Source organism: Myxine glutinosa, chromosome 2 (assembly GCF_964187855.1).
Source record: "Myxine glutinosa chromosome 2, kmMyxGlut1.1, whole genome shotgun sequence".
NCBI lineage: Eukaryota > Metazoa > Chordata > Myxini > Myxiniformes > Myxinidae > Myxine > Myxine glutinosa.
In genome coordinates this window covers 85,717,323-85,789,411 of record NC_136262.1, presented here as the reverse complement: position 1 = coordinate 85,789,411, position 72,089 = coordinate 85,717,323, and the positions used below count along the sequence as shown (strand labels likewise).

At 44.4% G+C, this 72,089-nt stretch overlaps 1 protein-coding gene across 1 annotated transcript; it reads left to right on the top strand.

Annotated features, from left to right (window-relative positions):
• The first annotated feature begins 38,470 nt into the window (after positions 1-38,470).
• On the top strand, positions 38,471-66,649 carry LOC144890784 (general transcription factor II-I repeat domain-containing protein 2-like). Its single transcript, XM_078772610.1, has 2 exons — positions 38,471-39,861; positions 66,601-66,649. The coding sequence occupies exons 1-2, from the start codon at positions 38,471-38,473 to the stop codon at positions 66,647-66,649; spliced, it is 1,440 nt and encodes a 479-aa protein (XP_078628736.1).
• Positions 66,650-72,089: the final 5,440 nt, after the last annotated feature.

Below are 72,089 nucleotides of genomic sequence, written 5' to 3'. Positions count from 1 at the left end.
ATAACCTGTATGAAACATCCCAATCCGGATTCTGCTCCAGCCACAGTACTGAAACTGCTCTCCTCAAAGTCACCAGCGACCTTCTCTCTCCTCTGACGCCGGCAACCTCAACATTTTCATCCTCCTCACCTCAACGCCTCCTTTGACATCATCAATCACACCATCCTCCTCACCCTGTTTAGACCAGCTTGTGCCTATTAAACCCAAATCAGTTCACTCCCAAGCCTACAAGGACCACCTACAGCACTGCAAAGATGTCCTCTACTCCACCTACTACTCTCAAATTATCCACTCTGGCTCCGGAATCCCAAAAGCACTCTTCTCTACAATAAACAAACTAAATAAACAAATAAATAAACAAACTTTACAACGTGAACAAACTCCTCAGCGCCCTGGATACCACCACCTGTCATTCAGAGTAGACAACAGCATCTCCTTTCTGGCTTTCAGCATCTCCTTTCTCCTTTCTGGCATCCAAATAAAATTCTGGCTTCAAATCAACTTCCTCGAACTTAACTATGATAAATCTAAATTAATCTTCGTTTGCCCAAAACCACTCACCAAATCCACCCATAACTTTGCCCCCAACATCGATGGTTTCCCAGTATCCACCTTCCCTCACATCCGGAATCTTGGCATCATCATTGACCAAAACCCTCTCCTTTGGAAAATACACTAAACAGATCATAAAGACAGCCTTCTTTCACCTTAAAACATCGCCCGTCTCTGTCCATCCCTTTCCTTTCTGGTTCAAGATTACTCATTTTATTCAATTAATTGGAGCACGATGCATTTTTTTTTTTTTTTTTTTTTTGAATTGTGATAAACTGATCATTTGAACACAAATTGAACAAAATTAATCGAACAAAACACTTCCATTAACTCGACATTCTTTTCACAGCACAAAGTTCACTTGAACATCCTTTTCCTGGATACTCCCTCTTTATTTTTATTTTTATTTATTATTATTTTTTTACAATAAAAATAACCTAGTTTTATCATCACATTTACAATTTTCATATTTCCACTCTCACCAGTGAATACAAATGGCACCGGTATGTAGACGTCACACGTTATCAAACTGTATGGTGTTGGGATATATATCATCCACTGGATCGTAATTTCAACCATGCTTCTCCACTTGCAACCCAAATATTTTCCATGAAATAAATAAAATGAATTTTATGAATCTTCTCATTATTCGAAAGTTTACAAAATGTCCCAAATCTGTATATTATTTTCTACTGTGGTTATATTAAACCATTATTTTACAAAATCCAACTTTCAATAAACTGAAAAATGCTTCGCCATGGAATAGTCCACCACTCATATAAATAAATCATAAGAGTTCTGCGAAACATCTCCATCTTTAAAACTTAGCCAACCAATTTTAAACCACATGTTTTCCCCCCAAAAAACAAGTCACATTCTTTGTATATTGCCAACATTGTTCATCGTTTAAGTATCATCCAGAACTAAATTTTTATAAACCATCAACTTGTAGATGCATTTATTTATATCCCATTAACCCAAGAACTCTCAATTGCTTGGTTATATTTTAGTAATGTCATATATCCATATTTCTTTTCCAAAATGTTCCTGATATACACATTAATCCCATCTGTCTTTGTTTCCAGATCAACTCAAATCAAGAAATCGACGCAAATCCTTATTACCTCCAATCAACTCAAAATTAAATCAAACAATTCAAAACCAGATCGGATCAGCGATCAGAAATCACTTTTCCAATCAACACATTCCAAGCAACAATTCATTCAAAGACCAAGCTTAAAAACACAACTCTCATCTTACTGTGACAAATAAGCAACCAACCTACTTCACACTAAAACAAATAACTTTTCATCACCCCTTTCTTCTCCACCGCCTCTTACACTTAAACAGATCACAATTACTCACTCATACACTGTTGCCCATCATGAAATCCCAGTAGGTTGTTCTTCAATCCCAACCATCATGTGATCCCAACCACCACTTCTGACACCATTGTCGACGTCTCCATTTATTTCGTTCCTCATGGGGTTGGTGTTTTATGGCCTTTACCTCCTACCCAATCACACTGCACATCATTCCCCGTCCTTGATGGATAATTTTACATCCAGATGGGCACAGCATCCCATTTTTGGCGACCCAGCCCTGAAACAAGCCCCTGGACTCCTTGCAGGCTGGACCAAAACCCCTGGACGAGGTTGCATCCCAGTACTGACTCTGCTACCTTCTTGCAAACCACTTCAACTCCATGAATTTTACATGTTTCGTGAACAGAACAAAGCACTCTGTAATCGTCAGATTGAAACTGCCCCAAACCCGTCCATATAAACTCCATTGTTGTCCTGTCCATCTCTCTGTGTTACATTTACATTTTGTGACTCACAGTACCTGCCTCCATGGAACAATGACGCCTAAGCACTCAATTAGCCCTCCCAGTACCAAAGACTTACAATCAGACCGACAGACAGACAAATAACAGAGGCATGTCGCCAGCCCCAGCACAGGACATCACCTTTCCGGGCAGGCACAATATAATCCACAGTATCGAAATGCCAATTTCTATCTGGAGCCTCGCAAAGCCAAAATCGGGCATGTTCACTGCATTTCAACCTCCAACCACACGGGGTGTTCCACCCTGCGCCTGCTCCACCATGCAACCCGATCTGTACTTGGTGCGCCCGGCGCCCCCTATAATCAGCGAGTTATAATAACCACAATATACTTACTTGGTGTACCAATATACCAATATACAGCACCCACCTCTTGATACCACAACTTAATTCATGTTACTTGCATCTCTTTGCATCTTCCCAATTGTCCTCCATTTACCATGACTATCCCCATTGCTCGGTCACACACGTCACTGTGCTCGGCCCGGTTAAATTAAACTCAAGCGTACTGTACCTGACGCTTCCGGTCGGCACCGGAAGTCTGTTTATTTCTTGAGACCCCTGAATCGGGACATCAACGACAATTACAACGACAAACAGAACTCGATATTCTCTGTTCACTAATTACGTACGTGATTTCAGTTTTAACCCACAATATAATGTCCCGATATTCTCCAGATTTAAGTCCTATATATCCTGCCGTTAAATCAACCTCCAGTAGACTGACAGCCTGTCGTTCTTCCAAGGTTAGTGAATTATCTCCGACCTCTTTCCCTTACAAATCTCGAACAAAGGTCAAATGAACTTTAAAAGGTCAAACTTCAAACGGAGAAAGGTGGTACCAGTTCTCATTCCACAACTAATACAAGTCCGGCGACATTCCCGTTCCTTGCAAGAACTCCACATCCGGACAGACAAACGACCACTATCGTGGCTCCACATCGCAAAATGCTAGCTTCTACGAATCCAACAACCGTATAACTCCACAGACAGACATACACAACCACATCCTCCTCGCGCCCACACCTTGGCACAAGCCACACCACATACCGACAGTTGAAACTGAACGTCCGACATCCAGCAAAGTCGAAATGACCCACAATGCATTTGGGCACACATCCTCCTCTGAGAGTGGGCGAGTTATCGCCGGCACTCTGAGCAAATCTCATGCTCTGAACCCAATTCAACAAACTCAACAACAACTGCTCTTATTTCCCATCCTGACAACAACAATTACAACGACAACTGCCCAAAACCGAGAGCCCCCCATTCAGCGCACACGTGACTCGCGGTTCGCTCGGCTCCTGCCCGAACGCACAATAACTCTACCCAAACTTCCACGGAGCCGCACGGCGGAAACACAGGTTTGTACCACACTTTAATTAAACGAACATCGCCAGGATTCTCGGATAGATGTTAATTTCACAACACACATGACAAAAATCCGATTTAAATTCAGAGATCACCGATCGACCTGGCACAACCATCTCAACGCGACGACGCCACGCCGCCCCCCGTCCTGGCGCGCACCCTCGTGCCTCCACACGAATCCCAACACTCCCGCCTCGCGGTTTCCTGCGAGGCTCGTAGCCGTGGCAACCAAAACTGCGCGCCGCTCTCGAATGAGGGCCGCCATAACAGTGAGCTGTCAGAACATTGAGCTGTCAGAACTCATCCCTAGCTCGTAAACATCGCAAAAAAACAGGATCTCTGACGCTTTACCTCTCTGACCCCAAATGCACTACATGACATCAATTCTAAAGGTGAGCTGCCTCAGTGATATATCCCACACATACAATCCACAATATCTGCCATTGAATGAACTCTTCGATTCCAGTCAAACACACACTTCGACCCAAACTCTGAACCTCCAGTTCCACAAACTCCAAACCTCCGTCCGACTGCCGCTCGAAAGACAAAGCAGCCCATCCTGCAACCATCTCCAAGAAACCGCTTCATATCAACAGTAGGTCGACAAGGGCACTCCGAGTGCTTTCCTGACCCGATTTATATCAATTCGCTTCCCAAACAACTCCCAAACAGATGAAAATCCGGACTCAGTTCAGGACCTCGCCTGTTCTCTCGGATAGACGCTAAAATGGACATTCCCGGCCTGAATTTCCCGCATGTCGAGCAGATCACTTACAAAGCTTCACACCGAAACCCTCTGCTTTGCATATGTCATACAGACAAATGCATTGGCCAGATACACACGTCAATTAATATCCCAATATACATTCATTCCTCATTCATATACCAGTGAGTCTCCCAGACTTCGCGCGAAACTCAGATCGACTCAAATCATGCCTTTCTCCAGCCACTCCCATGTATAATCTTTGCTCATTCATGTTACGTCTCTCATTCAAGGAAAAGGATTTTTGGGACGGGTTGGACGGGGTGGGTTGAGGTGAAAAAGGGAAGGCAGGGCGGGGTGTTGGGGTGTTGCCTAGAGCCCCGGGACTGAGCTCAGGTCTTGGGGGGGTGGGGGGTGTTGCCTAGAGCCCCGGGACTGAGCTCAGGTCTTGGGGGGGGTGGGGGGTCTTGGTCTGGCATCTGGTCCAGCGGCATCAATCGCTGATTTACTTGCTTAACTGCTTACTTACTTGTCCTCTGTCTGGTGTAGCTTCAATAACCATAGCTGCAATGCTTAAAATTTCAATATTTCAAAAACCATTCCTGTCCTTCTCACCCTGTGGCCACCTGGCCCATTTCCTGTGAGCTTATTTATTTTCTCTTGTCCACCAGATCCTGGCCTGTTTTATCTGGACCTCTGTTGCTTGCTTCCTTCTGTCCGGCCTACCTGGTACCTGCGCGTTATCCTTTTACTGGCCATGTTCTTATGGCCCTCTAAGTTAGCCACAGCCCTTCGTTCCCTGGCATGCAATGGCATACCCCATCTTGTCTCTGGGCTGTTCCTTCCTGGAAAAATCTTGGCCACCTGGCTTCAACCTATATGGCTGTCCGACCTCATTTTCCCCTCCTGGTGCTAACTGTAACTTTAAGCTTACTGTTAAGTCCTTACTGGTATCCTGCGCAAAATCTATTCTTAGCTTTACCCTTAATGTTTATCCTGGCTTTAACAAAGCCACGTCATTCTGAGGCCTAAAATGAGCCTTTACTTACAATTTCTGTTCGAGTGCAGGCAGCGCGGACACAGGGAGACTGGACCCGCTCGAGGGAGGAAGGTACGAATTTGGAATAATAGCCCTCTGATATAAAACAACTCTCACCTTTAATCAAATCAGCGTGCCGGCGCCGGCCTCAGGCAGCCTTCCTCCTGTCCCTCGGGCTCCGTTTCCCGTCGTCCGGTGCTGCACCCCACTCCTGGTACCATCTGTGAAGAAGCGGCTCTTCGTTTGCAAAAGAAGTCCACAAACAGTTTGAAAATGACGCAGCTTTATTAAAAACCAACTTATACAGATCTGGAGGAAGGCGAACATCGACAGCACGACTCGCCCTTGTGCCACGTTCAGACCTTCCTGGTGTGCAAAGATTCACAGTTTACTTATATAGGAACACGATTATCAGAAAATCTCCGAGAGAACAAAGGAACTGGCGAGAGTTCCTCCCACCGTTATCCCTAGCCCCCACCGTTATCCGCTCTGTCATTCGGGGGAGTGCAGCACGCACCTTATCATTCGGACCAGATGTAGTTTCAAAGCTCCGAGGTGACAGAAAATGTAACTCACAGAGAGAAGAGTGCATGCTTGGCCCAGATAAGACCATTATTCAAAGGTTTACAATCCGAGCATGAAACTACACATTCCACGCGCGTATAAACGTCCGCCAGCCCGCGGCTCGAGGCGCCATCTGCGAATCAAAGAGGGTTTTTACGGCCGGACTTATCTAGGTGAAAGGGCACACGTATACGAAAAACCATTTGCCCAGCACGACCGAAGCGAGCATTTCTCATTTATACTAAAGCGAAGAGAAAAGCCCTTTATTCACTTATGAAAATAGCATATAAGCAACATTAAAATCATAACATATTATTCAAGACGTCTTATACAGAATTCTTAGCAATAACGAATCTACGACTTGACACATGTACCCCCTTGCACACGCGCTTCGACCAACTCACTCTCGACAGCACACTCACTGGTCGGCGCGCACTTTTTCCTCACACACCCCATGGTCGGACATTCTCGCACACCTCTTTTTTCGCACACCAGACCTGTCGCACACTTCACCAACGGCCTTTCACGAACACCCGGGTCCAAACCAATCCCCAAGCCGACTGAAGCTTTCCTCACATCATATACATTGCCGAATATTTCGCCACTCACCTTGGCACCTCGTCTCCGCACCTCTTTTGCCACCTGCAAACTCTTTATTTGGTTAGTGAGCATCACATTATGAGTTGAGCACCGACCTTGCACATATTCCATCACCTCCTCCTGGATTTCTCTTTTAGTTTCTGTCCGTCTCTTCTTAATTTCACTCACCTCTTCTTCCACTTCCTCTAATTTTTGCTTCACCTCTTTTATTTCCCGGTGCGTCTCCTCAAGTTCGTCCTCTAATGCTACCGTGACCGTCTCTATGTGCATCCTCACCTCTCGGTCCTTCGTCTCCATTATCTCTGTCACCTCGTCCACCCTCATTGTCAGTCCCTCACGTACCATCTGGCATTGCCTCTGTGTCGCTATTAAGTCATTTTTAATTTCTTTTTGTGTCGCCTTTAACCATCCTAGTACCGCAGTGTTCTTTTGAACCTGCTCCACTAGTTCTTTTTGTCCCTCCGTCAGCTGTTCCACCTCCTCCGTCAGATCTTCTATTCCCCCTTGTAACTTTGCCGTATTATTTCTCACCTCTTTCTCCATACGCTTCTCACCTCGCTTTACCTCCTCGCGTAGCCCCGAGACCTCCTCACTCACACCTCGTCGTATCTCCTCTTTCATCTCCTCCATCTCCTTTGTAGATGCCACCCTCATCTGTCCCAATTCATCCCTCTGAGCATCCAATTTGGTTTCTACCCCGATTTTTACCTCCTCTATCTGCTCTCCCATTTGTTTAATTTCTCGGGCGGATTGCTCCCCTATCTCCCGCAATTTGTTTTCCATCTTGTTTTCTAACCCCTCTAACCCATTTTTCACCCCTTCTATCCCATTGTCTAACCCCTCAAATTTCTTGTCTAACCCCTCAAATTTCTTGTCTAACCATTCACCGGTACCCCTCACTTCGTCCCTCATTACCCCTATCAATCTGCTTTCCATTTTCTCACTATCAGCCCTCCTTCTGTCTTCCATTTGTTCCATACTGTCGTTTTTTTCCTGCATTTCCACCATGAATTGGGCCATGAAGGCTTGCATTTGGACCGTGCTCATTGGTTCCGCGGCCGTGGCCCCCTCAACCACGTGCGCGAGAGCGCCATTTTGTGCACCTGATACCCCCTCAACCACATTGCCAATGTTCTCCTCCTCTCCTTCCTCCACATACATTTCCCCGAGGTCCTGGGTCGATTCTACCCCGTCTATCTCTCCCACCGGCATCCCGTCGCCTTGACCAGCCATGGCGCGATTTCAAAATTCGGGTTTTGTAAAGCAAAAGCAAATTTCACCGTTAATAATTTCGAGCGCGTGAAGCGCGCTTCGGGTCCAATCCCACTTCCCGACACCAATTGTTACTGATCGCGGTTTAGATGGTATGATGGGCCGAGCGGATGGTCCAACCGCGACCGAACAGTTACTCCCCGATTAGAACCCGATTCCACCCAAACCTCGGCCGGATCGCACCGCAGCTATTCAATAGGGAAAAGACAAAGGCGACACGGATGTGAAGAAGAAGAAGAAGACAAAAAGGTTGGAAATACTACTAAATTTATTCCTACTATTTACATGCTCAAAGTAACCAAGGAGAAGGAAAGATAATAAAATAATATACAGAAGAATCAGAGACACAGTGCAATTATTAGCTTATACAGACTTAATTAACCCAGGGACAGAACAAACAAAACAAACTCACGTACACAAGAAGGGTGGAAAGGCAGGAGGTGGATGGCTGGAGGGAGAGGAAGGTCCAAGGGGGTCCTGCAGCACAACCGGCGTGTTTAGCAGCCGCCGTTCCTTCACGGCCCTGCTCCAAACCGCCGTTCAGGCCCCCAAGCTGCTGTTGTGGCTGCTGTGGACGTCGCGTGCTTTGCCAGGCCTTGTCCGACTCGTCTGGTCCAAACCCTCAACTCTTTTTTGGTCCACTCACTCTTTACCACCGACTCCTCACCGCAACCAACGCAACCAACTGACCACCGACTCCACTGACTGACTCCTCACGACTCTCTCTTGGCCCTGGTGTCTCCTCACCACCGACAACTCAACGCAACCAACGCAACCACTGACCCTCCTCTGACGACCAACTCACGACTCTCTCTTGGCCCTGGTGTCTCCTCACCACCGACAACTCAACGCAACCAACGCAACCACTGACCCTCCTCTGACGACCAACTCACGACTCTCTCACTTGCTTCTTGCGTGCGCGCCTTTTATAGCGCCTCCAGCGATCAAGCCGCCGGCCTTCCTGACACGCCCATCGGTGTGCTCACCTCGGCCCTGGTTGGTCACGCGACCCTCTCGCTCCGCCCTTGATGACGACGGGCGGGCACGCCCCTCTTCCCCTCTATGACGAGGTGGAGACACGCCTTTCTTCTCCGACCCTGCCTCGTGGTCAATGGCGGTTATTGGAGGGGAGGTAATTGACAATCGAGGCTCGGCAATGACGAAAGGGGATGTGAAAGGAATGGGGATTTTGGGGATGGGAATGAAAGGGGATCTATTCTCTTTCACTGGTGCAATGGAGTACTTCAATTAATGGGAGACACAGCCTTACTCTAAAACACAGAATAAGAGATAACTATCAAACAGGGGTATTCTATTATTTGGCTGACGTGTATGCTTGTGGACTAATTATGGGATGCCCTTTCACCTTTACACAGCTCCGGAGGTAGGGGGGCGCAGAATAAACAATAATAATAATAGTACAGCACACAATCAAAAAAATACAGTCCTCATCTCCGCAACAATACTTTCGATACCTTCGCCATTTTTATCCGTGATATTGAAGCCCCAAAGAGAGTTGTGGCTATTGAATTCTCCACACCAAATTACAACCCCTTCACACTTCTTGAACACCTCATGGAGCAGACTGAGATTCAATGATTTGCAGGGATTGTAGAGGTATATGATCGATAAATCTTCCCTGAACCAAAGAATCCTGATAATCAATTCCAGTTCAGCAGCACCTTCCATGTCCTCAAAGGAAAAACCGAGCTTTAAAAAAACCTTGTAACCTCCTCCACTCCCCCTCACTCTATCCTTGCGAGCGAAGGTATAACCATGGATCCGGAATTGCTTGGCACTTTTGAGCCAGGTTTCTTGAATACATATGATGACAGGCCGGGGTGTTAGCTCGTTAAGAACTTTTTATATTCATCATCATGGGCTGCTAAACTTCATGCATTGCACTGAATTATTTTAATTACTCAATGGATGAATCCTGAGACTGTCTGGAGCTGCTCGTAGCACCAGACTTGAGTAATTTATTGATCTCTTTGAAAGAAATCCCCACCACGTCCAAATGCTTCTGAGCTGCGGCAGAGATTATGCCTATTTTATCTGTTATTCTTTTAGCTTGGGCTGCACAATTGACAACTTCTGCAATGAAGCCAATATACCCCAGTTTTGAAAAGCTCATGCCCATACTGATTCTTGATCCATCGGTTTGGCATTCTTGATCACTCATCTAGGTCTGATCACCGATTCTTGATCACCGATCTTGTTCGAGTTTTGGCCTGGTCTGCACCCTCCCCTCCCCCCCCCCCCCCCCCCACCCCTATTGCATTGGGCTTCCATGGTTGTCCCGCAGAGACCAGGTGGCTCTATCCAGGCTAAAACTTGGGCACTGTCGCCTTAATTCATATCTTCACATGATAGGGTGTTACCCTGCAGGGACCTGCAACACCTGTAGGAAACCCGAAAATTTGACTCACTTGTTTCTGGAATGCCGCCTGTATGATGGACCCATGTTGCTCCTATTTAAAATCATTAGAGAGGCGGGGGTTGTCGTGACTGATCTGCTGGTCATTGTTGGTCATTTAAACCAGAAGCATCCTCGACTGTGCAAGGCGGTCCTAAACTTTTTGAAAGTGAGCGGGAGACCCATATAGTTTTATGGATCTCCCATCGGCTTTTTTATTTTTATTTTTTGGTTATGTTTTCTTTTCACCAGTTATGTTCAGGCACATGGCGTGTATGGAGCCTCACGGCTCTGAAAATGCCATAAAATGTAAAAGAAGAGAAGAAGAAGGCCGAGCCTCAGATGTCGACGGACGTCTTGCGGAAATCGAGAGCGTTTCTGGTTCTTCCGGTGTTGCGTATTGCGGCTCACTCCCTTTCTCGTGGATGCCGAGCATCTAGTTAGTAGACTAGTGGGTTGGAACCTATCTCCTCGGGAGGTATGAGGCAGGGGTGATATAATAGGTAGTAGGTCCAGGGACGAGGGGGATGAGGCTCTGCCATCGGCTAACAGAGCCCCACGAGGATCTGGCGTGAAGAGGGTAATGTCCCAGCCGGATAGTAGTGACAAATCTGACGCACCTGCTGCTGGCAAGGCCGCAGTTAATCACGATGATCAGAGTGGGGAATTCCCCATTATTATTTTGCTTTAGAGGGTTCCAAACCCCTGTGCTCCAATAATCCAATTAAAATGGCTTCCCTGATCAAGAATGAATTGGGCGACGTCATCAGTACAAAAAAGCTCAGATCCGGGGACTTGCTAATTCTTTGGTAAACTGGAACAAGTGCCAGGCGATGTGGATGGGCCCATGCCAGCTGCCTATGCCTGTCCTTCCGAAACACCTCACCTGGTCCCTCAATGGAATGAAGTACCTTGGTGTTTTCATCGGTGATGCAGCAACGCAAGCGAAAAATTGGGAGGGTCTCGCTGACTCTCTCGAACAAAAGCTGCGGAAATGGAAAGGCTTGCTGGCTCTGCTTTCATACCGGGGACGAGTCCTGGTCATCAAATATTTAGCAGCATCTATACTGTGGCATATAATCAAAGCCATACGGCCTCCTGAACACATTCTGCTGAATATACAGAAGACAGTAATAAACTTATATTGGAGTCGAAAGCACTGGCTCCGTCCAGAGATCCTGAATCTTCCCTCAGAGGAAGGATCCTAAGGATAATTTAATTTCCTTAAGGATTTCCTTAAGGGATGGGAGCTAATCTTTACATTTAATAAGAAATAACTGACTCATGCAGGCTACATGTTTTCATGTGATTAACTAGTGGGGGGGGGGGGGGAGGGGGGGGGGGTGTTCTTTATTGCAAAACCAAAACACTTCCCCCTCCTCTCACCAAGACTCCTCCCGAGTCTTCCACATGAGGAGCGGTTGGGGGAGCTGGGCATTAATTTAACATTACCATTAGTGTGATATGTAGATGTGATTCCCCTAACATTTTAAACTCTAACCCCAATGTGTGTGACATTTTAAAATGAAATATGTCCCTCCTAATGCGTTGAGAAACTACCTAACAGATTCACACCCACAACCTTATACTATTCGCGTATTGCCGGAATTTTGAATCTAAACACATATCCGGTGGGCAACATTTTTACATTTAACATACTAAACACGATTTATTTACAAAAATATGACCCAGGACCTGGACTCAAGGAATAAAGAATGGAGGACTTGTTGTTGGAGTCATCTTGTGGCCTCTTGCCTTGGTAGGCTTACTAACAAACCTGGCTGGCCTGGACTGGTGGTATACAGGCCATTGCAAGATCATAGGCCATCTAATTTTTCACATTTCCACACATGGGTCATTTTTATTTCATGAGCAGGGCCACTTGACAGGTGGCCCAAAGGTGTGGCATCAATGCCACCCAACAGGTGGTCCATATGTGTGGCATCAATGCCACCCAACAGGTGGTCCATCCAGCAAGATGATGGGGCAGCCAGGAAGTGCAACAGTAGGCAGGTGGGTGGCCACAGAGCTGGTGGTCCATAATGGGTGATGGATGGCAGCAAGACGCTGCGACGGCAAGGTGAGTCCTCACGATGGTCCTGGACAGGGAAGAAGACAAAGCGCAACGAGCACAAGGAAAGGGCATGGTGGCACATGACAAACAAAGGTAAACGAAACGGGTGAGAGGAACGCCGGCAGAGTGAGCTCAAGCCCGGCCCTAACCGTACATACCCCCACCATCTACTACACGACCCGAGCCCTCCTTGTATTTACATATGTCTGTAACAGTAGGCTACATTAATGCAAAATATTAGGTTCCCAACAGATATAGTTTTTTGTGTATGGGAATTATTTAGGGTTCTCGAATAAAAACTTATTGGTGAGGTCAGTCATGTGTTAGACTTTTGTTGGTGACTGTACAAGTCAATTTCGGAGTGGCAGTCTACCAAAGGTGCTGCATCTGAAGTCGTTAGTGAGGTTGGCGTCTCCTGCAGTTCTGGGAAGATGTTGTTTGCTGTGACAGCGTCTGTTGTGCAGCTGCTCCAATCACTGGTCATCATGATGGCTTATTCTAGCCCATAATTGATGTCACCATGTCCCTCTGTAGTTAGCTACAGTTTCCCAGTACATATATATACAGTCATGTGAAAAAGTAAGTACACCCCATGTAAAGTTTTGACTTTTTCAACATATTTCAACATACAGCTATTTGATCTTCATTTCAACAATATTGAAAGATAAAGGTGATACAATATAACAAATATCATGAAACATTTACATTTTGTTGTCCATTGTATAATTTAAATAAACAGAAATGCAAATTTCGCATGTGGAAAAAGTAAGTACACCCCTACATTTATCACTACTTCAAATACCTAAAATTAGAATCAGGTGCACCAGCTCAGCTGCAAATGATTAGAACATCGTCAGAGAGGATCTTGGAGGAACCTGTCTTATTTAAACCTCAGACATTTAGTTTGGTTTGCTCTTTGTTGTTGAAGTGTGTGGCGTCACCATGCCTAGATCAAAAGAGCTCTCTGATGCCTTCAGAAAAAAGTTTATACATGCCTACGAGTCTGGGAAGGGATTTAAAAAGATCTCCAAACAATTTGAAATCAATCATTCGACTGTCCGGAAGATCATCTACAAGTGGAGAAGATTCCAAACAACTGCCAACTTGTTCAGGCCAGGCCGCCCCCAGCAAGTTCAGCCCGAGAGCAGACCGCACGATGCTGAAAGAAGTCTCAAAGATCCCCAGAATGTCATCACGGGACCTACAGATAGCTCTTGCCACTGTTGATCTCAAAGTGCACGAGTCTACCATTAGAAAGAGGCTGCACAAATTTGATCTACATGGGAGGTGTGCCAGGAGGAAACCTTTGTTGTTCAGAAAGAACATCAGGGCAAGACTAAAGTTTGCCAATGAACACCTAGGCAAAGACCAGCACTTCTGGAACAATGTGCTCTGGACAGATGAGTCAAAGGTAGAGCTATTTGGCCACAGTACCAGAAGACATGGTTGGTGAAAACCAAAGGCAGCATTTGACCACAAGTACCTGATACCAACTGTAAAGCATGGTGGTGGAAATATTATGGTTCGGGGCAGCTTTGCTGCATCAGGGCCTGGGCAGCTCACCATCATGGAATCCACTATGAATTATTCATTGTACGAGAGTGTGCTTGAAGATAATGTGAGGCCATCTGTCGGAAAGTTGAAGCTCAACCGAAGGTGGACCTTGCAACATGACAATGACCCTAAACATACCAGTAAATCCACCAAGGAATGGCTGAAAAGAAAGAAATGGAGGGTTCTGGAATGGCCAAGTCAAAGCCCGGATCTAAATCCCATCGAGATGTTGTGGGGGGATTTGAAACGAGCTGTGCATGCAAGACACCCCTCAAACATCGCACAGCTGAAAGAATTCTGCATGGAGGAGTGGGCAAAAATTTCTCCCAATCGATGTCAGAGACTGGTAGACAGTTATAAGAAATGCCTACTTGAGGTTGTTTTTGCCAAAGGGGCAATACCACCTATTAGAGCCAAGGGTGTACTTACTTTTTCCACATGCGAAATTTGCATTTATGTTTATTTAAATTATACAATGGACTACAAAATGTAAATGTTTCATGATATTTGTTATATTATATCACCTTTATCTGTCAATATTGTTGAAATGAAGATCAAATAGCTGTATGTTGAAATATGTTGAAAAGGTCAAAACTTTACATGGGGTGTACTTACTTTTTCACGTGACTGTATATATATATATATATATAAATAAATAAATATATATATATAAATAAAAATATGTATATGTATATGTATATATATGTATAAATATATATTTGTTTATAACATGGATGCCTTTCTCCAGGGGGGTGGCGGATGATGGAGAGTGAGGGAGGAAAGAATGCAGAGTGAGGCGAATTAATTTTCCCAAATACAGCAGTGGAGGTCGATGTGATTAATGCATATTTGACAAGGAGTCATCATTAATTTGGCTTGCTAGTTGCACCATGAAGCGTGCCTGTTCTACTGATGCAGTGTCCCCCCCCCCCCCCCTTTGTTCACCACTAATGTATTGCCTTCTAGATCAGGGTAGGAATTTAAAATAGGGCCAGGGTACCAGCATGCATTGGTATACTTTTTTTGAAAGGCAGCGTGGAATATTTCATGGCCTTGAAATTTTGCCCGAAAGTATAAATTTATCTTTTCAAGACAGTTTAAAAATATGAACCACAAAGGTTTTATGTTGTGCAATGGACTTACCGTGCGGCATCCAATCTGACGCAGACACATTTGTCATTGTCAAACATAGTGCTGTTGCCATTTTCAAACCGTATTTTGTACAATATTGTTTATTCAGGTTTATACAGTATTATCTTCGTTGTATGTGTTTGTGTGACCTTTTTTTATGAGAGGGTGGTGTGGGGTTCTGGTATTGTAGAGGATGTCACACCTGTGCACATATGTTGTGTACAGAGCGGGGGCGATTTGGAGGTGGTTCATGTATCGTCATGAGCTTTTTCCTGGGTGTGAGAGCCGAGGAAAACCAGGGACCACACCAGTTGTATACAAATTAAAGCTTCTGTTGTATTGCCTAACAAGTTCTGCAGAATTATCCAAATATAGACATGTACCTGAGAATGTACCTGAGACCTCTGCAAGCTACTCTTCAACTTTTAGTCAGATCAAGTAGCTACAAATTAACTTTCAATCTTCTTGTAAATCTGACATGTAATCTAGGTTTTTGAAAAACAAGTTCGTAACAAGTTGTAATTTAACAAATATAGGGATCAAGCAACATTTTAAGATGCAAAAGACTTCACATGACAAACTCTGCACATTATTTTTCTTTCCTAACTTTCATACAAATGGGAACAGAAACAAATGCAACGCATATATGTACATTTATCTACACACCAATGGCAGAACAGGTTTGCACAGAAAGGCATAACAATACACGCAGAGTCATCCACCGGCAAATCGAAAAGAAACAAAAAAACTTCAATCTCCCACCCCTAGAAAAGTCATAGAAGGACAAACCAAGGGCAATAATTTGAGGACAAAGGCCTAGTTGCATAAAATTCCCTTATCCTTTAGGAAATATTTACCTTAACATATGTCGTGAAGGATTTCCTTGAGGGCTGTTGCATAACATCCCTTAGGAAATCCTCAAGTAAGGTTAAGGTGGTTAAGGAAATCTTTAGTGTAGCTGTTGCTATACCAGGCAACCAATCAGATAAGTGATAGGAAGAGAAGTCTGAAAGCAACAACACGTAATGAACACGTGATTTTAAATGACACTTTTTATAAGTTACATGAGGAACACGTGCTTCCAGATGAAGGAGAAATAAAATGATTCTTGTGTAAAATTCATTTGATTCTCATTCACCATTTTATTTTGAATGTGCTAATGTGTGCAGTAAATGTTTGGAAACTTCCTGTAAATGGTGAAGGTGTGAAGTGATGAAAGTGAAATACGAGTGCGAAGCAATAAGCAAAATATTCTGGGTGTAATGAAAGTGTGAAAATGTTATCCAAGTCACTGTTCCACCATGCAGTTTTTCACAATGTAAAATAATTTCTCAATTGTGGAAGTGATGTTCAATCAGCCTCTGGTGTTCGAGACATCTTGCAAAGCGATAATTGTCCTCTTTGTGATGTTGAAAGACGTTTAAGGTTGGCGTTTAAGGATGGGAGGTGCTCCCTTCAGTTTAAGGGAGGGTTTAAGGAAAAGCTTAAGCAATATTGGAATATGCAACAATCCGCAAATTAAGGATGTCCTTAAGAGGAAACTTGAGGAATATTTAAGGAAATCCTCAAATATTTCCTTAAGCATCTTTTATGCAACTGGACCATAGTACTGTTACGTTTGTAGGGGGTCGACAATGATTACCAGGTAGAGTGTATAGATTAGTGTGCTCTGACTGTCGTGAATAAGAAGAAACCTCTATGTATAATAAGTAGGAAATTTATGTCGACCATATGTCAGGTAAGCTTTATCTTCATCCCCCTGAGAGGGGTGGGGTTTGTTAATTAGTGAGGGATTCTGGGTAAATGAATCCCCTGTATGTAATTGCCTCTGTAATATTTTCCTGTGTTCCTTATGACACCGCACTACGCACCATAGCCAAACCAAAAAAATCGACACCATAATTAATAACGCTAAATAAAAACCAACCGGAAACCAGGCATCAAGCACTACCGCTGCTAACACCGACTTGGTGAGCACACAGGCAAAGGCAGGGCCATGAGCCACGCCCCAAAGAGCAGTGATTGGTCCAGAGTTTGATTGGCACAAGGACTGGTTAGATGGAACTCGCTGATAGGAGCGGACACGGAGACGTCGTGGGATGATGTCTGAGCCTCGCGTACAGAACGATTGAAGCAGTGGACATTTTGTCTTTTGGGTTCTGGATCTGGTGGTGAATGGTCATGTGCCGACATTTTCTGCTTTTCGGTCTGGATCCCATAGCGAACGGTCGCTATTGCTCTTGCACAAGGAAGCTTCATCACGAACGGTCGTGTTCTGACATCTTGATGGTGATCGTGAGGAGGAAGAACTGCGGTTTCCCAAGCAAGAACAACGAGTGGACGGGCGCTGCCTGCTCGCTGTGCTCCCGACGAAGCCTGGAGTGAGCGAAGCATGCAGCGAGGCCGAGTTCACACCCACGGAGTCCAGCTGCGGTTGTTGGACACACGAGGCAAATATTTTCAAACTGAAAATTAAAATTAAATTGAAATTTAACTGGGAGTTTGATTTGGAGCAGCTTTGGAGGGAGTTGGTCCCCGGGCTGCAGAATTCGGACCAGGAGAGGTCATTGGGTTCGGCCTCGTGTAAAGGTTGCCCCTTTGAAAATATATTTATACCAGCCAGCTGGGGGGCTGTGCTGGCAAGATCTGGACGTGGGGTCCGACCATGTGTGTCATGTTACGACTCGGGCCCCATGGGGGGTCAGGTGGAGTGTGGCGTCCCTTGTCCATCGGGGCGCCACTCGAGCGAGTGTCTCAGGCCGCCAGGGTCACTGGACCCTGGTGGGGGTTAAGACCTCTGATGTTCCGAGGTGGTTTTTCACAGGTACCTGGGATGGTGTATCATGAGGACCACTAGGGGGAGGTGTTGTAGGTCGCGCTTTGGTGGTGGCATCACGGTCGACCAACACGGGCCTGATGTAGTGACCGCCCAGGCATGCGGCCTTGCAGCCTCTTCCTGAGACTCTGGGACAGCCAGCATGTGATGACCTGCCATGCTGGTCTATGGACGTGGGTCGAACCGCAAGGACAGGAATGATTATACCCCACCAGACAACCATTGGGGCATCTGTGGAATGTGATGGTGTGACAATGATCTTCCACAGATGTTCTGTAATGATTTGTGGACTCTTGGCTTGGGAAGAGAGCCATGGGATTGATTGAAATGGCAACTTGGAACGAGCCAAGCATAGGGAGCCTTGCTCGGCTGGCAGGTGTATGGAGAAGCACCCTTCTTTGGTGGGATTAGTAAAATGTGGAAAAATTGGCATGGGTAATCTGAGGGTTAAATGTAAATTTAAGGGTGAATTTTGTGAGGCCATGGTGGACACTGCACACCAAAGTGTTGGAGGCTGGGACAAAATTGATAGAGTACTAGCACTGCCTTCTACTGGCTACGGGGGTGACGGCGCCGATATTTTGGATGCGGGGTTGTGGCGATGTGGTTGGGATGTGGCGATTGGCACAAGGACTGGTAATATGGGACTCGCTGATAGGAACAGACACGGAGACGTTGTGGGATGATGTCAGAGCCTCGCGTACAGAATGATTGGAGCGGCGGACATTTAGTCTTTCCGGTTCTGGATCTGGTGGTGAACGGCCGACATTTTCTGTTTCTCATTCTGGATCCCATCGTGAACGGTCGCTATTGCTCTTGCGCAAGGAAGCTTCATCACGAAATGTTGTGTTCCGACATCTTGATGGTGATCGTGAGGAGAAAGAACTGCGGACTGAGAACTGAAGTTTCCCAAGCAAGAACGATGAGTGGACGGGCGCTGCCTGCTCGCTGCGCTCTCGACAAAGCCAGGAGTGAGCAGAGTGCACAGCGAGGCCTAGTTCACGCCCACGGAGTGCAGCCTGTGGTTTTCCCGCCAAGGCCTCGGACGATTTTTAACGATTCCTGACGAGATTCAAGAACAGCTTAGACTGCAGTGGTTCTTAACCTTTTTAAAGGCACCGAACCCTAACGAAACCCACCAAACACTCGCGGAACCCCTCAAATTTGACAAAAAAATTAAGAAGAATTGCATCTTAATGTGTTTTCTGTTCTTCTTTTCGGGAGGCGATCTGGGAAATGCGTGGTTTTGTTTTGGCAAGGGCCACCCTCAAATCATTTTCGCATGCAAGCCTGCTCCTTTTCTTTGTTTTAATGTCCACCAGTTTCGAAAACGCATGCTCGCAGAGATACGTTGTAACGAACGGCGTGAGGATCTCAAGGGCAATTTTAGCGATGTGAGGATACCCTTCCATTTGGTGGCACCAAAACGTTGAGAGCGTTGTTGTGCCGAAGAGTTGTTGTTGAGTCTGGCTCTGCTGAAGTTCGATGAGGTCGTCGAGGTATTGGTCGTTGACATCTGCCGTTGCAACGTCGAAAGTAAATGGCTGCCACACCCATGCTGGGTTTTGCTCTTGGTCGGGGAGACGGGAAGTAGCCGTCTTGGCTCTTGGTCGACGGGAAGTAGCCGTCGAATGACTTTCCCAGCTCATCCAAGTGCGTGGCAATCACTTGCTTCAGCTCCCCCGGTACAGCAATGCCTCCAACTTCAGACTCATCTTCGATTGCGCTCACGCACTCATCCAGTAGCGAAAAGTTCACAAAGTTGTCGTTCTCTGTTCGCCGCCTCCACAACGGTAACTTCTTTCGGAAAGCGCTAAGCTTTTCTTCAGATTTGATGACATTCACTCCACCACCCTGCATCTGGCAATTGAGATGATTGAGTGCGTCGAAGATGTCAGCCAAGTACGCCAAGGCGAGGATGAACTCTGACTCTTGGAAGTGCGTTGCATGGCAATGCTGGTGTTCTCGCAAAAAATAGGGCTAATTCTACACGCAAGGCAAAAACACGGCTCACTACCTTCCCTCGTGATAACCATCGAACGTTAGAGTGGTAGAGAAGGACTTCGAATTCAGAGCCGATTTCATTGCACAGCTCTTTGAAGATGCGATGATTCAGAGCACGGCTTCGCACGTAATTCACAGTTTGAACGACGATTTTCAGAACATTGGCCAGTTTTGGAGGCAGGGTTTTTGATGCCAGCACATGTCTGTGCAGGACACAGTGCGTGACGATGATGTGTGGTGCATCAGCCTTCACCAGTGCTCCAAAACCGAAGTTGCATCCCAGCATGGCTGGAGCTGCGTCCGAGCAAAATGCATACACCATGTTCCACGAGAGGCCATTGCTTCTGAAGAAGTCGTCCACAAGCTTCTTCATGTCAGCTGCCTTCGTCCTTGTTGTGAGAGGCTTGCAGAACAGAAAGTCTTCCTTGATCTCGTCTCCTTTGACATAATGCACAAATAAGATGAGCTGGCTCAAATTTGAAACGTCGGTGGTCTCGTCGAGTTGAAGGCTGAATTTCGTCGGGCTCGCGACTAAATCTGCAACTACCTGGGCGAGGATGTCGTCATTCATTTCGTCGATTCTGCATCTGATGGTGTTATTTGAGAGTGGAACGAGAGACAACTTGCTTTCAGCAGCTTTTCCCAGCATGATGTTGGCCATCTTCAACGCGGCCGGTTTGATGAGTGTCTCGCCAACGGTGTGCGGTTTGCACTGCTTTGCGATCAGGTACGCAACTTCATATGACGCGGTGAGGATCGGTTTGTCAATTGGAACGAAGCCAGGAGTGGGCAAGGTAGCACTTGCGTCGAATCGGACTCTCTTCAATTTGAATTCATCCAGCGTTGCGTCTTTGTACTGCCCCTCGCCGTGCAGTTTTTTGAAGTGTTCCCATAGTTTTGCTGGTGCTAGGCTGGAGTTGCTCAACTTGACATTGCAAAGCATGCATTGAGGACGCTGACTTCCGTCCCGTTCCGTCAAACACGTGAACCTGTACCGCACGTAATCCTCCGACCACTTCCTTTTTTTGCTCGACATACTGCAAAAAAAATAATAAAAAAGTAACAAACTGATCTTAATTGAGTCCGGGCAAATAATTATATGACAAAAATTAAAAAAAGAACATGCTTAAATATAATCAGTACCCCTCTGAAAACTGAGAAATTTTAACGAAGAAAACATAACTTCTTGTTACGATGACGGGATTTATTATCTACTCAACTCTATGTCACCTCAAATCCCATTAAAATATTACATAGAAAACTGCGAATTGTTCGTTTTGAATTGCGACCAAAGGAGTTATATCACCTTCACCTAATTTTCTGAGTAATTCAATCATATTTTATAATCACCATCCACTTTTGACTTTAATATAACTCTGAACCCGCCCTGCATATCCACAAACATTTCCAACTTACTTTTCAATTAATCAGTAACTCCAAAGTAAGGCGCGACCAATGACACACGGCACACGGCAAGCTAATCGAGGCTATTCACTGGAATTTCCGAACACCTGCCAAGTCCAAATCCAGTAAGTAAGTAAGCAAGTAAGCACAATCAACAGAATAATTAGCAAGTTGCTCATTGATTCACCTTACTACAGTCAGTGTGAAACAACTTATCTTAAACACAGACCAGAGAAACCATGAATGGGATGGGAATACAATTACAAATAACATTTCCATTCGTTCGTAACATACATAGCAAAATAATAATAATATTAATAATATTTTTATTAATATTATATTTGCATATATTTTCATTGAATTCAACCACCAATTATTTTTGAGGTCAACATAAACCAAAAAAGGTTAACAACTCAGGTGGTATTTCTAAAATCCTCAATTTTCATCTGATTTACTTCACTTGAAATTTTAATAGGATTTGCATATCATGTCACTGAATTCAACCACCAATTACTTTTGAGGTCTAAAGGTCAACATAGGCCTGATTTAGAAAATCTTCAATTATCAACTAATTTACTTTACTTCAAATTTGAAGAGGATTTGCATATCAGGTCACTGAATTCAACATAGGCCAAATTATATTGAGGTCAAAAGGTCAACATAGGCCAAATTTCTATAATCGTCAATTTTCATCTGATTGACTTTACATTTGAGCAGGATTTGCCTATCATGTCACTGAATTCCACCACCAATTGATTTTTGAGATTTACAGGTCAAAAAGGTTACATCGGCCAGATCTCTAAGATTGTCAATTTTCATCCGATTGACTTGAAATTTAACCAGGATTTACTTATCAGGTCACGGAATTCAAGCACCATTTATTTTTGAGGTCGAAAGATCAGCATGTGTATACTGTATATAAAGCTGCAAAAATATGGGTGGATGGAGAACCTTCATCAATGTGAAGTCTTCGTCGACCTCTGAGTATGTCTTTTAATTATGTGCTGATTGAACGTGAGCTGGACCATGAGTAAGTCTATTATTACTTAGTATTGGACCTTGACTATGTCCAGACAAGTCCCACGTGGCAAAGAGACAATTCCCACGTGGCAAAGACACAAGTCCCACGTGGCAAAGCGGCAGGTCCCACGTGGAAAAGAGGCAGACCCACGTGGAAAAGAGGCAGGTCCCACGTGGAAAAGAGGCAAGACCCACGTGGAAAAGAGGCAGGTCCCACGTGGAAAAGAGGCAGATCCCACGTGGAAAAGAGGCAGGTCCCACGTGGAAAGAGGCAGGTCCCACGTGGAAAGAGGCAGGTCCCACGTGGAAAAGAGGCAAGTCCCATGTGGAAAAGAGGCAGGTCCCACGTGGAACAGAGGCAGGTCCCACGTGGAAAAGAGGCAGGTCCCACGTGGAAAAGAGGCAGGTCCCACGTGGAAAAGAGGCAGGTCCCACGTGGAAAAGAGGCAGGTCCCACGTGGAAAAGAGTCAGGTCCCACGTGGAAAAGAGGCAGGTCCCACGTGGAAAAGAGGCAGGTCCCACGTGGAAAAGTGGCAGGTCCCACGTGGAAAAGAGGCAAGTCCCACGTGGAAAAGAGGCAGGTCCCACGTGGAAAGGAGGCAGGTTCCACGTGGAAAGGAGGCAGGTCCCACGTGGAAAAGAGGCAAGTCCCACGTGGAAAAGAGGCAGGTCCCACGTGGAAAGGAGGCAGGTTCCACGTGGAAAGGAGGCAGGTCCCACGTGGAAAAGAGGCAGGTCCCACGTGGAAAAGAGTCAGGTCCCACGTGGAAAAGAGGCAGGTCCCACGTGGAAAAGAGGCAGGTCCCACGTGGAAAAGTGGCAGGTCCCACGTGGAAAAGAGGCAAGTCCCACGTGGAAAAGAAGCAGATCCCACGTGGCAAAGAGGCAGGTCCGACGTGGCAAAGAGGCAGGTCCCACGTGGAAAAGAGGCAGGTCCCACGTGGAAAGGAGGCAGGTTCCACGTGGAAAGGAGGCAGGTCCCACGTGGAAAAGAGGCAAGTCCCACGTGGAAAAGAGGCAAGTCCCACGTGGAAGAGGCAGGTCCCACGTGTAAAAGAGGCAGGTCCCAAATGGAAAAGAGGCAGCTCCCACGTGGAAAAGAGGCAGGTCCCACGTGGCAAAGAGGCAGGTCCCACGTGGCAAAGAGGAAGGTCCTACTCGGCAAAGAGGCGGGTCCCACGTGGCAAAGTGGCAGGTCCTATGTGGCAAAGAGGCAGGTCCTACGTGGCAAAGAGGCAGGTCCTACGTGGAAAAGAGGCGGGTCCTACGTGGCAAAGAGGCGGGTCCCACGTGGAAAAGCGGCAGGTCCCACGTGAAAAAGAGGCAGGTCCCCCGTGGAAAAGAGGCAGGTCCCACGTGGCAAAGAGGCAGGTCCTATGTGGCAAAGAGGCAGGTCCCACATGGAAAAGAGGCAGGTCCTACATGGCAAAGAGGCAGGTCCCACATGGAAAAGAGGCAGGTCCTACATGGCAAAGAGGCAGGTCCCACGTGGAAGAGAGGCATGTCCTACGTGGCAAAGAGGCAGGTCCCACAAGGAAAAGAGGCAGGTCCTACGTGGCAAAGAGGCAGGTCCCACGTGGAAAAGAGGCATGTCCTACGTGGCAAAGAGGCAGGTCCCACAAGGCAAAGAGGCAGGTCCCACATGGAAAAGAGGCAGGTCCTACATGGCAAAGAGGCAGGTCCCACGTGGAAAAGAGGCATGTCCTACGTGGCAAAGAGGCAGGTCCCACAAGGAAAAGAGGCAGGTCCTACGTGGCAAAGAGGCAGGTCCCACGTGGAAAAGAGGCATGTCCTACGTGGCAAAGAGGCAGGTCCCACAAGGCAAAGAGGCAGGTCCCACATGGAAAAGAGGCAGGTCCTACATGGCAAAGAGGCAGGTCCCACGTGGAAAAGAGGCATGTCCTACGTGGCAAAGAGGCAGGTCCCACAAGGAAAAGAGGCAGGTCCTACGTGGCAAAGAGGCAGGTCCCACGTGGAAAAGAGGCAGGTCCCACGTGGCAAAGAGGCAGGTCCCACGTGGAAAAGAGGCAGGTCCTACGTGGAAAAGAGGCAGGTCCTACGTGGAAAAGAGGCAGGTCCTACGTGGAAAAGAGGCAGGTCCTACGGGGAAAAGAGGCAGGTCCTACGTGGCAAAGAGGCAGGTCCTACGTGGAAAAGAGGCAGGTCCTACGTGGAAAAGAGGCAGGTCCTACGGGGAAAAGAGGCAGGTCCTACGTGGCAAAGAGGCAGGTCCTACGTGGAAAAGAGGCAGGTCCCACATGGCAAAGAGGCAGGTCCGACGTGGAAAAGAGGCAGGTCCTACGTGGCAAAGAGGCAGGTCCTACGTGGAAAAGAGGCAGGTCCTACGTGGAAAAGAGGCAGGTCCTACGTGGAAAAGAGGCAGGTCCGACGTGGAATAGAGGCAGGTCCCACATGGCAAAGAGGCAGGTCCGACGTGGAAAAGAGGCAGGTCCTACGTGGCAAAGAGGCAGGTCCTACGTGGAAAAGAGGCAGGTCCTACATGGCAAAGAGGCAGGTCCCACGTGGAAAAGAGGCATGTCCTACATGGCAAAGAGGCAGGTCCCACAAGGAAAAGAGGCAGGTCCTACGTGGCAAAGAGGCAGGTCCCACGTGGAAAAGAGGCAGGTCCCACGTGGCAAAGAGGCAGGTCCCTCGTGGAAAAGAGGCAGGTCCTACGTGGAAAAGAGGCAGGTCCTACGTGGAAAAGAGGCAGGTCCTACGTGGAAAAGAGGCAGGTCCTACGGGGAAAAGAGGCAGGTCCTACGTGGCAAAGAGGCAGGTCCTACGTGGAAAAGAGGCAGGTCCCACATGGCAAAGAGGCAGGTCCTACGTGGAAAAGAGGCAGGTCCCACATGGCAAAGAGGCAGGTCCGACGTGGAAAAGAGGCAGGTCCCACATGGCAAAGAGGCAGGTCCGACGTGGAAAAGAGGCAGGTCCTACGTGGCAAAGAGGCAGGTCCTACGTGGAAAAGAGGCAGGTCCTACGTGGAAAAGAGGCAGGTCCTACGTGGAAAAGAGGCAGGTCCGACGTGGAATAGAGGCAGGTCCCACATGGCAAAGAGGCAGGTCCGACGTGGAAAAGATGCAGGTCCTACGTGGCAAAGAGGCAGGTCCGACGTGGAAAAGAGGCAGGTCCTACGTGGAAAAGAGGCAGGTCCCACGTGGCAAAGAGGCAGGTACCCACGTGGCTTACACAAATTTAAACTTACACAGCTTATGCCACTTCGTGATAGTATGTTTTACACAGGGTGTTACACCAATAAGACTTTTCCCTGACCCCTTCTGTGCAGGGTGGTGCACAAGCTGCTTTATAACAGGAGAGTGGAGAGTACAGTAGCATTTGTGTGATAATAACTTGTCATTTAGTCCAACAGGATGGCAGAAAGGTAACACACTTACAGGTCTACTGAGCATTGAGCTGCATGTCCAGTCTGGGCTCGATTCTCACCTGCCAATAAATTGTTGGAATGGTGTTTTATAGTCAGGGTGTTGCGAATCATACAGTGCACTGTATCTCTAATGGATGTTAACCTGGGACTCATCCATTAGTATTAGCTGTTGGATGTTAAAGATCTCATGGTGTGATTTGTAAAGAGTCGGTGAGTTATTGCTGGCATCAAAGACTAGCGATGGATCAGAGACGAGCCAGCGGATTCATGAAAGACTTGCGCCAAACATGCTCATTGGCCAACCTCAACAGAAAGTGGGAATAATTGGGCCTGTTAAAAAAAACTAGTAGTAGTAGTAGTAGTAGTAGTAGTAGTAGTAGTAGTAGTAGTAGTAGTCGTAGTAGTAGTAGTAGTAGTAGTAGTATCAATACAGAGAAGCAAAAACTCAGTCATAGGTGAATGCCACTATTATTTCACCATGAATTGAAGTTGAAACAGATCCATTCGGATTTGATATTGCTACGGCACAGTGGCTCAGGTTACCACGAGACGGTTCTTCGGACATACTCCCGGACCTCCGGACCTGAGACCACCAGGCCACTGACAACCCTCCAGGCCGCCGGGTTGTTAATCAACCACGGATGTCGGTTGGGATAATTGGGTCTAACAGGGTCCCCTTGCCCCTATGTCGTGCGTGTTACCTGTTGATGATCTAAAGTCCGCGCCCTCAGCATTCACCCGTGTTCCAACTATTATTACTACTACAGCCGAGCGCAATGTGAGTGAACACTGGCTAAACACTACCAAAGTGAAACAGTGGGGCAGAACTCCCAGTTATGTACACACTTGTGTCGGATCAATGGGAGAAAGTATGAGAAACAAGCAGTTGGAAAATGCACAATGAGTACAGTCATGGCCAAAAATATTGGCACCCTTGCACTTTTAAAAAATAACTCACAATTTTCTTGAAAAATATATTGAAATTGACAAAAGTATTTGGTCTCCACAATTCTTTATTTTACTGTTAATATTACAGAACCTTTGTTTTTGATTTAGAACTTAAAATATCCTTTTAAATCAGAAAATAAAAAGAAATGGCATTGACAAAATTATTAACACCCTCAACTTAATATTTGGTAGCACAGACTTTGGACAAAATAACTGCAGTCAAGCACTTCCTTTGGCAATTAATGAGCTTCCTACACCTCTCTACAGGCAGTTTGGCCCACTCTTCTTGTGCAAACTGCTCCAGTTCTCCCAGATTTGAAAGGTGCCTTCTCCTAACTGCTGTTTTCAGATCTCACCACAGGTGTTCAATGGGATTTAGATCTGCACTCATTGCTGGCCATTTCAGAACAGTCCAGCGTTTTGTCTTGAACCAAACAATGTTCTTTCTAAAGTGTTTGGGGTCTTTGTCCTGCTGCAAGACCAATGACCTTCGACGGAGACCCAGATTTCTGACACTGTGTTGAACATTGCACTCCAAAATGCCTTGGTAATGTCCTGATTTAATGATGCCATGCATACATTCAAGACACCCAGTACCAGAGGAAGCACAGCAACCCCAAAACATCACTGAACCTCCTCCATGTTTGACTGTAGGGAAGGTGTTCTTTTCTTTGAAGGCTAAATTTTGTTTTCTGAAAACATAGAGATGATGTGCTTTCCCAAAAAGCTCTAATTTGGTCTCATCTGCCCACCGGACATTATCCCAGAATGATTTTGGCTTTTTCAGCTGTGTTTTGGAAAACTCCATTCGGGCTTGCTTAGCAGTAGGGTCCTCCTGGGTCTCCTACCATAGAACCCCCTTTCATTGAGATGGAGATGGATGGTGTGTCTGGAGGTTAGCTTGAATCTGTTTGGCAGTTGATCAAGGTGCTCTCTCCATCATTCGGACAATCCTTCGCTGCAATCGTTGATCAAGTTTTCTCTTGCGGCCACGTCCAGGAAGGTTGGCTACAGTGCCATGGGCCTTAAACTTCCTGATATCATTACGTATGGTGGACACAGGAACATCAAGATCTCTGGAGATGGACTTGTAGCCTTGAGATTGTCCATGCTTGGTGACAATCGTTTGTCTGATCTCCTCAGACAATTCTCGGGTTTTCTTTCTTTTCTCCATGCACATTGCGGTACACACAGTGACACAAAACAGCAGAATGACTCCTTTTTTCCATTCAAACTGGTTGAATGCGTGATTTTTACATTGCAGGCACCTGCAACTCACCACAAGTGAGTTCAATTCCAAAGTGAAGGAGAATAACCTCCTTGAAATCTAATTATTTCTTACAACTTCTAAAAGGTAACAATAATATTTTTCGGGGCGTTTTAGGATTTCTGTGTGGAATAAGCTAAGATTTAGTGATTTTTTGAGCTTTTTTTTGTTTGTTTTGTTCCACTGCAAACCAAAGAAATACATATGTGGATACCAAAATATTTTTTAATTTCAACAATTTTCTGGAAGAAATGGTGCATTATTTGAAAAAAGTGCATGGGTGCCAATACAATATTTTTGGCCACAACTGTATGTATTACAAAAATACACAACGAGCAATGGTGAAAAGCACTTTATTTGCAGCACTTTATTCACCCATCATAATGGATTCCACACAACGGCCCAGCTCATTCTGAGGCACTCTTGACGTGCTCACTACAGCTGCCCGTATCAGGCTGTATTCTGGGTTTATGCTTGCCATGCAGGGCGTGGCTTCCAGGCCAGTACAGTGCATGTAGTGCATGCAGCCTTTCCCCATTGGTACGCGTCTGAAGGGGGCGGTTCCCGCTATGCAGTTGGTGGAAACTTCCATTGCCACTGTGGGAGCTTTCGGCAAACCCCTCACTCCTGCCCCTCATGCGCGTAGCAATGAGGTGAAGCCCCATCCCTTCCCTCGTGCGCAAATGTTCCTTTGTGCAGCACCCGGTGTGCCTGAAAGATCCGGCCCTCATGCTCCCCATATTTGGCGTGTTAGAAAAGGCATTCCAGGTGATGAATATAGTGGTGAAGGAAGGTAAAACAGCCAATCCGGAGGATTATTGCTGAAAGGTTAATTATTACAAACTAGTGAGATACCCGTGCTACGCCCGGGTGGAAGGCCAGAAGCAAACAGGCAATGCAGCTATGGCGAATGCTAAAGCATGAAACCAAAAAATCCACATTCCTGTAGCACCTTCAGTCGCACATCAGACATGGACAGCAAGTTCGTGAAAGACTTCCATGAAAAACGACCCGTTCGCAAACAAACGGGTACGCTCACGTATAGAAACATCGATTGTGGGTCCATGACGAATCTGCATATGATGATCCGCGAATTTCACGTTCAGAAAGTAGAAACCATCACGGCATGTCGTCGAAATCTTTTTTCATTCCAAACAACATATCTCCAATCACAAATTAATCACAAAATAAACTTTTAACAACATTGTTAATGTTTCCTTCATTGCAAAAACTACCAAGTCAACAGTTAAAAGGATTTTGAGCCGACAGGTGTTACAGCCTCGGCAAGATCTATGGAGACAGCGATCTGTTGGCTTATACACCGCCCAAATAGCTATGTGGAATTCTCTCGTGTAGAGATTTAACCCACATCGTTTGAACTTTGGCTGAGGTCATTATTTACTTTTAATGATGTTTATATACGAATCAAAAAGAAGATAATTGGTTTTGGGTCGTCCTTTCCACATATCTTGTGAGATTGTGAGTTGGAGAGACGTCCGTGATGGCGGGGAGGGGGTTGGCATTCTCTCAAGCAGGGATTCAACCCATGTCCTTATAAAAGGTCTTTGTCTGAGGTCACTGTGTCCGATCGATGCAGCCGATCGGTGCAGCTGTGCAGCAATCGGTGCAGCCGTTTGTGCAGCACCTGGGAAAATAACGTTTTGCGGGAGTCCAAATCTTAAAATGCTGGAGGCCAAAGCTGAAATTGGAAAAACAATATAGCCTATTTTACTCCAGGAGATCCCAGTGTTACCCACCCAAAATATCGTTGCGATCGGTTCAGCCGTTTTTGCGGTACCTTTGAGCGGACGGACAGACGGATGGACGGACAGACAAACGGACGGACATTTGGTGAATTATAGTAAGATAGGGGATTCGGTTTCCGATATAAGGTTCGGTGGAGGCAACAATGGAGGCAACATTATCAACAATGAACTAGTGAATGGTCGAACGAATAGACGGACTGGAGGTGGCAACAAACCAGTTGTGGGGTTGAGCAGAGGGATTGAAAGTGAAGGAATAGATCGATCAAATAGATAGATTGAAAGTGAGAACGATCCGCATGTAGATTGATCGAAAGATTGCCGGAATGGAGCTCATGGATTGAAGCATGGACCAAATGTGTTTTGAAGGAAGGATTGCTAGAACCGACCAGATGTGGATTGAATGGAATATTATTAGAATGGACCGAAAGGGGATTATTGGAACGAACAAAATGGCAATTTAAAAAAAGATAGTTGGAAATGGGGAGACACCACACCGGGAATACATAGAATAACGAACCTCGATTATGTATACAAAAAAAACAACAAAAAAAACAACAACTTGCCACAACTCATGTTCCCATTTCCAAACCCCTTAGACAATGGACAAAGGTCTATCTTTACATAGACTAAGAAATAACTATCTCGGGATTTCTATAATGTACAAGAATGTGCCTCTCTCGTGGAATAACTCAATCGAGCCATACCAGTTTACCGTTGGTTGCATCATTTATTAATAATACGTACGTACAGAGAGAGGTGCTAAAACCACACAGGGTCAGCATTATCCTCTCTAGTGAAATGTTTCCACTGAACCCCTTATATACAGTGAAATAAACAGAGATGTGCCAATTTATGAGGAAATCACACCTTTTTTTTTTTTTTTTTTTTTTTTTTGTATACTGAATCGAGGCTCGTGAAAGAGCTAACATTTACTTCACAAACAAATCGACCAGACAAACAAAATACACAAAAAGAGGGAGCGGAAGACAAGATGGGGAGAAAAGGGGAAGCACACAAACACAACATCCGAGAGCAGGGAGATGTGTGGAAGGGAGAGGGCCCGGGGGGAGGCGGCATGGGAAGGGGGGGGGGGGGAGGGAGAAGTATAAAGCACAAGGACACCAAGGACTTCCAGGACAGAAGTATTTCAAAAAGGGGAATTGGGGTGAAATTAGCGGGGGTAGAAAAGATCAAGGTTTTGGATGGGGGAAGATAAGAGATGGTGGTGAACAGCTGTTTTAAAGACTTGGAGGGTGGAGTGGGATTGAAGAGAGTAAGGGAGTTTGTTCCAGAGGCGGGAGAAAAGAGGAATGAAGGAGTGAAGGTGAGCAGAGAGTCTTGATTTTGGCAGTTTAACCAAAAGAGGGTTGCAGGCAGATCTTGTGCGACCTGCAGGAATATTTGCGGGACAGAGCCCAGAGAAAGCTGCGGGGGCAAGGCCAGAGAGGAGTCGGTAGAAGACGGAAAGACCACCAACCTGCCTGTGGTGAGTGAGTGAGAGGCCCTTGGAGTTAGCTTCATCGCGGGAGATTCCAATGATTCTGAATGCTTTGGTTTCAACAGCGCGAAGGCGAGATAGGTGTGAGGCAGGAGCACCAGCCCAGAGGGGAGAGCAGTATTCCATTGAGCTGCGGATGAAAGCCTTGTATGTGATGAGGAGCTCAGGTGTGCCAAGGAAGGACTTCGCACGACGGAGGATGCCCAGTCGGCGACTGGCTTTGGAGGCCAGATTTGAAATGTGGTTTTTCCAGGAAAGATCATGGCAGATAGTGAGACCCAAAAGCTTGAGTGACAGAACTTCTTGGAGAGGATTATTCAGAAAGTGGATGGGAGGGTTGTCCAGTCGGTCTTTTCGGAGAGACATCGTAAGAGTGTGAGATTTGTCAGGATTGAAAGACATGTTCCACTTGTTTGCCCAGTCTGTGATTTTGTCAAGGTCTGCAGAGAGTGAGGAGGCTGCAGACTGCCGATCTGAGGGATGAAGAATGGAGCGACAGAGAGTAGAGTCGTCAGCAAAGAGATAGAGAGGATTTTCAAGAGAGTCAGAGAGATCATTGATGAAGACTAGAAAAAGCACAGGGCCCAGAACACTGCCTTGGGGAACTCCAGCCTGAACAGGAAGAGGAGATGAGAGAAACCCATTCAGGGCCACACGTTGACTACGACTAGAGAGGAAGTCCGCCAGCCATGCGTGGAGATTTCCATGGATACCAAAAGAGGAGAGTTTGGTTAGCAGAGCGGGGTGCCAGACTGTATCGAAGGCACGTGATATGTCAAGGGAGACTGCTCTAATTTCCTGTTTGGCATTGAGGACCTCCATCTATTGTTGAGAAAGCAGAAGCAGCATGTCCAGAGTGGAGTGTCCAGGTCTGAAACCAAATTGATGATCAGAGATCAAGCCATTGGAGAAGAGGAAAGATTTCATATCTGAAGCAATGATGGATTCCATGACCTTGCTGATAATTGGGAGAAGGCTGATTGGTCTGTAGTTGCTGGGATCTGTTTTTGCACCTTTTTTGTGCAAAGCGGTGATGTTGGCAGATTTCCAAGCAGATGAAAAATGACCTTGAGCAAAAGAGAGGGTGAAGAGAACAGAGAGAGGGAGTGAAAGAGCGGAAGAACATGATTTTAGGACCCGTGGGCTGATGCCGTCAGGTCCAGTTGCAGAATCAGAGTCGAGGGTTGACAGACACTTTTCCACCTTGTCAGGAGGAAAGGACACAGAGTCCAGGAGCAGCTGGGTACGACTGGGTACGGTGGGTACAGAGAGGGATGGGTTTGGGACACAAGATTTAGAGGCAAACACAGAGTTGAGGCATTCGGCTTTTTCACGTGCGGAGTCAGCCATGTGGCCATTTAAGGTGAGGGAGGGGATGGAGGGGGAACACACACCAGAAACAGATTTTACCAGACACCACCAGGATTTGGAAGAGGGAGACAGATAAGAGAGTTCGGTCCTGAGGACGGAGAGATATTGTTTCCTGGCTCTCCTGAGGGTGGACACACACTTGTTTCGGGCTTTGTGAAAGGAAATGAGATTTCCTTCCATTGGATTTGCTTTCCAGGAGACGAAAGCAAGTTGTTTCTGGGCAATAGCCTCACCACAAGATTCCGTGTACCATGGACGGGAGGAAGGGTATGACAACTGAAGACGAGAAGGGATAAAACTGTGCATGAGAGAGAGCAATTTACTTTGGAAGAATTCCCAGGATGAGTTGATGTCAGAGGCAGTAGAGATGGGAGACCAGTCCAGATGATTGATGGCTGCTTGAAGACCGTGCCAGTTGGCCTGAGTGAAATGCCAGACTCGTCGACGCTGAGGAGGCTCTCTGAAAATGGTCAGAGAGATGTCCACTTTAACAAGCACATGATCAGAAGAGCCGATTGGAGCAGAAGAAGAGCAGCAGACATTTTCAGGGAAGTTAGTCATAACCAAGTCCAGAAGAGAAAATTCTCCGTTGACTGAGATCCGGGTTGGGAAATTGACAGATTGTGTCAGTCCCAGTGAGTCACAGAAGTCCTTTGCTGAAGAGCCATGGCTGGTGAGAGAAGTACCCACCCCCAGCCAACTGGCATGGTGACAGTTGAAATCACCACATATGAGGAAGAGAGAGTTGGGATGGGTAGATAGAAGTTGGTCCATATTATCAGACAGCAAGATGTAGATGGAGTCATCACTGTTTGGTGGACGGTACAACACGCATATGAACAAAAGGTGGGAGCGAAGGGGAAGCCGTAGCCAAAGGTATTCCTGGGGGTGAGGTGGAGAGAGGGCAGTGCAGGGCGAGTGAGGAAGAGAGTTTTTTATAAAGATAGCAACCCCACCTCCAGAACGAGGCTCAGGTCTATCATACCGGAGGAGGGAGTAACCTGGGAGAGATACCAAGGAATCAGAGACATCATGAAGGAGGAAGGTTTCTGTTAAGCAGATCACGTCTGGTTTGTCAGAAGCAACCTGTATGGAGAGATCAGTTAAGTTTGAGTGAAGGCCCCGGATGTTTGAGGTCCATACTGTTAAGGAAGAGGAAGGGGGAGCATCGGATACAGAACAGGGGGGGGGGGGGGGGGAGCGGTAGGGCAGGATGTGGAAGGGGAGGAAGAGGTAGGGAGAGCTGTTGCAGGTGTGTCAGAGATTACAGAATAGCTTGGAGAAAGGGAAGAATGGGGCGGACAAAAGGTTTGATGGTGTTTGGGTGAGGCGCAGTGAGGTGTTATTTGAGGAGGCGGAAGAGTGAGGCAGAAGGTTGAGGAAGATGAAGGTGAAAGTTGAGAGGGGGAAGAAGCAGGGAGGACGCTTTGAGGAGGAGGGGTGAGAGGGGAGTCTAGGAGGGGAGGAGTGAGGGAGAGTCTCGGAAGGGAGGGGTGTGGGGGGGAGTTTAGGAGGGAAGGGGCAGGGGGGGGGAGATTTGAAAGGGATGGGTGTTTAGGAAGATTTGGGGGGGAGGGGCAAGGGGGAAGATTTGACAGAGATGGGTGATGGGGAAGATTTGGAGGGGAGGGGTGAGATTGGATTTTGAAAAGTGTACGATTTATGGGAAACGAACATTTATTGCAAAATGAGTTTCTTGAGACATTCGAGTCAAAAATACGTTTGAGGACGCTGAAGGATGGGTGGAGTTCTGGAGAGTTTAGGGAATGAATGAAAGATGCACTGTAAGAGATGGAATTTTTTTTTTGAATGAATAGAATTGGTGAGCAAGTCGAAAGCATCCTTTTATAGAAGAAGTAGAAAAAAGTGTTATAGAATATGACATAATAATAAAGTTCTTCAGGGGACAGATGAAACATGTATTAACAACTTGATCACGTGATCTCGAACAACGTGGTCGAAGAACGAAAGACAAATAACGAAGAACGAAAGAGCAAAAGAACGAAGAACGAAAGAACAAATAAGAACGTACAAGCGGATAAGAACAGGGAAGGAAAAAGAAATTTTGGTTTTTTTTTTGAGATTTTAAAACAAGGGAGTATGGGTGAAAAGACCGTGAAAAACAGAGACCAACAGTAGTTGCAGCGCGATCAAAGAACCGCTGAGACAAAAATCAAAAGCCTCAAGCCAAGGTCTGAGGACACGGTAGCCTACTACTACTAGCACTACACTAGGCCTCAGAATACACGATACGAAAAAAACCGACGATTCTGTACACAGGTATGAAAAACCAACACCGAGAAACCTATTAAAGTCACCCCAATAGGTACATACACCGAAAGAAAGATAAAGATACGCCAAAAACACAAATGTGAAAGATCACTTAGCTTCGAAAGCGTGAGCGCATGGAACAGCTTCGAAAAGACGTGACCTCGCCGTGATCTCTCGCCGTGACATCTTGCTTTGTCATCCGGACTTCTAAGGATTTTTACAAGTAAACATCAGATATTGATCAGTCAATTGGCACACAGACTCTTCGATCTGTTATTTCCCATGAGCAGCTCCCACATTGCAAAACACAGAGACGAACACCCAATTGCTCAGCATTCCCTTTTGCTACACTTGATATTAACCAAAATTCCTTGTGGCAATCACAAGGTCTCTAGAATTTTGCAATACCTTATATGCTCAAAAATTCTCTCTTTCAACAAAATACATGAATTGAGCAATGTGGAATAATTACTCCACTTCTACACTCCCTCTAGGGCTGGGGTGGGGAACCTCCGGCCTCCGGGCCGTATACGGCCCGCGAGACAGTTTTGATCCGGCCCGCGAGGCAATTATCGCGAGGCAAATTCATCTATCTATAATTCCAGTAATCTCTCCTTTTTTTTCTTTTTTTTTTTTGTATACAAGATCGAGGCTCGTGAAAGAGCCAACATTGATCACACAAAAAGTCAAACCGACACACAAAACACAAAAAACAAGGGGAGCGGCAGACAAGATGGGGAGAGAGGGGGGAGGACACAAACACAACATTTGAGAGCAGGGACATCGGGAGGACTTGGGGGGAGGTGGGAGAGGAATAAAACATATGAACACTGCAAGGACTCTGGGGTGAATTACCGGGGGTAGAAAAGATCAAGATTTTCGATGGGGGAAGATAAGACATGGTGGTGAACAACTGTTTTAAAGACCTGGAGGGAGGAGTGGGATTGAAGGGAGTGGGGGAGTTTGTTCCAGAGGCGGGAGAAAAGGGGAATTAAAGAGTGAAGGTGAGCAGAGAGCCTAGACTTTGGCAGTTTAACCATAAGAGGGTTGCAGGCAGATCTTGTGTGACCTGAAGGAATATTGAGGGGACAGAGCACAGAGAGAGCTGGGGGAGCAAGGCCGGAGAGGAGTCGGTAGAAGACAGAAAGACCACCAACCTGCCTGCGGTGAGTGAGTGAAAGGCCCTCGGAGTTTACTTCATCGCAGGAGATTCCAATGATTCTGAAAGCTTTGGCCTCAACAGCGTGAAGCCGAGCAAGGTGTGAGGCAGGAGCACAAGCCCAGAGGGGGGAACAGTATTCCATTGAGCTGCGGCTGAAAGTCTTGTATGTGGTGAGGAGCTCAGGTGTGCCAAGGAAGGACTTCGCACGACGGAGGATGCCCAGTCGGCGACTGGCTTTGGAGGTCAGCTTGGAAATGTGGTTTTCCCAAGAAAGATCATGGCAGATAGTGAGACCCAAAAGCTTGAGCGACAGAACTTCTTGGAGAGGATTGTTGAGAAAGTAGATGGGAGGGTTTTCCAGTCAGTCCTTTCGGAGAGACATTCTAAGAGTGTGAGATTTGTCAGGATTGAAAGACATGTTCCACTTGTTTGACCAGTCTGTGATTTTGTCCAGGTCTGCAGAGAGTGAGGAGGCTGCAGACTGCCGATCTGAGGGATGAGGAATAGAGCGGCAGATAGTGGAGTCATCAGCAAAGAGATAGAGAGGATTTTCCAGAGAGTCGGAGAGATCATTGATGAAGACCAGAAATAGCACAGGGCCCAGAACACTACCTTGGGGAACTCTAACTCTAACTCTAAAGAACAGGAAAGGGAGATGAGAGAAATCCATTCAGGGCCACACGTTGCCTACGACCAGAGAGGAAGTCCGCAAGCCATGAGTGGAGATTTCCCTGAATACCATAGGAGGTGGGTTTGGTGAGCAGAGCTGGGTGCCAGACCGTATCGAAGACACGTGATATGTCAAGTGAGACAGCTCTGATTTCCTGTTTGGCATCGAGGACCTCCATCCATTGTTGAGACAGCAGAAGCAACATGTCCAGAGTAGAATGACCTGGTCTGAATCCAAATAGATGATCAGAGATCAAGCCATTGGAGAAGAGGAAGGATTTGATATCCGAAGCAATGATGGATTCCATGACTTTGCTGATAATTGGGAGCAGGCTGATTGGTCTGTAGTTGCAAGGATCTGTTTTTGCACCTTTTTTGTGTAAAGCGGTAATGTTTGCTGATTTCCAAGATGCTGGCAGATGACCTTGAGCAAAAGAGAGGGTGAAAAGAACAGAGAGAGGGTGAGATAGAGCGGCAGAGCAGGATTTTAGGACCCGAGGGCTGATGCCATCTGGTCCAGTTGCAGAATCAGAGTCGAGGTTTGACAAAAACTCCTCCACCTTGTCAGGAGAGAAGGACACAGAGTCCAGGAGCAGTTTTGTTTCGACTGGGTAAGGTGGGAACAGAGAGAGAGATGGGTTTGGGACACAAGATTTTGAGGCAAACACAGAGTTGAGGCATTCGGCTTTGTCACGTGCGGTGTCAACTGTGTCGCCATTTGAGGTAAGGGAGGGGATGGAGGGGGAACAAACACCAGAAACGGATTTGACCAGACGCCACCAGGATTTGGAGGAAGGAGACAGGTTTGAGAGTTCAATCTTGAGTGTGGAGAGATAGTGCTTCCTGGCACTCCTGAGGGTAGAAACACACTTGTTTCGAGCTTGGTGGAAGGAACTGAGATTGCCTTCAGTTGGATTTGCCTTCCAAGATGCAAAGGCAAGTTGTTTCAGGGCAACTGCCTCACCACAAGATTCAGTGTACCATGGACGGGAGGAAGGGTAAGACAACTGAAGACGAGATGGGATAAATCTGTGCATGAGAGAGAGCAGTTTGCTTTGGAAGAATTCCTAGGAAGAATTTATGTCAGAGGCATTAGAGATGGGAGACCAGTCCAGTTGATTGATGGCTGCTTGCAGACCGTGCCAGTCGGCCTGAGTGAAATGCCAGACTCATCGGCGCTGAGGAGGCTCTCTGAGAAGGTTTTAAATTTTTCCTTTTCAATTTTAAATTTTTCCCTTTTTCCTTTTCAAGGTTTTAAATTAATTGGACAAAGGGTAACCAAGTTATGGCCAAAAACGATTCAATCAATCAGAGAGGAGCGAGCTTTCACGTGTTGTAAGAGTCAACTAATGCCGAACGTGGCGAGCAGACGCTGCCTCGGACGGCACATTTGAGAACTTATTCATTTATTTGACGTTGGCAAAATATGTTGGCGCTAACAGAATAATTGCCATCAAATTAAAACTAATTTGCGATTAATCGTAACTGCGATATGCGACCTTCCGGACAGTCAAGTGAGTTCCGGACAGTCGTAACTGCGATATGCGACCTTCTGGACAGTCAAGTGATCGCGTGATCTCATGTCATCATTTCATTCAGTATATGCAAACATGGCGACTAACAAGAAAAGAAAGGTAGATGCGGAATGTCGTGCTTTCCAAGAGAAATGGGTAAACGATTATTTCTTTGTGGAAGTAAAAGGCAAGCCAGTATGCCTAGTTTGTCGGGAAGCGCTCTCGGTGATGAAAAAGGCCAACCTCGAGTGTCATTACAGCTCGAAACATGCTAAACTGGACGAGTTGAAAGGACAAATGCGCTTGGATAAAGTTAACGTTCTTCGGCGGAGTTTTGGTGCTCAACAAGCAGTCTTCATAAGACCACAATCTGACCGAGACAACACTACGCATGCTAGTTTTGTGGTGAGTGAGCTAATCGCTAAGAAGCTGATGCCGCATTCAGAAGGAGAATTTGTGAAGGAGTGCCTTGTTGCCGCTGCGGAGCTGCTCGCACCGGACAAAGTAAAATTGTTCCAAAGTGTCAGTTTTTCTCGAAGAACTGTCTCAGATCGGATTGCTGACATGGCACAAGATATTGAGAAAACACTGAAGGACACCGCAAGAGATTTCCAGTTTTTCTCTCTGGCCTGTGATGAGAAAACGGACATAACAAACACCGCCCAACTAGCCATTTTTGTGCGGGGGATTACAGCTGAGTTTGATACGAGGGAGGAGTTGCTGTCTTTGCAAGCCATGCATAGCACCACCAAAGGTGAGGATTTGTTTGAGCAAGTTGTTTTGGCTATGAACAAATTCGAACTGCAGTTTGACAAGTTAAGTGGCCTGGCCACGGATGGAGCCCCAGCCATGGTTGGCGCACAAAAGGGATTGACTGCATTGTTCAAAAAAGAAATTTGTCGTCTCAGTCTCGATCCAAGTGAGTTAGTTGTATGCCACTGTATCATACACCAAGAGAATCTGTGTGCACAGTCCCTGAAGCTCAACAATGTGATGACAACTATCGTTTCCACCATAAACGTCATCAAAAGCAGAGGGCTGTACAGCCGCCAGTTCAAGGAGCTACTGAGTGAACTAGAGTCAGAGTACGGAGATCTGGTTTACCACTGTGAGGTGCGGTGGCTGAGTCGCGGAAATATGCTCACACGGTTTTACTCACTGAGAGAAGAAGTGAAACAGTTCATGGAGATGAAGGGGAAACCTGTCATGGAACTCAGTGATAGCAAGTGGCTGTGTGATTTGGGCTTCATGGTGGACATTACCAAGTACCTGTCAGAGCTGAACGTTAAGCTCCAAGGTCCCAACCAGCTTCTCAGCTCTCTGCAATCACATGTGAAATCATTTGAAGCTAAACTAAAGCTGTGGCAAGTGCAACTGGAAAGGGGAAACACTATCCACTTTCCCACTCTGCAAGAACAAAAGCCTGCTGTGACATCTGAATATGCTGCTGAGTGTGCAAAACTCCTCCAGGCATTTGGAGAGAGGTTCCAGGACATGAAAAGTAAACAAAGGGAACTGAACATATTTGCCACGCCGTTTAATGTGGAACCAGCTGATGTGCCTGACAACCTACAACACGAAATCATTGAGCTGCAAAGCAATGACGAGCTCAAAGCTAGGTACAACAACCTCCCTTTGCTCGAGTTCTACAAACTGTATGTACGTGCTGAGGATTTTCCCATTCTGAGGAGACATGCACTGAAGTTTGCATCACTGTTTGGGACGACCTACAGCTGTGAGCAGTTCTTTTCAAAACTGACTCTTGCAAAGACTCAGTTCCGCTCAAGACTGACTGACCCAAACCTGCAAAACCAGCTGCGAGTAGCATCATCATCACTACCACCTGACACCAAACGCCTCGCCAAAGAGAAACAGTTCCAGCCATCGCATTAGGTGAGTCCGATATATGTATTCAATAATTTAGCATGGCCCTCGAAGGATGTTCTAAAAATCGAAATGGCCCTTGACAGGAAAAAGGTTCCCCACCCCTGCTCTAGGGGTACATTTTCCAAAGCCTCAACAATATCAATGGCAAACGAGAACGCCACTCAGTAGAGCGCATACTCCCGCCGTGGGTTTAGTTGGAATAATACGTTTTGTTTAACGTCCCCTCTCCCCAAAACAATAAATGAAAAAGAAAGTAGGCCATAACTGTCAGAGAATTTATTTTGATATATCTCGGAATTAGAGGAGAAAAACATCATTTAAGAATAAGAATAAAAGCTTTAATGCAGTAAAATCGGAAAAATCTTTCCCAAAAAAAATCCAAAAAAAATTTCCAAAAAAAATTCCTGGATCGGGAATAATATCCCGAGCTTCACCAAAAACTAATCAATTCTTCCTTATCCCAAGGGCAATCATCCCACCAACTTTCATCCAAATCCGTTCAGAACTTTTCCAGATAGCTTATTCACAAACACACGAACATACGAACACACACACACACACACACTGACGGACACGATCGAATGCGTTACTCCCTGGCGGGAGTAATAAACCTGAAAATCGCAGAGCCAGAACCAGAATTATTTATTTGGTCTGGGAAGCCCTTGCGAGGTTTCTTCTTCTTCAGCCTCGCACAACCCTGGGTGAATATGCGATCTTTAAAAAAAAAAGTTGGAATTTTGCCAAATCTGTTTTATTCGTTTGTTAATATACCTCAGCCATTGACAAATCTGGAGCTAAGTCTTTATAAGTTCATCAAATACTGACACTGTGAATGACATTCGCTGAGCTAAATGTTGATATCGCTTCTGAGGTTAAAAAAAAACAAAAAAAACAGTTTTAAAGCATTATACGTATCAAACGATACATTTTATGAAAGGGGGAAACCTAATACACACTTAAGTGGTTTTAAAATGAGAGAATGTCTTTATCAGAAAAAAAAATGAACATTGAAGACGACGCTGCTAAAAAAAATACACCGCTCTAACGCATAACCACGAGTTTAAACTACATTTACAACAAATATGAAAACTATTTTCATATCACAATGTTAAATATAGAATATATAGAAGATAATGTTAAAAAAAAATGAGCCCTATCTTCCAATGGTAAAAATATCCTTCAAAAAATTCCTGGATCGGGAATAATATCCTGAGCTTCACCAAAAACTAATCAATTCTTCCTTATCCCAAGGGCAATCATCCCACCAACGTTCATCCAAATCCGTTCAGAACTTTTCCAGATATCTTGTTCACAAACACACGAACACACACACACACATGGACACGACGGAATGCATTACTCCCTGGCGGGAGTAACTAGACCAGCACTCGGTAGAGAGCATACCTCTGCCAGGCTGATTAGTTTACATTTTGTATCCCACTGATAGGCCGAATCTCCATCCGGACCTGAACCAAAATCGAATCGGCTCGTTCTTCTCACTTTAAGAACTCATCCATGTAGTTTTGTCATAACTCGTCCACAACCTTTTGAGATGTCGTGCTCACAGACAGACAAATAAACAAACAGACAGACAGGGGTGAAAAAATAACCCCCATCCACTTTCGGCGTGGTGGCTGCGGTGATAATAGTTGCTTGAGCGGAGATCTTCAAGCACTCTGTGTTCCATTTCATCCCATTTTCTCCACTTTTTGTGGATGTATTGCACTTTTTGTATTCAATTTTTTTTGGAACAAATGTCATATTACATGACCGACTCTAAATTCCATTTCCTAAATGCAAACACAAACCAGAAACCTATGTTCCACGAAACCTATGTTCAATTGTATAACCATCACAATAAGGCTATACAATTGACATGGCCTTAGAGCTTTGCCTCAAAACCTGTTTCTTTTTCACATAAGAAAACTATATTAATATACAGTGCAATAACATGCTGTAAAAGGAAAGTGCATTTCCAAGATTTCTAGCTGAGTGAAGGTACAATGATTTCCTGGTCATGGCCCGGCTTCCTTACAAGAAAAGCCATTAACAAGTGGAAATGTGAGGCAAATAGAGTGGGGGGGGGGGGGGGGGGGGGGGGAACACCTAACCTGAATGCACCTCTTCCCAAAAAATAAATTGAACATCTTGTTCACACTCGGCAGCTGCAAAGAAATGGAATACCGAGTTATTTTTCATTGATTAATATTTTTTTATCTCTTAATCTAAGGCTAATATAAGAGCTTATATGTGGAATGGAAGAGTTCATATAGTTTTCATCTTTAAAAACAAATTAGTTATCAGTTGCACATTGTTTAAGTTAACAATTAAATGATATCTGATGCACAGTGTTTTTTAAAAGCGAGGTTATGGAAGTTCCACTTTGTACCAATACTATCCTTATTGTGCTGAGAAAAAGGAAGAGGATTTCATGCACAGTCAACTTCTTCCCGACATAACAGAAGAATGTGGGGTAGCTTCGTTGACTGAGGGCACGGCAGTGCCGTTGATGCAATGCCCCCTGGTGGTTAGGGTAGGAGTGTGGAATTTGTTAATGGTGCCAGCCTTAGGTTGCCTAATCTTTGTGAAGGACAGCGTGGGATCTTTGACGTCCACCAACTAATGTCGGCAGATTTAACATTCATCAAAGGGACAGCACACGCATTGCTGAATCAACCTGCTTGTGAAACACAAGGTTGACAGCTCATATACAGTGACTTCAGAAAGTATTCATACCCCTTGACAATTTCACATTTTGTTGTTACAGCCTGAATTTAAAATGGATTAAATTGAGATTTTTTTGTCACTGATATACACATTATATCCCATAATGTCAAAGTGAATTTGTTTTTAATTCTTCCAAAATAATTAAAAATGAAAAGCTCAAATGTCTTGAGTCAATAAGTATTCAGCCCCATTGCTATGACACTCCAAATTGAGCTCAGATGCATCCAATTTCCTTTGGCTATCTTTGAGATGTCTCTACAACTTAATTGGAGTCCACGTGTGCCCGATTCAATTGATTGGACATGATTTAGAAAGAATAATGTCCAATCAATTGAATTGAATTGAAAGACTCCTTTCTATATAAAGTCCCACAGTTGACAGTGCATGTCAAAGCAGAAACACCACCATGAAGTCCAAGGAAATGGCAGGAGAACTCCAAGTTAAAATTGTGAGGAGGCATAGATCTGGGGCAAGATGTACCTTGGTCAGGGAGGTGACCAAAAACCCAATGACCACTCTGACAGAACCACAGAGTTCCTTGGCTGAGATTGGAGAACCTGCTAGAAGGACACCAGTCTCTGCAGCGCTTCACAAATCTATGCTTTGTGGGAGAGTGGCCAGATGGAAACCACTTCTGAGAAAAGGCACATGAACAGCATGCCTGGAGTTTGCAAAAGGCACGTGAAAGAATCAGAGCGTGAGGCGAAATATTCTGTGGTCTGGTGAGACGAAATTTTAACTCTTTGGCCTGAATGCAAAGCGCGATATCTGGTGGAAACCGAGCACAGCCCACCCCCATCTAACAATATCCCTATCGTGAAGTACGGTGATGGCAGCATCATGCTATGGGGATGCTTTTCAGCAACAGGGACTGGGGGACTTGTAAGGATAGAGGGAAGAACGAATGGAGCCAAATACAGGCAAATATTTGAGGAGAACCTGGTTCAGAGTGCAAAAGACTTTAGACTGCAGCAAAGATTTACGTTCCAACAGGACAATCACCCTAAGCATCCAGGCAAAGCAACACTGGAATGGCTTCAGAACAAAAACGTGAAAGTCCTTGAGTGTCCCAGTCAAATCCTGGACTTGATCCCATTGAGAATAGATAGAAAGACTTGAAGATTTCTGTGAACTGACACTCCCCATCCAACTTTACAGAGCTTGAGCAAATCTGCAAGGAAGAATGGGAGAAACTCCCAAAATCCAGATGTGCAAAGCTGATACAGACACCCAAAAGGACTCCAAGCTGTAATTGCTGCCAAAGCAAAGACAATTCGATGAAGTATTGACTCGGAGTGAATACATGCAGTCGTGGTCCAAAATATTGGCACACTTGCACAAAATAACTAACAATTTTCTCTAAAAATAAGTTGAAATTGACAAAAGTATTTGGTCTCCACAATTCTTTATTATGCTGTTAATATTACAGAACCTTTGTTTTTGATTCAGATATATCGTTATAAATCAGAAAATAAAAAGAAATCCCTGCCCCCTTTATCTCCTTTTCTTCCACGTCTTCCTTCCATCTCCAGCCAATACTCACCTTTCCGATTCTAGTTTCCACTATACTCATTCAACCCTTTCTTCTTCTTTATCAAATCCACGTCCTCAATCCTCACTTCAGGGACTTTTCCCAGATTGTTTTTTCACAGTTTTGTTTAAATATTATTCAAACATTTTTAAACTTTCCCCTGCAGTGTTTTATTCAGTGGTTTATTACAACACGATGTTTTTCTTCCTACTTAAAAGGCTTTTTTCAATTTCCTCTTCAATTCATTCCATTTCAAAACAAAATTCAATCTCTTGCAGTTCTTCCTTTCTACATTCTCTAAACTCACCTTCATTCCACCCCTCCACTATCATTTTCAAATGGATCTCTGACTTGAAAATCACAACAAACCCAGTTTGTAATAAATGTTAGTTTGTCATCAATTGTCCACTTTCTAAACTCCCCCTTTAACCTTTCAAGAGAAAAGAACCTTTCAATTCTCCCCCCTCACCTCTCCCCTCATAAACTCCCCACAAGCCCCTCCCCTCCTAAACTCCCCACAAGCCCCTCCCATCCTAAACTCCCTCCTCACCCCTCCCTTTCTAATCTCCCTCCTCACTCCTCCCCTTCAAAACTCCCCCTCACCCCTCCGGGCTAACTCCGGGCTAACTGCAAGTGCTATGTATCGAGACAGGTGTGCACTCCAGCATGTGGCTGTCATGCAGAGAACTGTTGCAATCCGTCTGATCAAACCATGGAGTAAATAACCATAAACATTCATGAACTGTGACATAGAAATACAATTTTGAATACAAATACAATACATTATTTCTATGCGAACAGATTCGTCTATAACCGCGGTCGGGAACCTATGGCTCGCGAGCCATATATGGCTCTTCCGGTGACGGCATATGGCTCCCAGACAATTTTGAGTTGAAAAAAAAAAAATAATAAAAAAAAACCAGTTTGGAACTGATTTTAAAATACTTGTGATATTTCTTAATAATACTGTGTCATTTTAAAGTAAACAGAAATTAGTTTTGAAGATAAATTTCACGGGTCACCCGTGGGTCGGGTCGGGAACCAATGGCTCGCGAGCATGTCCGCGTCATTGTAAAGGTGAAGAAATCAATTTTATCAGATAGCCAACTAGTTTATCCGCTTCAACCCTTGTAACGGAAAAGATGGCGAAAAGAAAAAAGGACGATGATTACCGTGCATTCCAGGCTGCATGGACAGAGGAATTTGCATTTGGTGAGAGAGCAGGATCTGCGGTATGTCTAATATGCAATGATAAAATTGCATCGATGAAACGGTCAAATATAAAGCGGCACTTCGATACGCACCATGCTTCATTTGCATCGAAATATCCAGCGGGGGACAGCAGGAAAAGGGCATGCGAGGAGCTACAGCGGAGAGTGCAGACGAGTCAGCAGCAACTACGTGTGTGGACCAAGCAAGGTGACGGGAATTCCGCTAGCTTTGCGGGTGCTTTGGCAATAGTAAGGAATGGAAAGCCATTCACAGATGGCGAGTATGCCAAAACATTCATGCTTGATGTGGCCAATGAACTGTTTGATGACTTCCCAAATAAAGACAAGATAATCAAACGAATAAAAGACATGCCCCTGTCAGCAAGAACTGTGCATGATTGTAGCATCATGATGGCAAATCAAGTCGAGGAAACACAAATTAAGGACATAAACGCCGGGACATACTTTTCTCTCGCGTTAGATGAGTCAACAGACGTTAGCCATCTATCTCAGTGCAGTATAATTGCCAGGTATGCTGCAGGTGACACACTGCGTGAGGAAAGCTTGGCTGTTTTGCCAATGAAAGGGACAACAAGAGGAGAGGATTTATTCACGTCTTTCATGGAGTTTGCTAAAGAAAAAAAACTACCGATGGATAAACTTATTTCTGTCTGTACTGATGGTGCACCCTGTATGTTGGGGAAGAACAAAGGATTTGTAGCACTTCTCCGTGAACATGAAAAGAGAGCCATCCTATGTTTTCATTGCATCCTGCACCAGGAGGCGCTTTGCGCTCAGACGTGTGGCCAGGAGCTTGGTGAGGTGATGTCGCTGGTCATTCGAGTGGTCAACTTTATTGTTGCCCGAGCTTTAAATGATCGCCAGTTTAAAGCTCTGTTAGAAGAAGTTGGGAATCATTATCCCGGTCTGCTTTTACACAGCAACGTGTGTTGGTTGTCAAGGGGGAAGGTGCTCAGCCGTTTTGCAGCTTGCCTGAGTGAAATCCGGACTTTTCTTGAAATGAAAGGCGTCAAGCATCCTGAGCTAGACAACACTGACTGGCTCCTGCAGTTTCACTATCTCGTGGACATAACTGGCCATCTGAACCAGCTCAATGTGAAAATGCAAGGTATTGGAAATACAATCTCATCCCTTCAACAAGCAGTGTTTGCATTTGAAAGCAAGCTGGAAGTCTTTCTCAGGGACATTGAAACAGGTCGTCTTCTGCACTTTGAAAGACTGCAACAATTTAGAGATGCATGCTTAGCAAGTGACTCCACTCAACATCTGGATCTCCAGCAGCTAGCTGGCTTTACGTCCAATCTCCTGCAGTCATTCAAAGCACGTTTTGGAGAATTTCGTGCGCGCACTGGTCTTTTCAAGTTCATCACTCATCCACATGAGTGTGCAGTGGACAAAATCGACCTGACATGCATCCCCGGGGTCTCTATCGGAGACTTTGAGCTGGAAGTTGCTGACCTGAAGGCATCAGACATGTGAATGAGTAAGTTCAAGTCACTTAATGGAGAGTTGGAAAGTCTTGCGCGACAGCGAGCAGAGCTGGCGAGGGAACACAAGTGGACAGAAATGAAAAATCTTCAACCTGAAGACCAGCTGATTCTTAAAACATGGAACGAGCTTCCTGTGACATACCACACAATGCAGCGTGTGAGTATTGCCGTATTGACCATGTTTGGCTCTACATATGCATGTGAGCAGTCATTCTCGCATATGAGGAACATTAAGACCAACCTACGCTCACGTTTAACTGATGGAAGCCTCAACGCCTGCATGAAGCTCAACCTCACCACGTATGAACCAGACTACAAGGCCATCAGCAAAACCATGCAGCACCAGAAGTCGCATTAAAAGTAAGACATATTTAATTTATTATACGTTAAAAATACTATATGGCTCTCAATGAAATATATTTAGAAATATTTGGCTTTTATGGCTCTCCCAGTCAAAAAGGTTCCTGACCCCTGGTCTATAAGAACTATGCTATTCATGAACAAAGTTCGCTAGTAGAAGTTGCATCCACTGCATCAATCAATATTTCATTTATATGGATATGAATACATGTGAATATCGTATATCAATATAAATGAAGAACTCTAAAAGGACTAAATGGAAGTATTTTCATTGTATTGTTGGTTGATTCACAATATCAAATGTGAAACCGATATTGTACCCACATTGATCGAGCATTACGCTTTGCGATTTGGGATATCAAATCCATTTCGGGGTCAATTTAATTGCCAGTTAAGAATAATTTAATTAGAAATAGTAGAATATGTATGTTATCAAACAGTTTGGATGATCAAGTTTAATAAATCATTCAAGTTTGGCAAAACGGTGTCTTTATTTTTTTGTTCCAGGCCTGTTTTTACAATTTAGAGAAAAACGTGTTTTTGTGTCGAGAATCTGTTCGTAATTCAATATAATTTCAAGGATTTATAAGGCTAACAAACTTTTATAAATTACTCGACATCCTTAAATGATACAGTTTTCGAAAGCGCTTGTCTTATAGATGAAAATAAAGCAATATTTGAAAAATGGTAATTTGGGTCACCAGTGGTCAGTTTTGACGAGTATGTCTGCAAAATGCGATTCTGAGCTTGGCATCCACCCCTATGTTGTAGAGCAAGGTCTTGTGAACACATGCAGCATGGATGACAGCTTCTAACAAAAAATACCTACGGCACTTTTTTAAAGCACTTTTTTGCCGGTTGGCCGGCCGCCTACCATGGGCCTTAAACTTCCTGATAACATTGCGTGCGGCGGCCACAGAAACAAAAAGGTCTCTGGAGATAGACTTGTAGGGTTGAGATTGTCCATGCTTGACTATCTTGTGTCTGACCTCCTCAGATTTTCTGGTTGTTTTTTCTTTTCTGCATACTCATTGCTGTACACACAGTGACACATAAACAGCAGAATGACTCCTTTTCTCTATTCAAACTGGTTGAATGCGTGATTTTTATATTGCAGGCACCTGCAACTCACCACAGGTGAGTTCAATTCCAAATAAAGGTGAATCACCTGCTTGAAATCTAATTATTTCTCACATCTTCTAAAAGCTGCCAATAATATTGTCCGGGCCATTTTGATTTCTGTGTGTGATAAGTTAAGATTTAGTGTTTTTCAGCTTTTTTTCGTTTGTTCCAATGCAAACCAAAGAAATAGATATGTGGATACCAAAATATTTTGTAATTTCAACAATTTTCTGGAAGAAATGGTGCATTACTTGAAAAATGCGCAAGGGTGCCAATATTTTTGGCCACAACTGTATGTAAATTTCTGCATTTGGTTTTTAATTATTTTGTAAAAAAAATCAAAATCAAAGATGCACTTTGACATCATGGGGTATTATGTGTAGATAAGTGACAAAAAAATTAAATTCCATCTATTTTAAATTCAGGCTTTAACACAACAAAATGTGAAAAAGTCAAGGGGTGTGAATACTTTCTGAAGACATTGTAGCTATGGCCGATATTCAAACCCAGGCTTGACAGCTTAAAGGTGAGTGTGCCGACCTCTAGGCCATCCCGTCATCACTTAAAGCCAACTTTATGAATGGAAAGGTTAAGTACAAAGTTTTGCATTTTAAGTCAAAACAATGTTTTGAAATAATATGTTGTGGAAGCACACCCAGTGCCTTTGGCCTACTTTCTGTGCACCGTGACAGCAAAGCTTGCAAAATACTAAAATACAATATAAAAAAAGAAAAACACTTCCAAGAACATTTCAAATGGAAAATAGAAATGGAAGAATAAACAGCCCATTTTGATTGCAAATAAAGTGAGGGAAACCTTCAGAGCAAAGTGTCAACTTCAAGTGCAAATGGCATGAAAAATATGACAATAAATCCACATGTATTTGGGAATCCAAGAAACAGTAATATAATGCTGCAAAATCTTTCTGAAAGACGTGAATCAAGGAACACAATTAGATGTTTCAGGAACCAGGCTCATCGACTTTTTCTCTTACACACATTGATGACAAGTGGCATACGTGGGCAAATTCAATTAATTTTATTAACTCTGATAATTTGTGGTGGACAGTGAGGAAAGTGTTTTGCTGTTTTGCAGAAAGTCAGATGATCTACGAGATTAATCCAACTCAGACAAGTGGCAGATTTTGATGTTGGGAAGGTCTAGAAGAGCAAGCGATTTTGGAGCATTTATCACTCAATATCTTCGCATACTCAAATTCATAAAATCCTGTTTGCAAATTTTCTTGTGTTGTGCTTTAGTCCATTACTCAACTGCAAATGGCAAAATTAACTGTACATTACTGTCCCTAGCAAGGAAGGTTAGTATTACCACTAATCATGGCATTTTGTGGGCACTTCACAATGGAAAGGTTATACAAAATTTCGGAAGTGGCCCTCGAAGAGTAGATGATTCATTGTGAATGAATCCAGCTACCCTGCTGGATTGAGAGATTTCTCGAAATAAATACTACGACCCCAAGAGGCCAGTTTTCAAACAAGCATTTCAAAGTTTCACATCTTGCACACATTTTCACATCAAAGACAGATAACTCTACAAGGCACACATAACTGTTTGTAGTTTGGAAGATCCATATTTAAAAGTTAAGACACCACCAACTACTACAATTGCCCAGTACTACAACAACTGGGGACACCGCTTTGCAGTCGAGGTGCAGGGGCGGATCCAGGGGGGGGCGGGGTGCAGGGGCTGCACCCCCCCCTTCGATCTAGGATGAGGGTGCAGGTGGTGCCAATCTGCTGAACTGTTGGACCAGGGAAGAACACACGGAACTGCAGAAACTTCCAAGAACGCACGAAATGCCGTTTCTGACGATCAATTTTTTTAAATTCCCTGGGGGGGGGGGGGGGGGGGTGCGGGGGGGGGACCCCAGATCCCCCTTTATCCCTCCCCCCCAGCGCTATAGTTTCATGCGCGCCCCTGTCTTGAAATTCCTGGATCCGCCCCTGAGGTGGTGTGGTGTCGAGTGTCGAGAATATTTATCAAAGCCTCCATTCGCACCACAGACGGGAAGCTTAAGCATATCGAAACGTTTAGACGGTTTTGTGATGTTGTTTTGAAGGATGGTTTGACGCAATTGAATGTCTCTCTCATGTTTAAGTCGTCAAAACGTGAGCACACGATTTTTGCGGCAACGGAGAGGTTGATTTGTTACGGGTGTGGTGCACATGGACACACTAGGCAGTATTGTCCTGATGGGGAGAAAACGTATGCCACAGCAGCCGGACCAGCTCCCCCCGTGACCACTACGGATGATTCTATAGATGTTTCGCCTTCAGTGCAGGAATCTACGTCGGACCATCAAGGTACGGCTAAGAGTGGTGCTGATGAGACCGATACGGAGGTGCGTCGTGTAAGCGATGAGTCATCCAGTACAGCTGGCCATCGTGCAACCGATGAGTCAGCAAATGTAAGGGAGAAGCCTCTACCTGTAGAGGGAATGATTTGTGAGGAGCAGCAGATTGTAGATGCGGCGTCTCGGAAAAATTTGAAACGGTCACTTTTAATTACGAGGAATGAGGATAAAGGTGGTGAAGTGTTGGTGGTGCAGACAGAAACCAGTCTAAACGGTTCAGATAGTCCTTCACATGAAGGTCAGCAAGGTGGTGAAACTATGGCTGACATTATACCACCTGCTCAGGATGAAGGGGAACTTTTTTTCTGAAGGTTGCAATCAAACCTGCGGAACCGAACAACCTACTGATGACCATATCAATTCTAATGGGGAATGTAAAATACCCATTACCGCTAATAACGACTCCTCCCTCCCCCATTGCAATGAGGCATGAGGATAAAGAGGGTGAGGAAACCAAGGCAGATGGGGATGGAACAGGTGTTTCTGTGCAGGTTCAGGAGGAACTCATTACTAGCGTCACTAAGGGAATTCTAACAACTGAGACAATGATCGGCCATGAGGAGCCAGTGGCAATGGTTGACAGGGCTTCCTCCCCTCAGGAGGAAGAACAGCCTTTTGGAATCCCAAAAGAAAATATTGTTAGATTTTTGAAGGAAACTTTCAGACAACGGCATGTACGAATTAAGGATCATTTTCCTAATATTCAGGCCTTCCTTGCAGCCGCAAAACCTTTGCTGCAAAGGAGCGATCATGTGGAAATCTCCGAACCTGAGTTTCAACGGCTGAGGAAATCCATCACGAAGGCAAATAAGGAATTAAATGAGGAAGAGAACTTTACCCCCCAGAATAATCAACTATGGAACTAAATGTTGTATCCTTAAATATAAATGGGAGTCGTGCCCCTTTACGGAGGGTGCAAACCATTCAAGCGGTTGGAAAAGAAAAGGCTGACATTATTCTCTTACAAGAGACCCATGCTACTAGTGCTCAAGTAGCCAATTGGGGGAAACTTTTTAAGGGGCAATGGTGGCTAATATAAGTGGGTTCCCTACACCTGGGGCCAGGGTTGCCATTTGCTTAAGTAATAAGATTTGTGCTCAACAGGTTTCATTTAAAGAAATCTATAAAGGGCATTTGATCTTCGTAGAATTTCTTTACAAAACCCAAAAGATTATAGGAGTGAATGTTTATGCATTGTGTGACCCAAATGGAGAGGAAAATCTTATTTTCCACTCTACGGGATTTTGTAAAAACTCTGGACGCAACAGCTTTTATTTGTATCGCGGGAGACTTTAATTGCATGAGTTGTCCGTCGATTGATAGGAATGGTCACGAGCCTCATGTTGCCTCTATGAAAGCTCTAGAGGACACACTCAACATCTTTCGGTTTAAGGATGTGTGGAGATCACAACACCTACTCTCACGCTGTTATACATGGTGTAGATGCAATGATGGTATTATGTCAATGGCAAGGCTGGACAGATTCTATGTGAACAAGCCAATGCTGAATGTGGTGTCTGCCTCCAAAATTTTACCAACTGGATTCACAGACCACCGTTTAATCTCAATGTCCTTTAAGTTACCCTTTCCACCAGGTGGTAGTGCTTACTGGTCTTTGAATACTCGTTTCTTACATGACAAGAAATTTAATGATGCCTTTCGCGTCGTGTGGGAGAAAAATTCGCTCCTCCAGACCTGAGTATGATAGTCTCCGGCTGTGGTGGGACATTGCAAAGTCCCAAATTAAGAACTTCTGTCAACAGTATAGTGCATACACCACTAAAATCCAATCAATATCAATCGATCAGTTAAAATCTGAAATTGTATCCTTAGAACAGAATATTGACGAGTTTGGGAGAGGTGCACATGACCAACTAATATTGGCAAAGAAAGCAGTGCTAGCGGAAACGGTACGGCAACCGGCGATGGGTGCCTTGGTCCGAATGCGAATGAGCTATTTAACTCTGGATATGCCAAACAAAGAATTCTTTAAGTTAGAGTCTTCCGTCAAAGGGTCACAACAAATTCATACTTTACTCACTCTCAATGGGTCCCTGGTGACCTCCCAGCAGGCGATCAGGTGTACTCTGAAAGGGTTCTATTCTAACTTGTATTCTCCTCAGAACGTGGACAATGAGGTGATACAAGAGTTAATTGCTGGGCTTCCGAGTGTCGAGGAGGACGAGCGATGCATGCTTGACTCCCCAATTTTGGCTGAGGAACTTGAAGCAGCTGTGCGGAGCCTGAAAGACGGGAAAGCTTCTGGAATAGATGGCCTGCCTGCAGAATTCTATAAGACCTTCTGGGCCCTTGTGGGACCTGACTTACTCGATGTATTCGATGAAAGCATACGTGTCGGAGAACTTCCAATGTCTTGTAGACGAGCAGTGGTTTGTTTGCTGCCAAAAGCTGGGAATCTTCAACTGGTTGATAACTGGTGACCTGTCTCCTTATTGTGTGTTGATTACAAGATTCTCTCTAAAGTACTTGCTAATCGTATGAAGACTGTGATCAGTTCAGTTATACACCCGGACCAGACCTATTGTGTGCCTGGAAAATCTATTTATGATAACATTTTTTTGGTAAGAGATGTAATTTCATGCAATAATTTCCTGTGTGATGATTTTGGATTGCTGTTTCTTGATCAAACTAAGGCCTTCGATCGTATTGACCACAAGTACCTTTTTTCTGTCCTGAAAGGAATGGGGTTTGGTGAAACTTTAAACTCTTATGTGAAACTCCTGTGTACTCAATGTATGATAAAGATCAACAATAGGTTATGTTCTCCCTTTCCTTTCCAACGGGGTATTCGCCAAGGTTGCCCCCTCTCCGGGCTTTTATATATAGTCGCCCTTGAACCACTCCTTCGGTTTATTAGACAACGAATACCTCAGGGAATGAGAAGTATAGAAGGAGCAGAATTTGTGCAGACAGCTTATGCTGACGATGTCTGTGTTTTGATTAGAAGCTCCAATCATATCTCTGCTTTACAACGTTGTATGCGAGATTTCTCTGCAGCCTCTTCCGGTGGGATCAATTGGAATAAAAGTACAGCATTATGGTGTGGTAAAAGCAATCTCTCTTGTGTATCACCACCTTCACTCCCACATAACCTGGTCTGGAGAACGGATGGGGTTAAATATCTTGGAGTGCATATTGGTAATCGTGAAACAGAAATGAAAAATTGGGAAGGAGTGCTGGAACAAATTATGCACAGATTGAAAGCATGGGAAGGACTGCTGAGGTCCATCTCTTATAGAGGTCGTACTCTTGTCATAAATAATCTGGTTGCAACAAAATTATGGCACAGAATTATTGCTTTACAGCCATCAAACCAGTTGATATCTCTGGCCGGGTTGTGGCTTTTCGGCTGCAGTCTCTGCAGAGACTGCTATTCGCTGAACAGCTGCCCTGGCGGCCTTTTGCATTTTTCTGTTACAACAGGCTGGTAGACTGAGATATGATCGGCAGCTTCTTTTGATAGACCTCGAGCATATAAATTTTGCCTCTCTTCCGAGATTCTATCAGAGTTTATTGGATACTTGGAGAAGGTTTGACGTCCCCCGCTTGCTTGAGGGCTATAATTGTCGAATGTTCCTTGAAGAACCCCTTTTCTTCAATATTTTTTTCCTGGTATCTCTCATAGCCATGCCCTGATAAAAAAAATTATCCAAGGAGGGATTAACAAAGTATGTGATCTGAGAGATTCATCTGGGGTTAAGTGGAAACCTGCTGGGTTGGTGGCAACCTCAGGTGGATCTCGATCTGTCCGACGTGTAGGCCAAGTTGTACGTATAGTCATTAGGAAATTTAGACAGCTAAACATCGGCTGGGAAGGTGTTGGATTGATTGAGGATTGAAATCCATTGAGGATTTTCGGTTAACCTTCCCTGAAATCGAAGTGCTCCTTCTTCTTCCCTCCAGCCGGAGATTGAACATACCTCCCCCCCCCCCTGCCCCGCCCCCCTTTTCATCTTGTAACTAAGATTGGAATCCGTGATCTCTCTCGAAAAAACAAGAATGTACCCCTCTCTGCGAGAACACGAGTAGCTTTGTGGTCAGTGCGGTTAGGGTCGGGGTCTCCCTCTACTCCCCTTTGGCCTTGCATGTACACCTTACCAATACATGGTGTGTTAGCGGATATACCGTCACGTGAAAAAGTAAGTACACCCTATGTAAAGTTTTGACTTTTTCAACATATTTCAACATACAGCTATTTGATCTTCATTTCAACAATATTGATAGATAAAGGTGATATAATATAACAAATATCATGAAACATTTACATTTTGTAGTCCATTGTATAATTTAAATAAACATAAATGCAAATTTCGCATGTGGAAAAAGTAAGTACACCCTTGGCTCTCATAGGTGGTATTGCCCCATTTGGCAGAAACAACCTCAAGTAGGCGTTTTTTATAACTGTCTACCAGTCTCTGACATCGACTGGGAGAAATTTTTGCCCACTCCTCCATGCAGAATTCTTTCAGCTGTGTGATGTTTGAGGGGTTTCTTGCATGCACAGCTCGTTTCAAATCCACGCACAACATCTCGATGGGATTTAGATCTGGGCTTTGACTTGGCCATTCCAGAACCCTCCATTTCTTTCTTTTCAGCCATTCCTTGGTGGATTTACTGGTATGTTTAGGGTCATTGTCATGTTGCAAGGTCCACCTTCGGTTGAGCTTCAACTTTCCGACAGCTGGCCTCACATTATCCTCAATCACCCTCTGGTACAATGAAGAATTCATCGTGGGATATTCCTGCCCAGGCCCTGATGCAGCAAAGCTGCCCCAAACCGTAATATTTCCACCACCATGCTTTACAGTTGTTATCATGTTCTTGTGGTCAAATGCTGTCTTTGATTTTTGCCAAACATGTCTTCTGGTACTGTGGCCAAATAGCGCTACCTTTGACTCATCTGTCCAGAGCACATTGTTCCAGAAGTGCTGGTCTTTGCCTAGGTGTTCATTGGCAAACTTTAGTCTTGCCCTGATGTTCTTTCTGGACAGCAAAGGTTTCCTCCTGGCACACCTCCCATGTAGATCAAGTTTGTGCAGCCTCTTTCTTATGGTGGACTCGTGCACTTTGACATCAACAGTGGCAAGAGCTACCTGTAGGTCCCGTGATGACATTCTGGGGTTCTTAGAGACTTCTTTCAGCATCTTGCGGTCTGCTCTCGGGCTGAACTTGCTGGGGCGGCCTGGCCTGAACAAGTTGGCAGTTGTTTGGAATCTTCTCCACTTGTACATGATCTTCCGGACTGTCGAATGATTGATTTCAAATTGTTTGGAGATCTTTTTAAATCCCTTCCCAGACTCTTAGGCATCTATAACCTTCTTTCTGAATGCCCCAGAGAGCTCTTTTGATCTCAGCATGGTGACGCCACACACTTCCAACAACAAAGAGCAAACCAAACGAAATGTCTGAGGTTTAAATAAGACAGGTTCTTCCAAGATCCTCTCCAAAGATGTTCTAATCATTTGCACCTGAGCTGGTGCACCTGATTCTAATTTTAGGTATTTGAAGTAGTGATAAATGTAGGGGTGTACTTACTTTTTCCACATGCGAAATTTGCATTTATGTTTATTTAAATTATACAATGGACTACAAAATGTAAATGTTTCATGATATTTGTTATATTATATCACTTTTATCTATCAATATTGTTGAAATGAAGATCAAATAGCTGTATGTTGAAATATGTTGAAAAAGTCAAAACTTTACATGGGGTGTACTTACTTTTTCACGTGACTGTACAATGGAGGTTAGCACTCTGGGCGCTCCCCTCCAATATTTCTGTTCACCATATTAACAGCTCGCTGCCGGAAACTTGTCCTTTCTGTGATCAGGAGGATTTGTTTCATGCTTATGTACAGTGCCGTAGACTGACATCGCTTTTTCTTTTCCTTGAATATCTTTTTCATCAACTGTCCTTTCCTTTCAATATGCATATGTTTATATTTGGTGTGTCTTTCAGGCCCACATTTAGAGACGTGGGTGTTCTTCTCAATTTTTTGGTTGCTGTTGCAAAATATGCAATATATATATATCTCGGAAAATTAAAATAGATAATGGCTATGGCTCTGATGCTATTTCTATTTTTAAAGGGTTTGTCTCAACACGACTCAAGCTAGAATTTGATTTCTTCTTCAGTAATGGAAACGTCCAACTTTTTGAGAGAAAGTGGTGTATTGGCAATGTTTTGTGTTCAGTCGATGATTCAAAAGTGATAATTACTTTATAATTCCCTGATTGATTTGATTTTTTTTTTCTTTGGAACTGATTGGTTGCATATATGTTTTTTCCTGTGTCCTTGAATACAATAAAAGGGATTCAAAATTCAATTCTCTCTCTCTCTCTCTCTCTCTCTCTCTCTCGTCTCTCTCGTCTCTCTCGTCTCTCTCGTCTCTCTCGTCTCTCCCGTCTCTCTCTCTCTCGTCTCTCTCTCTCTCTCGTCTCTCTCTCTCTCTCTCTCGTCTCTCTCTCTCTCTCTCGTCTCTCTCTCTCTCGTCTCTCTCTCTCTCGTCTCTCTCTCTCTCTCTCTCTCGTCTCTCTCTCTCGTCTCTCTCTCTCTCGTCTCTCTCTCTCTCTCTCTCGTCTCTCTCTCTCTCTCTCTCGTCTCTCTCTCTCTCTCGTCTCTCTCTCTCTCATCTCTCTCTCTCTCTCGTCTCTCTCTCTCTCTCTCTCTCTTCTCTCTCGTCTCTCTCTCTCTCTCTCTCTCTCTCTCTCTCTCTCTCTCTGTCTCTCTCTCTCTCGTCTCTCTCTCTCTCGTCTCTCTCTCTCTCGTCTCTCTCTCTCTCTCTCTCTCTCTCTCTCTCTCTCTCTCTCTCATAGCCCTGACTTAGTGAAGGTGGGGTTCACCATCCTTGATGTGGGGGATCTCTGGGTCGCTCCTGCAAAATCGATCGGCTGTCAACTCTCCGAGGCTATACAACAACAAAAACATCAACAACAACTATAACAACTGCCCAGTATGCAAAAAAAAAAAAAAACACCTTTAGAGGCCATTTTTCCCCGCAAAGCGGGGGTTGGCCTTTTTTCTGGCACCGTGGTTGTTGTTGTTTTTGTTGGTCCCCTTTTTGAAGCAATGTTTTACGGCCGGATGCCCTTCCTGCCGCCAACCCTGTTTGTCACCTTTCAAAGCTGATACATTTTCCGATTGGGTATTTGCACTAGTTTGTGGTCTGTAAAAGCCAATTTTGACCGCATTTCAAAAAAGGGAAACATGCAATGATCACGTGGGTTTGGAACAGTTTCCATCAATACCAATCTTGCATGGCCAGCCTTTCCAGAATTAATTCTGATCAATAAGTGAATTACTAGCACATCGAAAAAAGTCAATGACTGACACTAAGGAAATCATGTTAAATTTTCGACATTGTTATTTTACAATTTAGCAGATTTTTTTTTTTTAATACAACATCCTTTGACGTCAATTTTAAGTTTTGAACAACTAATGTGCCCCTCTCCCTTCACTCTGATCCACATTTTATTTTTCTACTTATATGTTAAGCCTCATGGTGGATGATGTACTTTAGTAATATCCTTATGAGCAAAACTAAATGGTTCCAGTGAGTCAGTGTCAACCTCCATAGCTGATAAATCACTATGACAACAAGGGTAGCCAAACACAAACATATTTGATTTGAAATAGCTGTTGATGGAATTAGATGGTATAAATAGGCAGGGTTATAAAGAGGAAATAAAAAAATAGTTAAAGCAGAAAATACTTGTAAATGGCCCTCAAAGTCCATTTGAATAAATTGGCCAATTAAATAGACCAATAATGAACTCATGTAGAAAATAAAGGTACAGTAGAAGATGTGGAAATAGCTGAGATAATGGACCTAATACAATATTTTGCAAAGAATGTCGAAAGCACTGCATTTCAATGAGAGGATTGGAATCAAAAGACGAAACACTGGTACACCATCCATTAAATTGCTTTGCAACAGCAACTGAGGGAAATGATCTTCTATTGAGTAAACGATGAACATTGAAGGCTTGGAATCTGCCTGCTGGCATTATTTATATACTTCTAGCAGGAGTGCGTGCGTTGCCCGGTGCTGTTCCAATCATTTTGGCATTTTGAAGAAATCTTTTTTTTTTTCTCTAATTTTTGTCAGCCCCAAAAGAATTCCCTTCACCCACTCAGGAATGGGGTCAGGGATCATTTAATCTTACCTTTCACATAGCTACAAAGGCTTGGGCACTGTAGAACAATTTTTTAAAAGTCCAAAAAAATCAACTTTTTTCAAACATCTTTTACCTAATACACTCACTCCCTGGCACTCACTGATGAACCTCTAAAAGTTTGACGAAGGTCCGTTCAGCAGTCTCTGAGAAAATGGCGACACACAAACAGACACAGCTCTCTTATAGCATAGATACCTGCTGCTGATAGTGAGGTGTTGGTAATTCAGAGTGACATAGAATATATGGAAGGAGAAATATAACTTAAAATGCCAGCATGTGTAACTTAAAAACTAGCTTGATGGTGTGCGAGTTAGCATGGATTGCAGTAATGATTCATGGAAAGTCAATGATGTGTGTTGTCAGGAGTCAGGACTCATGCCAAAAGGTAGACATGTGAGGGCTGTGCATGCCTGACCCGAAAACTCATACATCAACGACTAGATCGTACTTTGCGGGTTTTCATTCGCTGCCCTCCATAACGCTAATGATGCAATGAAGAGGGACCAGAGGCGTTACGTGGATTCTTCTGCATCATTTTCTTTTCTTCCTTTACTTCCCTTTTTGGGTGAATTTCATTCATTGGTATCACATTTGAAATTTGGTTCACTGCTCCAGTTCTGCGTAATGTAAAGCACATTCTCATGAGCCAACATTATTTGGTTCACAATGCACACATCGTCCGACATGGCATCAGGAGTGGCAGCCGCACTTCCTTTGTGTCCACTTCCAAGCGCTTCAGATTTACCAAACAATGTTGTTCTTGTTGTCGTTATATAACCTCAGACAGTTCTCTCGAACAAGCCCACGGCAAGAAGACAGCCGATCGATTTTCATCCAGGATGGTGTACCCACACTTTCACAAAGTCAGAGCCACGACGGAGTTAGAGAGGGAGAGAGAGAAAGGGAGAGAGAGACTTGACTTTTGTGTGCTTTTATAAAGTATCAAAAAACACAAAAATATTTTCCCTCACAGACCATCACACAAAAAAAACACACAAACAATTTTGCAACAAATAATTTTACAAGAAAAAATTCTATAAATCATTGCCAAAAAGAAAAAAGGATATAAATATAATATACGTATAAATACACACACACACACACCCACGTGTATATACTGTATATTTATATATATACACTACATGCACAAAAGTATGTGGACACCCCTTCTAATTTGTGGATTCAGCTGTTTCTGCCACACCCATTGCTGACTGGTAAATATATTCAAACACACAGCCATTCAATCTCCATAGACAAACATTGGCAGTAGAATGGGCTGTGCTGAAGAGCTCAGTGACTGTCAACGTGGCACCGTCATAGGGTGCCACCTTTCCAACAAGTCAGTTCATCAAATTTCTGCCCTGCTAGAGCTGCCCCGGTCAACTCTAAGTGCTGTTATTTGTGAAGTGGAAACGTCTAGGAGCAACAACAGCTCAGCCTTGAAGTGGTAGGCCACACAATCTCACAGAACGGGACCGCTGAGTGCTGAAGCGCGTAGCACGTAAAAATCGTCTGGCCTCAGTTGCAACACTCACTACCAAGTTCCAAACTGCATGTGGAAGCAACGTCAACACAACAACTGTTTGGCAGGAGCTACATGAAATGGGTTTCCATGGTTGAGCAGCCGCACACAAGCCTAAGATCACCATGCGCAATGCCATGTGTCGGGTGGAGTGGTGTAAAGCTCGCCGCCATTGGACTCTGGAGCAGTGGAAACGCGTTCTCTGGAGTAATGAATTACACTTCACCATCTGGCAGTTCGACGGACTAATCTGGCTTTGGCGGATGCCAGGAGAACGCTACCTGCCCGAATGCATAGTGCCAACTATAAAATTTGGTGGAGGAGGAATAATGGACTGGGGCTGTTTTTCATGGTTCAGGCTAGGCCCCTTATTCCAGTGAAGCTAAATCTTAACACTACAGCATACAATGTCATTCTAGACGATTGAGTGCTTCCAACTTTGTGGCAACAGTTTCGGGAAGGCCCTTTCCTGTTTCAGCATGACAAAGTGCACAAAGCGAGGTCCATACAGAAATGGTTTGTCGAGATCGGTGTGGAAGAACTTGACTGGCCTGCACAGAACCCTGATCTCAACCCCATCGAACACCTTTGGGATGAATTGGAATGCCGATTGTGAGCCAGGCCTAATCGCCCAACATCGGTGCCTGACCTCACTAATGCTCTTGTGGCTGAATGGAAGCAAATCTCTGCAGCAATGTTTCAACATCTAGTGGAAATCCTTCCCAGAAGAGTGGAGGCTGTTATAGCAGAAAAGGGGGGTGAGGGGGGGGGGGAGGGGGCAACTCCATATTAATGCCCATGATTTTGGAATGAGATGTTCGATGTTCGGGTGTCCACGTACTTTCGGTCAAATAGTGTACTTCTGGTACTGTTTCCAGTACCACCACGGGGTTCCTGCTGTAGGACTCACCTTGGAGGTCCTGCGAGCCTGACACGATCTGAATCTTGTTTTAATTCTTCTCAGAATCAAAGGAGTCCTCACTTGAACATTTGTGGCCTTTTTTCCTGATCCATTGCGGCTACTTCCATGTTATCATCTGCGCTGCCTTGTACAGTCGACGGAATGAGTGAGGATTCAACCACTTCTTTCATTCCATCCTCAAATTGGGGGGTGGGATTAGTCACCTCATGTTCTATCATTTATAAAATAATCATTTATAAAATAATGATAATTTTTTTTTGTAAAATATTCTATAGAAAAATCTGCCCCTTTGGTGGTCCATGTCATGGTCACTTGTAATGGACTGGACCACAAACACCTTCAGACTGTTACAGAGAAATTTATTGAAGTACGTGCACGGGGAGAGAAAGCAATTAAGCAAGCCGTTATTACGTACACAAATCCTGGCAGATCTCTCCGGAGAGTAATCAACAAGTGTGCTGTACTTATAGTAATTCAAAGAGCGGCCTACGAGCCAAAAGAACAGCCTAAGGCCCTAAAGCAAGGAGATAAGAAGTGGTTAAAGGAGCGGCCAACCGCCCCTCCCTGCCATGTAAGCAGAAAACGAGCCATGAGAAAGAGAAAGGAGTCAAGCACACAGATTACAGTTTGCCCAACAGATTATCTCAACAGCTGCCATGAATTCCGAGAACAAAGCACTGCCTCAATCCCTCTTTCTACCTGGCAACAGTTGTTCTCTGGCTCATAAAGGAATACATGTTTAAAAGAAATACATTGAAATCTCACATCTACGGGGGGGGGGGGGGGCGGGTTCCCCCCTAAAATAGGTATTCGCTTTCTTCTCAGAAACTACACATGCAATTTCGATGAAACTTCACCACAACCTTCATCGCCCGTGATGTACCAATGTTTGTTCAAGGCATTAGAAAAATTGAGGTCTGAGGAGGTTCATGAGGTGGGAGGGGGAGGGGGGGGGGGGTTGCCCCCCAAAATAGGTATTTTTTGTTTGTTTGTTTAAAGTGTTATGATTATGTTAGTATGATTCTACATGCTGCCCTGTCTTCTAGAAACCATTCAAATTGGTTTGAAATACCTTTAGTCAGTGCAGTATATTGTTTATTCGACCAGGTGATTGTCAGGGGTATTGCCCCTATGTTTATTAATACACTACTCATAATAAGTTAGGGATATTGTGGGAGTGAGTTTAGTTTTTTTTATTGGGGTTAGGGTTTGGGGTATTGGGGTATTTGGGGTATTGAAATCAAGAATGCTGTGTTTTTTCACACTCATTAATAACCATAGAATTAGGACCAACAACTTTTTTCAACATAATTAATACACAAAATCAACCACACCGAAGAACCTGCCAATATAGTGGGGCAACTTAGCATAAGAATTGTGCATTTTGTGAGGAAAGCACCAAATTTGGTACACTAGTAGACTATCATATTATGAAAAGATCTGGATATTGGGCCATCTCAGATTCAGAGATTTGATTTTTTCAATATTTCGATTCGATTGGGATCGAAGAGAACACCTTCTTCGTCTTCTGTACAGTGAAGTTGCCAGCCCTGAATTCTCTGGCTACATCTGGGTGCTTCATTGGGAGTGCAACCGTGTCCCTCAGGTGAACAGGGACCCACCTGGCATAGTGTGTGTGGTCTAAGGCATGGAACCATGGGACCAGTTCCGTCAGGGCATCAAGGTACATCGTGAATGAAGCCTGCTGCAGAGAACGCACGTAGACCAGTACCAACATCTATAGTTCCAGCACAGTTGCCTAGTACTGAAAGTTGGGAATGTCTTCTCCTCTCTGGTGACACCGGTCTTCGAACTCAGGCAGGTCTTCTGCATCATCAGCATATGTCATACAGTGGCGTTCATACGCACGGTTTTGCAGGATGTGCAGTGCCGCTGCAGTGATTTGATGAGCTCTTCTTGTGCGGGTGACGTGGGCAGCTCGTAGGAAGGAGTCGGCCGTCCCTGGCGTTGCAATCTCAGCTTGCAAATCTGCAAAATCTGCAAATCTTGCAAAAATCAAATCTCTGAATCTGAGATGGCCCAATATCCAGATCTTTTCATAATATGATAGTCTACTAGTGTGCCAAATTTGGTGCTTTCCTCACAAAATGCACAATTGTTATGCTATATTTAGCTTAGCTGCCGGACTAATATCTCTAACTTATTGCGAGTAGTGTAAACGGCGGAATATTATTGATGGTGATTTTAACCGTCGGAGCTTGAAGAGCGAACACGGAAAGAAAAGTGTTCGGTTCAATGACCAAACCTTGTTCGACTACGTCCGCCAACATCTGCTCGACCGACACAAACATGACAAACTTCTTGTTCATGCAAGAAGCAGCACGAATGCTTTGTGCACTAACGATGTTTCCACTGGCGGAAAGCTCATTCTTAATTTCCACGTCACTGGGAGGGACGTAAACTAACCTGTAGGCTATGAGCCAGACCCCCCAAATTGACCGGTCGGTACCATACAGATGGAGTAAGGCTCATTGTGATTTTTAGCAAGATATATGTCCCTAGATATGAAAAAAAGTGATAGCAGTGTATAACTCTCGGCCATCTCTGTGTTATCACCCGAAATATTATTATACGCCCGCTTCGCTTCGCCAAAAAATGTGATATTTGCTAAAATTGGAATAAATATGTTTTTAAGGACCACAGAGTGCCAATAATTTGCATACTGGATGCCAACTAATATAGTAATAGAAATATAGAACATTTGTGGGGGTTATTTATCAAATTTTTGATATAATGACAAAAAATATGTTAAATTTAGTGAAAAAGTGGTCGAAATCGCTTCGAGTTCAGAATTCACATTGTACATTTTTGTCAATATTTCAAAAATGAAAACTCCCAGAGTAACATTGAGATACCAAAACTGAGATTGTAAAACTGAGATTGAGATACCAAAATAAAACTCAGTAAAAATTACACTGAGATACCAAAAGTAGTAGACGAATAAACCTAAAATGTTCAAAAGCTATGTTTCGTTCTAAAATATCAAAATTAGGGGGTATGGTTGAACATATTTTGAACTTTGCCAAAATATGTGCCCCAAACAACCACCATATTACAAAGTAATGATATATTCCAATGCAGTGGTTCCTTGCGAAGATTTTGAGGGGTCAAATGTTACTCTGGGAGTTTTCATTTTTGAAATATTGACAAAAATGTACAATGTGAATTCTGAACTCGAAGCGATTTCGACCACTTTTTCACTAAATTTAACATATTTTTTGTCATTATATCAATATTTTGATAAATAACCCCCACAAATGGTCTATTTTCTATTACTATATTAGTTGGCATCCAGTATGCAAATTATTGGCACTCTGTGGTCCTTAAAAACATATATTTATTCCAATTTTAGCAAATATCACATTTTTTGGCGAAGCGAAGCAGGCGTATAATAATATTTCGGGTGATAACACAGAGATGGCCGAGAGTTATACACTGCTATCACTTTTGTCATATCTAGGGACATATATCTTGCTAAAAATCACAATGAGCCTTACTCCATCTGTATGGTACCGACCAACCCCCTTGGCTCATAGCCTACTGTGTTTTCGAGTTAGTGATTCATAAGTGTCAATGCGGAAATGTTTGCCCGCCATTCTAGCTCGAACTAGAACGGCACTCGGTAGAGAGCTTACCTTCGCCAGGCTGAACCGTTTATGTTTTGTATCCCACTGATTGGCCAAATCTAGATTCGGACCTGAACCAAAATCTAATCGACTTGTTCTTGTCACCGAACCAACTCATCCACCAAGTTTATTCATAATTAGCCCATAACTTTTTAAAATATCATGTTATACATATATATATGTATACACATATCGTTTTTCGCCCGATCTCTCAATGGTGAAGAATCACTTAAAAATTAAATAATTATTGTATTCAAATACAAATTCAGATCTTCACCAAAATCGAATTGATTCTTCCTTGTCACACACACACAACCTGTCTACTAAGTTTCGTCCAAATCTGTCCATAACTTTTTGAGATATCCTGCTATTTATCGTTTTTGGCCCTATCTCCCAATGGTGAAGAATCACTTTAAAATTATATAATTATCGTATGCGAATTCATAGTCAGATCTTCACCAAATCAAATCGATTCGTTCCTGTCACACACCCATCCTCTCCACCACGTTTCATCCAAATACGTCCATAATTTTTAAAGATATCATGCTATTTATCGTTTTTGGCCCTTTCTCCCAATGGTGAAGAATCACTTAAATTCTAGTAGCCGGATTCGAATCCGGATCTTCACCAAAATCTAATAATTTCGCCCCTGTCACATACACTACGTCTCTGCCAAATTTCGTCCGAATCTGTCCTCAAGTTTTTGAGATATCTTGTTCACAGACAAAGAGACAAACAAACAAACAGACAGACAGACAGGGGTGAAAACATAACCTCCATCCACCTTCTGTGGTTGAGGTAATACATTTCCCCGAGTGTGCTGACAGTCTTGTGGTTGTAGTTTAGACCTCTGCTGATTTTGGTGGGAGCCCCCTTGATAACATGTGAGACCCCCTGATACAAAAAAAAAATCTAAGACCTGGCGATCCTGCGGACCATCGAGTAGATAGGCTGTATCGGGTTTCAGAGCAATTGGTTGGAAAATTAAGGATGCGTAGGGATCTGAAGTTTCAGGTGGTTACCTCCTCTCCCCCTTGAAAACTCCCATGATCCGAAATATAAAAATCGAAGCTTATGAGATTGTGCGGGAAACAGTCTTGTATTGATGTGTCAAGTTTCAAAACAATCAGCCGGGTGATAATTGAGGAGTAGCAAAACTAGCAAAACGTTCGGACTGACGGACAGACTCTTTGAGAATTGAGATGAGATGACCTAAAAATTATTACAGTTTTATTTTACATCATCTTTTCGACAACATAAACGTCAATTCCTCCAGCAGTTGACGTTTAAGTATTACCTAGTTAAATTCTGCAATACGACATTATCTTTATTACTTCTTATGCAGCCTATGGCTGCTGGTTGCATCACTGCTGGGAGCACTGCTGTGCCACTGATGCAGTATGCCCCTCTTCCCAGTTAGCTGGTACTCATTTTGCCGGCCTCGGAAGGATGACAAACTGAGTCAACCCACCTTGTGTTATCTAAGAGCCCGACAGGGGCTCAAACTCAAGAATCTAAGCTATTAAGTCGGCCACATTTACCGTCGAGCCAGCACCAGGCTTTGCTACAAGAGATGAAACACTTTAATTGAAGAGATTAATAGATAACAATAATTACAGTATGGTATTGTAATTTGTAATATTTACCAAAAAAAAGATAAGCAAGCAGACGATGAAGGTTGAACAGGAATTTGAGTATTTCATATTCGTGCAAAAATGATATCGCAAGGTCATGGTGAAGACATATTTACATATATCGCAAAGTCATGGTGAAGACATATTTACATATATCGCAAGGTCATGGTGAAGACATCGTTATGGATTCGTCACTTCTGGTGTTGTGGTTTTCATCCACTTGAAACATTTCTGGTTCTATGTATTATTATTATGATTGTTTGAGGGAAATAGCCATTATTATTGTCAAAAGGTAAAAAGGTTAATGTTAAATGAAACAGGAAACCGGATCGGGAACCGGAAGACGAAGAAGAAGAGGAGAGAGAAAAAGAAGGTGGGGAAAAAAGTCGGGGAAGAAGCTGGTCGCTTCAAGCTCCGGAGCGAGCGTTGTCGAATGAAAGTCACGAGTGAACTTTGAGTTTCCTTGAAAGGAATTCCTGCGATAGGTGTTATCGCTGGGATTGATAAACCTGCGTGGTCAGGTTTGGCGTTGGGATTCTGAAGAATCATCGCCGGGTCGTTGCGACTCAAGTACGAGCCGTCGGCCATTTTGACACTCGCGCTTTGCTCATCGCAAAAGGACTTTGCTTCGCGTCAGCTTTTTTCACCATTCAGACGTCTATCTGGGATGTGTGTGTGCAACGCGGAGTTTGAAGATTAATTTGCAGTTCGCCGACGGTGAACCGTGAACGTTCATACCTGGAGGGCGCCTTTGGATTTCCCATTCCTCCATGAGTTTGCCTTCTGCGGTTTTGGACCACGTGACTCTTTGCGCCGCTTCGGCCGCCTACGCCTCTGTGCTATTTTGGCGGAGTGACTGGGCCCGTCATCTGAACAGGGTTCGGGTTTCGATTCGATATCGCTCTGACGCTCGCTGGAGGGGATCACCTTTGAGCCATAGAGACATTGGGGAATGTTCTTTTTTCACTCACTTGGAGCACAGTGAGTTATCTTATCCTAGCTGATGGTACCATCATAAGATGTGTTGATTGTACTTTTGATTGCTATTATTATTGTACCGTTATTCTTGTGTGATTTTTAATATAATATTTGTTTGTTGATAACCATTGGTGTGGTTTCCCTATTGATTTCTGACACAGAATAACATATTTTTCTGCCATGGCTCCTCTCGGGGCTCGGAGGTACACCGTGACCAGGGGGTCGGGGAGGAGCACGTAACAACATATTTACATATATCGCAAGGTCATGGTGAAGACATATTTACATATATCGCAAGGTCATGGTGAAGACATATTTACATATATCGCAAGGTCATGTTGAAGACATATTTACATATATCGCAAGGTCATGGTGAAGACATGGAAATATCTGGAGACATATTTACAGTCTCCTGAATGATTCCTGCTGACTTAGTACCTCTCCTATTTATCTGGGCACTGAATGGGCCAGACCAACAAATTAGCTCTGACTTCTTGCATTCCATGCCCAGTCTTTAGTTGACGTGAGATTTATTCAAAACGTTTTTTCCTGTAAAACATGCACAGGTTGTCCGATTTTATGCAAAAGGCAATTTTTTTTGAATGACGCAGGAAGTAGCTCAAAAAGCTGTCTTTTTACCTGGTTGGTAAAGAGCACTTATCATCTCAAACCATGCCACAGATTTTTTTTATAGTTCATGAGCACTTAAAAGCCTCTCCGCTCTAAAGTCCTCCAAAGGCGGCCACGTTTTACCATTATTGCCAAGACTCACATATTCCTCTTCATCAGGAGGCAACTCTCAATCAGATTTACTCCAACATTAAAATAGGGTTACACTCAGAGCAGGTACTTATCTTAGAAAGCAGAAACATCACATGCTGTTACTAGGGATTCGTTTAGGACTTACAGCATGATAGAAACTTTGCTGCAGCACACTTCAATTATTTTGCTACCAGATAGCGGTGAATAGAGCGGTGGATGAAACATAATAAATTACAGTATGGTATTTACAAGACAAGAGTATAATATAAATTGTGCAGTCGCACATTGTTGCCAGAAGTTGTGTTCAAATTTGGCTGAGGGCAGAATTATAAAGGATTTTGATTTTAAGCTTCTGGAACCATAGTGTGATATAATGTCAGCAAAAATTCAGCGAACTGAATAATGGCCTATTAGTGTAGCAGCATAGCAAACCTGTTGTGCATTTTGTGATACAAGCACCAAATTTGGTACACTAGTAGACTATCATATTATGAAAAGATCTGGATATTGGGCCATCTCAGATTCAGAGATTTGATTTTTGCAAGATTTCGATTCGATTGGGATCGAAGAGAACACCTTCTTCGTCTTCTGTACAGTGAAGTTGCCAGCCCTGAATTATCTGGCTACATCTGGGTGCTTCATTGGGAGTGCAACCGTGTCCCTCAGGTGAACAGGGACCCACCTGGCATAGTGTGTGTGGTCTAAGGCATGGAACCATGGGACCAGTTCCGTCAGGGCATCAAGGTACGTCGTGAATGAAGCCTGCCGCAGAGAACGCACGTAGACCAGTACCAACATCTCTAGTTCCAGCACAGTTGCCCAGTACTGAAAGTTGGGAATGTCTTCTCCTCTCTGGTGACACCAGTCTTCGAACTCAGGCAGGTCTTCTGCATCATCAGCATATGTCATACAGTGGCGTTCATACGCACGGTGTTGCAGGATGTGCAGTGCCGCTGCAGTGATTTGATGAGCTCTTCTTGTGCGGGTGACGTGGGCAGCTCGTAGGAAGGAGTCGGCCGTCCCTGGCGTTGCAATCTCAGCTTGCAAAATCTGCAAATCTTGCAAAAATCAAATCTCTGAATCTGAGATGGCCCAATATCCAGATCTTTTCATAATATGATAGTCTACTAGTGTGCCAAATTTGGTGCTTGTATCACAAAATGCACAATTCTTTTGAATATTTGGGCTAAGCCGCCCCACTATATAGGTATGGGGAATATGCCTTCCGTAGCTTGTCCAATCTACTTGCGACTTCAGTCTACAATCTATGATTGGTTCAATGCCCTCAGGGCAACTGTAGATAGACATTAAAATCCTAATTTTAGAAAGGTAGTATTTTATAAAATCATCTGAACCAAATAGGAAAAAGTAAAAAGGCAATAAGAATTGAAAAAAATGTAGCTTGTATCACAGCAACATTAATTTATTGCCTGTCAGGTGTTGGTGGAGACATGTGTTGGGAAAAACATAAAATTGGTATTGCTACATTTGTGGGGGGTAGGTGATGACATACCATAGTGGAGATAGGGTTGTGTAGTATTTGCATGGACCATGGACGTGTTGGAGACATTTCTATGTACATAATAAGCAGGGAAATTGTGAGCTTAAGGATGTTTATGTGTTCTTCACACGGGGGTGGGAGGGGAGTGGGTGGGGGTGGTGGAGGGGGGTCGGAGAGGGGGGGGGGGTGAAGACATGCTAATTAGATAGGGTTTAAGGATAATTTCCCCAGTGTGTGCTTTCCCCTGTGATCAATCCCCTACGTTTTTTACATTCACATGGCTGGCCATCAAAAATCAGCTCTATTAAGCCAACAACATGCTGACGACGGAAATCCAGCACATTCACCATTGGGGTAAACCCCGCCCCACCACGGCCGACGTAATCCAAACATTCCCGAAGAGACTAAACTCCGCCTCAAAGGGATCGTAACGGAGAGGCCATGCTCCGAGCTTCATCATTGGTCGTGAAGACATAGGATGTTTTGATAGAGCTCAGTGATTAGCCATGGGTAACGTCAGAGCAAGCAGCTCGGGCTGGTGGAGAAAAAGAATCTCTCTCTCTCTCCCTCTCTCTCTCTCTCTCTCCCTCTCTCTCTCTCTCTTTCCCTCTCTCTCTCTCTCTCCCTCTCTCTCTCTCCCTCTCTCTCTCTTTTGTCCTGGCTGCGCCAGCAGATGGCTGCTTCATGCCCATGGCCACTGGTGGAGCGAATTTCGGAGCCTTTGTGCCACTTGGAATAATCGTGGAAGGAGGTGTTGTTGATCTGTGGTGCTCCGCAGGGGAGCTGTGGCCACGCTGTTCTTTCTGGCGTGGAGTGAGAGAGGAGAACGTATTCCTGCCGCTTCGTGGCTCGGGGTGTTCGCGTGGTTGACCGGCGCCATTGTCGACGCGTCAATGCTCGGTCCTTTCGCCAACTGACCGAACTCGTTCAACGACCACCAATCATCCAAAAGTCCTCGTTGAGGCTGGAGCTGAGTGTCGGCCGACGAAGAACATTTCTTTTTCTTTTATCTTTCCCCTTGTCCGTATTTGTGTCAGCATGGAGGGTCCCCCGAGTTAGATTTATAGTTTCACCTCAGCATTCATTTTTATTGTCTTACCTTTATTTCATTAAATTTCTTATTGTGACATTTTTCATTGTTGTATTGTTGATTTTCCTTGTCTCATTTCTGTGTTTGTGGGTTTGAGGAATAAACCCCGTGGCTTTCGTCCATGCAGGTAAGCACCCTGGTTTCCTTCACTCGCACACGACGGACTGACCACCAATTTTCAGCTTGACCACCTCAGAGTTAAAACTGTTTGGCTATCTGCCGCCCATGATCATAATCACCAGCGACATGATAGTATGTACAACAACACAAATATGTGTGTAGCTACCCAGAAGGCAAGGACTATGTCTGACATATTGAACACTTGTGGTCTTCATCTGGCATTGTGCAGGCATCTTGTGAGAGGTCATCATCTGCTTATTGAAGTCATCTAATGGCTGCTCCCCTCTTGCAAGCCATACCTAACACCTGTTACAGAGTATCATGCGATGAAGTGATCTATCCAGGATTATTTTTTTGCCTTGAAATTTTATTTGACCTATCGTGAAGGCTAAAATCTCCACCAATAGTATGGGCCTCCATTAATTATTATTACCAGCTGTGCCTACCCGTCGCCCCACTGATGGTTTTAATTAAAAGAGCAGCTTTCACTGGCCATGCTTCCCATATGATCCACCACGCGGTAACCCGGGGTGCCCCGTGATTTTTAATCATTTTACATAATTAATTAATCTATTTTAGGGGGGAGTGTAACCCGGGTTCGCGTGATAGAAAAATCCTTTGTGACACAGCCCTTACTAAGATATTAACGTCATAAACAATCGATATTTCCGTGACGGTTTGTGGGAGGGGGGGGGGGGGGCAGGGGGTGTGTTCGATGGTTCGCGACTTGATGCCTGGGGTTTTTATTG

Bases quoted from the DNA above. Each gene is read 5' to 3' on its own strand.
- LOC144890784 (XM_078772610.1), top strand. From the start codon at position 38,471: ATGAAAAAGGCCAACCTCGAGTGTCATTACAGCTCGAAACATGCTAAA. The intron at 39,862-66,600 runs GTACAACAACCT...CTTCTTATGCAG, and splicing joins AATGACGAGCTCAAAGCTAG to CCTATGGCTGCTGGTTGCAT.